Below are 68,789 nucleotides of genomic sequence, written 5' to 3'. Positions count from 1 at the left end.
CGTGTATTTAATACCCCATGTTTATGATGAGTAATATCTCCTTAAAAAATATGATGACCTTTCCTTTTACCGCACGCCCCGGGGCTGACAACACTCCATTAAGTAATTTCCAAAGAAGCATGCAAGATTCTGGCATCAGACGTTTATAATATAATGAATAATATGACAGGGCGCTACGACGCGTACGTCTACCTGAATGTTGTTACTCGGAGCTATACGCACATGACCCAATCCCTGTTTAATTCGCGACGCCTCTCGAGATACGGTGTACTATAATTGCTCTGAACTGCAGGCAGTTTGGCTATTTTTCCAGGATAAGATAACACAGTGCAAGGTCTAATGGAGTTCCCGCAGAGAGCACCGAGGTAGAGAGAGTGGGGGGGGGGAGCGAGAATGAAAGACAAGGACGGGAAATGTGTGTGATGAAGGGAAAACCCTCAATCTTTACCTTACTCACGCTGCGTCTGGCGTGCGCCCACACACAGATTCCACTGGATGTTCCCACGTTCATTCACACGCAAAGACTCTGCCCGACGCATAAAGCCATGCACATACACACACACACACACACAGACACACGCGCCTCTGCACACATGCACGCTCTCGCAGTGCTAAGCTAATAACACAAAGTGAAAACGTGCATAAATTCCTGTCAGTGGTAGCAGCTTGTCCCGTGAAGGTCAGAGCGCTGTTTTTCAGTGTGCCTGCCGTTTGACAGATCCCCACTTCCTCCATCTACATCTGCGCTCAGAACACTTCCTCCCCTTCTCTCCTCCTTTTTTGTTTTCCCTTCACTGATCTTGATATCTTATCTCTTACTTCTCCCTCATTCTCTCAGCCTGTTTCCTTTCATTCATACATTTTCCCTCCCTTTAGGTTCTCTCCCATCCTGTTCTTCCATCTTTCTTTCTTTTTTTTTTTGGGTGTCTTTGAACTGAAACTCCCCTTTGCTTTTTCTCCTTTCTCTTCGGCTCTGTGACTCTCTTCTGTCTCCTCTCTTCTTTCTTTTCGGGTCCCTCTTTGATCCCAGACAAACTTTTAGACACCAGCTCCTCGCTCTCACCGCTGATGGGCCCTGCGATTCTCTCTCCTTTTCTTTGCCTGTCACTTTCCGTCACTCCGCTCCTCTTTCTGTTCAACAGACAGCTCGGTCAGGATTCATCTTTAATGATGAAACACAGACGTGCATACACATGTTTGAGCAGCATAAATTTGATGGTTTTGTTTGACTAATCCTATCATCAGTCCCCGTCTCGTCTCTCGTATACGACGGCTCGGTATTTGCCAGTGTATACGTGCGTGCGTGTGCCTGATCCAAAGGATGCTCTGTGTGCGTCTATCAGACGCAGAGCTAATTGAGGTCATTGGTGGTGCACATGCTGAAGCAGGGAGACAGAAAAAAAAAATCCCACTGCTTTGAACCTTCTCTCTGCTCAGCACACTGCCAAAAAAATCTCCCTCCTCTCTCTCTCTCATCATTCACTAATAACACACACACATGCATGCACGCACACACTTGGGAAGCCACACATGTTTAATTTGTGACCAAAAGAAGCTTTTAATCCCCGGATTTCAGCGAGAGACCGTGCACGTGTGTTTACAGTGCGACGTGCTGCAAGCGCGCGAGTGTGTACGGCTGCATTTGTAAATGACTATACGGCTTTAAAAGGTACTCCTGAGGTACGGTCTAAAATGAAAATAAATCAGAGAATGCTATATCCTCTTTTAACCCGGGGGGTGTTTGTGTCCTTCTGCTGGTGTCAATAACCACACACAAACACAAACACACACACAGAGATCCAATAAGACCTCTGTGCCACCCCCACCCAGTGCTGTAGGGGCAGCTGATAGTGACTGATAACTCGCTGAGGAGGAGGCATAAACCAAACTGTCAGAGTTCATTTAAGAACCAGTGCTTTCATTCAACCTAAAAGAGGTGAAGAAACCTCAAGAGACTGCCCCCGATGCAGCTCTAAAACACACACGAGAAAATTCTCACTTGTAGCGGTAAGAAGGAGAAGAAGAAGAAGAAAAAAGAAGAAGCACTTGTGCTGTCTGTTTCACTAGAGCCGCAAGAAATAGCTTCAGTCAAATGTTAAAGCCGTGGCGAGGGAAGAAAGCACAACACACCTGAGCTGAACCAGCACGGCCCGTCCCATGTCACCCCATTAACTTGTTTACCTCCCTCAGATTTACAGCCTGCCTTCCGAACGCCTGGCCGAGAGACGCGTCCGGAAGCAGTAAATGTTTTGTTTCCCCTTCAACACTTGTTGGAACTGAAACTCAAGCGGGACAAAAACCGGGGCAGAAAGGTCCAGTCTCCCATCTCCATCCCTGTCAAGATAAATCCTCTCATCCCCTCTTTAGCCATCCGGCCATCATGATAAAATCAAAATATATCTCACTGATGGTTTGGATAAATTGCCTTTTAATATAAAAGCCATCAAACACATTTTTCGGTTTGGGAGTGAACATGTAACAGTTGCGTTGTGAACTCTGTCCTCAATAATTGATCAGCTGTGGTGTGGTGTGCAGGTTAACACTCTCGCCTAACAGCACGAACATACCTGGTTGGATTCTAGACTTGGGGCCGTTCTGCGAAGACGGTTTCTCATGAGGTTTCTCTGTACTCCAATATCCTCCCGTACGTCAATCCGTCTAAAAAAATACACGATCGAGGCTAATCATCTTGACTGTCTGACTCTTTGTGTTCATCCTGTGACAGACCGGTGACCCTGCCTTTTATCGACAGCCGGCTCCAGTTCAACTCACCTCTAAAGGAGACTTCAGACAATACAAGTTTTGTCCGGGCAATGGAAGCGATATCTCTGACCGTGATGAAATAAACCTGAAATAAATCTGCAGTGTTATGTCAGACAGTGAGTCAGGTTCAGGAATGACCCCTGCCGAGAGCGGCTCTGCTTGCTTTTAGCTTTGTTTATTTGCTGAAGAAACCAGTGTCGTATGCAGATGAAATCCAGGTAATTTTTGGTGCGACTGTTTCGTCTAATTCAGTGAAGATCGACATTGTGCAGTCAAGTTTGAGTGATCCCCGTCACGTAGCAGGTTCTCGCACTCCCAAAATCTCTCGGTCTGGAGGAGCTTTAAGTTGGACAAAGAAGTAGAGAAGATGAAAAGATGGATTAGTTGACAGCAAAATGACACGTCTCTCCAGTACCATGAGCGATCAGTCTAGACGTCGCATCACATACGTTGTCTGCTCCTCTGTGCCATGAAAAGCCACCACTCAGGCAGAATGACTGTTTTGTTGTTGTATTGTATCCATTCAGAACTGGAGAAAAAAAAAAAAAATCTAAGATCTAATTTATTGTTGAGCCTCCATTACGTTTGCTGTGCAGAATTTTAAACACTCTGATTGGATAGCTCTTTCTAAACTGAATTATTGTTGACTTCCCTCCTCACATATTTATGTACATAAAGCTTTTATCTTTGATTCAAGGCCCTCTTATTGCTTTCAACCCCAACAACATTAAAATGAAACGCTTTCAAACTTTTTTTTATTTGGTTAACCACATAAAACGGCTCAGCATATCTGTGGTATCATATGCAAAAATGTTTATAAAATTACATGTAAATTTTATATATTTCTATTTATCAGACTCAATCATATAGGATGAAATATTTGTCTGTCTTCACCCTGCAAATGACTGAAAGTATATATTTTATCCTAGGAGTTAAGAGCAACATTTCCGAAAAGAATTTAGGATTTTTGAATTTTTCTTTTTTGTTTGCTGGTGAAAGAAAAGAAGAAAGGAAATATACATAACACTTCTTCTTGCAAGTGTTGTCTGTGTTGTCTCAGCGTGCTGCTGTCTATCACTGCAGCACTGCACGTGTCAAATTTCCTTGTTGGATCATTCGACGACATCTGAACCACGTCTGTGAGCCGCCTCCTCTGATGCAACACGACTACAAATACAAACCAGAGTTAAAAGCTCTGCAGTTTTTTCCAGGAAAGAGAGCGTCACTCTGCTTTTCCCTCTTATTTTTTAAAGCACAATTTATTTTTTTTGCCAAATTTTGGAATATTTCACCCTGATGAATTGTCTTGGACAGTTTTATGGCTGTCCACACCTTTAAAGTGCTCAGTATACCCAAAATACCGCTAATACCACGCTCCTCTGCCAAGCTCCTGCCAATAGAGAAAATATGAATTGGAAAATTAAAAAAAATTGGGGGAAAGATACATCAGCCTCGAGTGACAAGCTTCCATTAGTGATGCATCACCTTCATGCACCGCTGCATCATTCCTTATGTAGAAGACATTTTAGCTCATTGATTAGCAGTCAGTTTGCAGAGGCGCAGAATGCACGGGGCGCGCAGGGTCGCAGGGCACAAACTCGCCAAGGGCTCCGAGGAGGAATGATATTGTAAACTGCTGTCGCCGCCAGCGCCAGGCGCCACCCGGCACAATGATAACCATTCATCATACAAGCGGGGCATTAATTACAACCATTCCTAATTAAGCTCCAAACTGACAAGAAATGAATATTGATCACACAAGAAGAAGAAGAGCAAAAAAAACCAAAAACATTTAACACTTTATGACCTACACGTGTGCTCACTTGTGATCTAATCTAATGTAGCATTTACTCAAATGTCAAACGGAACATTTTAAAAACAAATGGGAGGGCCGTGTTGTCGTAGGCCAGATATTGCTCATATCATTAACGTTGCTATGACATGCTACAGTGGATATCAATAAAGCCATAATCAATTTCCAGGCACCAGGCCAGTTGGAAGATGTTTATGAAGCATTTTTACCATCACACTGAGAGGCGGAATAATGGCCTGCTGGGTGTGTTTGCTTCACGTAGTAAACAGAGCCATTTATCGATCCACTTGTGTGAAGTCACTCAGTCAGGCAAGCAGGAAAAATAAAACTGATCCAGGAGTGGAGTCTAATGAGAAACGTGGTTTCGTCCAGGTAAATCTAATTTGCGAGTCAGGCATGGCGATGCCAAAAATTGTTTATCGTCTGAGCAGAATTGAGGGGAATTAAGGCGATTGTCTCTGAGGTGCATCATATAGCTGAACAGCATTCAGAAGTTTGTCTTGTTTCATTTATGAGTCTTTCCCCACTCTGGACCCAATTCACAGCGGGACTTAAAGAGAATCGATAATCCTGCCATGGAAAAATCTTACATCAAAGACAGGGATTCCTCTTAACTGTAAAGAATATAAAATAGATATCTGGCTGATCTGATTCCTTCTGTAACAGCTTTGGAGCAATCCAATTAGTCCAGAAAACATTAGGTGCACTTTGAGACTCAGTTTATTAACCACCGGCTTTTATTTGAAATATTAAACTCCCATACTTGACGTTCCATAATGTTACGATGCGTAGTGGTGCTCTGTTTCTGCAGTTCGGCATTATATAGCTCAGCCAGGAGGGGAAGTTAGTTTAGGTCTCATAACACCTTGGATAATAATCGGCCCAGAATAATGACACGAGTCTCCGATGAATTTGCACAGTAAATAATTTGAAAATACAAGGAGCACGATTTACAAGGGCGCAGTAAACAACTTTTACGCAAGATCTGATTGTCCTGGAAAACCATAAAAAAAGCAACGCTAAATCATCTAAAAGCCATATAATTTCCTAACAGCCATTCCTGCGTCTCTTTCTCTTGCAGTCCATTAGATTATGAAGGCCTCGACATCCCTCTCCTCCTCTCCCCCTGCTTCTCCGCCCTCCCCTCTCTAAAATCTCCAGATAATTTTAGAGACACCCTGTGCTTTAATGCACAGACTCGCTCCAGCCGAAGTCGGTTATTCTCATTCCTGCACGGTGAAAATGAAGCCGGAGCCGGTTAGCTTGTTGCATAGCTTAAAACATCAGCAACACTTTTGAGTGTCTGTATATGAAAAATTCAGCTGAAGCTTAGCTGGCTTAACACATTTTATCTCATTTGCTTAATCCTACAAAAAACACAGGCGTCGAAACTCTCATTTTCATTTCACGAACGTGAACGGGCGACTTTCTAGCTTGGATCGTGAGGAAAATGTAAAGATAAGCTGCGGCATATTTATTGTTACTGTGAATAAAAAGGCCTCTTAATGAGCCTCCATCAGTCCCAGGGGATCGTGGGGTACTGCCCTGGACGTCTGTACCGGCGTCTGCGGCGGTGTCGGGCTGACGCGGCGATGACAGCCACAGCTCAGAGTGAGTGGCGTCGCCTGTCTGTCCACCGTTGACAGTGAATACATCTCTGGAGCCTCTTCCCCTCCGCCTGTTGCTTCCGATCGCTCTCAAACTAACCGCAAGTCCTTTCTGCCTCTCCTGCCTCCAGGCGGCTGTGTCTGACGGTACCGACTCCCCCGGATCTTCTGTCGACGGCAAGCGCCCCGAGGTCTCGGTTCGCAGACGTCTTTGAAGCACAAACGGGGTCCGTCGGTTCTCCCTCTTCGCTCCGTGGAAGAGGTCAGCAGACCGCAGCAGCAGTGGGCCGGGCTAACGAGATGAGCCTGGACAAACGCGGCGTGCGTTACGAACACTGTCCTCTGTGGCAGTGAATCACGGACTCTTCGCCTCTGCTAGGAGAGACGGATCAGCATTTTCTACATCCCAGATGCATCATGGGCTCCTTGTGAAGAGATCATATCAGCAGTATTTGAACGGGCACGACTTGGACAGCTCACCCTCATGGAGGGCAGCCGCACAGTAAAGGAGCCCCTCTGGAATATTCTGGGATTTTTCTCTGTCTTTTGCCAGGATTTAAAATATTCAGCGAGAAGCAATGTTCTCTTTTCATCTTCTAAAAATGTTTAAGACTATAATGGCATGCCAAGATTGTTTTTTTTTTTTCCCACACAGCAGAAGGGCGTTAAGCAGAATGAAGTGCACTTAGTAGATCACAGTAAAGCAGAACAGAGTAGAGTACAGCTTTGTGTCTTCACTCCTTTGAATAAACATGTGTAGTACTTACGGCTCCCATCGCAGGCTGGTTATGCAAATGTTTCTTTTTCACTTTCTTCTTAATTATTGCTGTGGGTTTGAGGCTAAAATGTACCTATTAATATTAATTTGGTGAGAACAACAGGATATCGCTTTAGTAATGATCACATCGTGCAACAGAAATACTGGTGAAAAAAAAAACAAACACACACACAAAATAACACAGAATGAAGTGATAAAGAGGCGGTGGACCTGCTGGGGATCTATTTGATTCACAGTATGTTTGACTCCATCCACAAAAAAGACAATTGTCACCTCCTGCTCTGAAGTGATTCGTACTCTTGGCTCACAGTAACAATATTCCATTGTGAGCTTCAAGGCATTTATGTGCAGTTTGTATGTTCTTTTTGTGCATATGTGCTTATTTTTTCAGTTTCTTCCACAGTGTAAAATACGCTTTAAAGTACAGAGTTGACGCAAAATCGCTCATAAATTGCAGGATAAATCAGTCCTGCAGATGGATGGATGATGATCTGTTAGTTTGAGACAACTCGGTGAACAGTCTGCGCTCACCTTCTATCTCGTCTTACTTTGGTTTTGCAGTTTTTTGGGTCACCAGCAGCAACAGTTTTCTTTAATTAACCTATTTTTTTGTTGTTGCGGGGCTAACTTGCTCAAGGCAGTAGTAAAATTCAAAGGTACAAAACAGTCAAGTGCAAGTTTCACATGCGGGCCCGATTCCATTATAATTTTAAAGTTTGCTGAGGGCTAATTAAAAATAGACCAAGGGAACAAGGCGGTTTGGGCAACTCTGCTTGATAATGTTTTATCCTGTTCAGGGTCGCCTCATACTGGAAGTGGATCCCGGCTTACCCCACACACACACACACTCACACACTCACATTCACACCTGCAGGCAGCCGAGGGTCACCAATTAACCTCATATGAAACTTTTTGAACTACTCGAGAAAACTACAGAGCAAATCCATGCATGTACAGCGAGAACATGCAAAAGTCCATAGGAAGGCCTGGATTTGAACCAATGAGGCGAGAGCACTAAAACACGCGTTTTCAAACAATATGTTTTAACAAACATTTTCACCAGCTACTTAAAAGTTTAATGCCCATGGCTTAATTTTCAGACAAAATATGAAGGGAGATAAAGTGGAGTAATCGTGTGGATTGTGCTATTAAAGAGAGGCAAAAAGGGGAGAGAAGTGGCTAAAGTCACAACAGAAGTCATTAAGGCTTATTACGATCCAGTTAAAAACTCATGAGGTGAAAAATTGTTGAGCACAGGTAAATTAACTCGGGTCAGGAAGGGCAGAGCAAATTACAGCGACAAGTAATATATAGAAATGCACACAGCAGTACATTTTCTCAGAGCGGAAAAAAAGCCAGAATATTATTTTCCTGCATGACCCTATCTCGGCACAGGTGAAAGGGGGGGGCATATAGGAGCGGCCGCCGAATGCGGACGGGAAAGCCGAATACGGCAGCAGAGCAGAGATAAAGCAGATCCCCCGTCCGTCTCAATACTTCCTGCACATCAGCACTGCTGACAAGACGCACGGCGACTGCACATAATGAAGACCGACGCACATGCGTGCGCACAGCCGAACATGCCCATTCCTAATCGTTTGGAAATGCGAGGATGCACGTGTCCGCATGTGGGCACACACACATCAACACACACACACGCACACACACACGGGCCAGCAGAAGCTAAGCAGACAGTGACCCTCGGGTAGCTCGTCTTATCAGTCTAAGCCGGTCCTGGCTTAAGGATAAGCAAAAAGAGACTGGAACTGACACTTTGGACAGATTTAGGAAATATTGTAACAGAGTATCTGTGGCCCTAAATGATTAACTTGGCTAAATATCGAAGAATTGCCTCCTAAACACCTCGCGTTAAATATTTATGACTCGAATCGGCAGATTGGACATCTCTGTACGGTTGGCAATACACAAATATATTGTAAAATGCACCCATAGGGCTATACAGAGTATTTTCATTCACAATGACACTTTTTATTACAACACGCTGAAAAGGAAGCAGTCAAGAGCTTCTTCAGCCCCCGAGGTTTTAAATTTTTCATTCGTGTATTAAATTTGCCAAAGACAGATCAGTCAGTGGATTGAATCAGAGGAGCAAAAAACGTTCCTCGAGTTTCTCAGCCACTTAAATCCCACACGAGCAGAACTCGCCAAAGCATCACAGTCATTTCAGCATCCAGTGGTGAACTCGCAAATCCCCCTTTCTTCTGCCTCTCACGGCTTAGGGCTGCAGAGCAAGCGGGCTCCGGCACAAGCCTTGAAGGTATTCAAACACTCATACATGACTGGACAGATGAAGCAGCACTCTGAGGGGGCGGGCCACTCACAGGTAGAGCTGTGCCCCAGTGTGTGTGTGTGTGTGTGTGCTTGTGTGTGTGTGTTTGAAGGCACCCGTGCGTGAGTCACGTCCGTGACGCCCGGGCCGTGTTTGCATGCGCCTGATCGTGCGGCTGTGCGCCGCACATCCATCCTGGAGGTGCTTTTGTGTGAGATTCCAGCGCCGTTTCCCGGTGCCTGGCTTTGCGCTGATAAGGATGCCATCCTCTCAAGACTTAAATACACAGCAAATTAAAGAGACAATTAGTGCTCTGTTGTTTTACAATCAATAAAGTTGCTGCTGCACAGTTAAAACAAAGACGACTATTGAATTAGAGCGATGATAGGTCACTTGTTCTCATTGTGGCTATTTGTACAAAAGCTTTCGTAACAGGTGTGCCAAGTCAGAACTGAGCTGATTTAAATGTATTGTGTTTGACTTTCTCCATTCAATAAATTATGTGGTTCGAACTGGCAACATGAGAGCTGATTAATCCACCGCGAGCTTGAATAACCAACATTAATCTTCTGTGTTGGACACGTTCCTGTTTGTCTTGATGTTTTCCAGCCGCCGCGCTTTCACACTTTAATAGTCTCGTCTAGTCTGCTCTCTGCTGCTCTGAAAAACATCTCAGCCCACTGGTTATTTCAGAGATCAATCCATTCCCTCTCCCTAAAATTATTGTTCTTCTCAGACGTATGCAGGTCTGCAGTCATGTTCTTCTCCATTCCTTCCAATTTCCTTCTCTGCTCCTCTTCCACCCTTCGCTCTATTTGCCTCCTCGCGATCCCCTGGGCCCAGTTCAAACTGTGAATTACTGAAGTCCTTCAGAAAGCCTGATTCAGACCGTTCAGTGTCAGCTGAGCAGCCCTCTTGTGATCCCCTTGTGATCCTTGCCCGTCCATCTATTACTCCCCTTTAGACAACTCCTCCTCAGCAGCTCTACTGATACTAAATCACTAAATCACTTCTCTCAGCCTGCAGGAGGGAGCAACAGAGGGAAAAAAAAAAATCAAACGAACACGATGCATTATGTCAGCTGCATGCTGGGAATGGCGATGCCGATTCCTGATGTCTGAGGTTTACGCTGTTTTCCAGCGATTTAAGAGTCTGAGTATAGATTTTAAGAGTGGGGAAAAAAAGCACAATTTTGCCAGAGCATGAATGCATTATCCATCATTACCGCAGCATCCAACAAACATTTTCTGTCCTGTAATCGGAGTGTGATTTGCTGCAGAGATGGTTGAGAATAAATCCAAGCTCTCGACGAGAAATAGCCTTTAAAAATGTACCTAAACTACATTACCAGAACAAGTATAAGAAACATCAAAAATATGTATTTTAAAATCAATCTAAAGATGGTACAATAACTTAAGTCTATCCCCTAACCCCAACAAAACTCTCACTCTCCATTTTCTGAAAGCCAAATAGTTTATTTTGGTTGAATAAAAGACTAAGACTATTGCAATGAATAGCGTTTTTTCTTTGAAATAGAAATCTATAGTAAGTTTCTAACAAACAGCAGCTGGAGTCCCTTATTTATGCTCTTGTTTTTATCTAGTCTCTATAGCATCATTACATTTATTACCTGAACTTTTTCACTAAAGCACAGTAAATCTTTGTCTTTTAATAAACTAATATCATTAGTTGAAAACAACCCCCTTCTGCTTTCATCAGAGACTACGCCGTGCAGCCGTGCACAGAAGTGATGAAGGCCGTAAAATGTTATTGCTATTGGCTAACAATTTAGAAAATTTGAAAAAACTCCTATATAATGACCAGATAGGGTGTTTTGCTTGTGCACCGGCGGCGGGCAGCACAAGGACAGGCGGTGGAGACGGAGTAGGGTATCAGAAGTACAGATCTATATTTGACAAGCCCGTCAAAGGGAAAGAACATTGATGCTGATCAGTCTGTGAAATGCCAAGCCACTAGTGTGCTAGTTTGTTAAATTTAATTGTAAGATAACGTTTTCCAAGGCAAGAAAAATCATTAAATACAAACTCTGATGTCTTATCTAAGAACACATCCAACTTCTGTACGTAATAGTTTTTGAGGCAGCAGTGCAGAGTGCTTGTGCTCAGTCTGCATAAAGCATTGCTGAGACGAAATATAAAAAGAAGAGGGATAGCGGCAGTTGAGTCAAGAAGCGAGGGGGGGGAAAAAAAAAATAAAATAAAATGAAGAATCGGAACCAATATTCACTTCCAGCTCTGCTTTGACCCAGTGGGTTTTCACGCATTTCCCGTCTCTGCAGTCGTTTGACAGACAAGTCGCTGAAATCACATAAAGGTGTAGCAAAAATGTGTCATCTGTCTTTCCTGGTGGACCGATGTCAAGCCCGCTCTCACATGAGAAGCTGCCTGTGACAAACAGCCCTGGGGTGTGCCAGCCAGAACGGATGAGGGGCACGGGGAGGGATCCGGGCCATTTTAATATTAGGATGATGGAGACACCGCTCTGGGTTTCCACTGAAGGGCTCACAGCCAAGTCGTATTTTGAAGAGAAATAAATTAAGCTCAATCTTTCCCCACAGGAGGCAGGAAGTTTACAGAATAAGAACAAAAGTCACGCAGGTGCTTCTGTTTGTGCAGAAATGATTGATGAGATGCAAGATCAGTGTTTCCTTCGGCAGATTTACTCGGGCCTGCCTCGAAATCATAGTATCACAGCTCCTTGCTGCATTGTTTGCAATTTGCCTTGAGTCTGGTCTATTTCACAGAAGACCTAGCTGGCAACTCTGTGCATGTTTCTAATCTCTATTTATCCAAGCAGGGTTTGCTCAGCACTTAGCTTCTTTCTGCCCTAACACTCTGCTCCACATTTCCAACTCAAAACATCCACATCTAGGCATTTTTCAAGAACACTTACACTTATAATGTGTCAGCTGCTGAACAGTTCCAAATGAAGCAAAGAGGGAATAAGCACCTGATAAATGCTTTTGAACATTTTTGATAGTATTTATTAAGGGGAAAATACTGTGTTTACTTTTCATCTTCCGATGCCAGGGAATCACAGCTTGTCTCGCAATCTCGAGTGGCGACTTTTCAGACTCCGAAACATTCAATATGTGACATTATGCAATCATCGCAGTCACTCTGGGACGGGCCTGAAAGGAGCCGGTTTGATTGGATGGGACTTGGTGACAAAGCCGAAGTGATCTTAAAGCGTGTGGTGGAAAAAGTCATTAGGATTAAAAGGCCCAATCAGATGCTAATCAACTCATCTTTGGAGACAAAGTGGGGTCTTGTTTGTCTGTTACAGTTGAAGCTAGACAAATTAGACAGGAAGGAACAGGAATGTGATTCATCCGCGTATACGCACGCGCGCTCACGCACACACAAACACACACGCACGCACGCACGAGGCCAGGTGTAGTGGATGCCCTGCCATGGCTGACTGACTAGCTGACTGGCAAGGTCACGCCGATTTTGGATGAGTATGCTGGGCATCACTGAACCCTGCACTGACAGGGGAAGAGGAGGATGCACGTGCATGCTTGCAAGCACCCGCTCAAGCCTGTGGGGATTTCTCTCACACACTCTTTTCACGCACACAAACACACACACACACACACACACACACCGAGTCACTTCTCAACACAAACAAGTAAACACGTACACACAGAAATGCACAAGGGCAAAGAAGCCTCCGTGATTAAATTGGTTTATTTAAGAGGGGGAAGAGTGGTGTTGGCAGTCAGGGAGCAAAGGCAGATAGGGGGTAAATACATTTAAATGCATCTCTGTGGCTGAGGGTGTGGATGCGGGGGCAATGAATGCAAATTTTTAAGGATAGGGACTGGATGATAGAGGAAGAGGAACATATATCGAAGCACTATGACATAACGTTGACAAGACGGTAAGTAATGATTTTGGTTAAATTTTTTGGCATGTACGCACAAAAAAATGATGAATTTGCTTTGTGGTGCATGCACAGTCGAGTGCATCACCGTTCATACACACATGCAGACATATATAGGTATATATTTACACATGGCAACAGTCAGACACGAGCTGGTGGTTAAGGCTGGAGCAGTTCCCAGCTGCCTCTTGACAGGCAGCTAAACCGCATTAGCAGAAACAATGGAGCACTCAATCTTATCCATGTTCCCTGGAGAGTCCCCGAGAGGGGTAGAGGGGTGAGAGGAAGGAGATTTAGCCTAATATATGTGGGGGGGCTTTGGCTTTGGCATGACCCTGTTTCCACACTCCTGTCTGTCAGCGGGTAATTGAGGAATCGCGAGGTATAGGCCTGAGTCAGTGGATAAGTAATGATCTTCTTGGGTCGTTGACCCCCGTCCATTACAGTTAATCTAATCTGAAAAATAAATAATGAAATTGTCCGACGAGGCGATCGTGGAGTGGATCAGCACTTGTGACAATGCGTCAGCACTCATATAAAGAAGTGTCAAAAGCCGGTTGATTCCCGGGGATCAGGCACAGCTGGTGTAAAAGCCTGACTGACCAAGGGATTGTATTATACGTTTGTCTGCCGGCTTGCTCCCTTTCAAGCAGTATTGATTCCTGTTCAGCCACTTGGGGTCAGCCAGACAGCCTAAACACACCGCTGTCATAGTTTATAAAGTTTATATGGAGGTTAATGGCATATTGTCCAGGAGACATTAACCAGCTTTGGGGTTTTGTTTATAGCGACCCTGTGAACTTTAGTCCAACACCTGAGGGAAATATCTTCCAGCGACCAAAAGTTCCACATTGGTCAGCGTCTAACTTTTTATTTGGCGCGTGTATTAATTGGTAGATTTGTCTCAGCCGTTGTTTGAAACAGCTGCATGCTTCCTGGAAACAACAGTCATGAGCAATGTAAGAAAGCAACAGCGCCAAATGACACAAAAAGTGTCAACAACACTGATTATAAATAAATTAAATTATCTTTCTTAAAGCATATGGGAACGCAAAGACTGGTACTGCTTAGTGTTTAGAGTAAAACTGATCATTTAGAGAGGTGTACAGGTATTTAATCATGTGTTTTCACCCTGGTCATGCTCTTCAAGTCCCCAAAGTTCCACCTATCACCCTCTAAAAATGCTCAACAATCTAAGCAAATTTTCACTCCATAATGCACTGCCACAAAGATATGTCAATACGAGCATTGAACTCTCCGGCAAAACCCCTGGTTTTATCTGAGAAAGGCTCTCAGTTGGAAAAATATCTTCATAGATTTCTGTAAAAACACTTCTACCACATCCATTCTGCTGTTTATTGTCTCATTTAGCATTAACGTACCTTATTTATGATTAACTAGCAGCACTGGGATTGCACTGTTCACATGGACACAGTGCCTATGTACAGTATGTTTTTAATGTTTTGAAATTAAATGCATCAATAAAATAACAAGGAAAATAAACGGAATTCAGAGTATAAGTAGTACTACTGTTTGGTTTTTGTTTTTCTGCAATGTTTTTCTCTCCATCTTCTTGCTAAGAGGCTCTCGACACACCCTGACTGATGGTCCACGTTTAATGCGCAGGTCGATATCAACATTTTCAGAAAACTCTCCCAACGAGAAACAGCCTTCCCGAAAATGTCGAACTACCCCTTTAAGTGATGTAACGTAATCCAATGGTTCACATATGGCTCAACTTCAAATCAGTCCAGCACTGCAGAGGCTCTCATCAAAATGATGTACGAGCGGCGACATGGCCCCTTCTCTCTATCTCCCTCCATCTCTCCCTCCTTCTCTCCGTCTCGCTGCCCAACACGTCCCCATCTTCTATATTAGATAATGCACAGCCCACCATGTAAAGAGCAATAGATTATTCTATTCCTGGTGACAACAGAGGAAGGAGGGGGAGGATTATAAGGAGTGGAATGATGAGGAGGCTAATTTCAGCGGTTGAAAATGCTGGAGAGAGAAAGACGGACAGAGAAACGGCGAGGGGGGGGGGGGGGGGGGGGGGGGTGGAGAAGAGAGGAGGCTTCCGTCTTAATGGAAGTGAGTTTATGTGGTGAGGTGCCAGCTTGTCAAGGGGCTTCAAAAGATGTTTCCCTATCAGAGTTACCAAACACGTCTCCTGCAAAACAAAATATCCCCCCTTTTTTTTTTTTTTAATCCACTCTCCTCACGTAAATCTCTTCCCAACACTAATGAACTATTATGACAAATGCGGAGGGTGTATTTACTGTGTTGACAGAGTCTGTACCCGTCAGTCCCAAAGGGCCCGAGTGAGTTATGCATCTTTTTCTTTTTCCGTCTTCTTCCCCGACCTCTGTCTCCTTGCATGTTTCTTCTTGTAACTTCCCTCCTCCTTCGGCCATATGGGGAATGACACATTTATCTCTCATCTTCTCCCACGGAGTAACCGGGCCGCGCCGCGCCGCTATGTTCCGCGCGCTGTATAGTTAGCAGAGCCGGCGGTGATGTATTGAGTGTAATGGCCGACGGCGTTTGCCGAGATTAATTGATACTAATGGCTAACACGGTTAGCGGTGAGTGATGGCCGCTACAACCGCAGACACACCGGAGGATTAGACACAAATCAAGTTTGGAGTCTGTTCGCACTGCAGCAGCGTTGCTCCGTCTGCTCCGTCACGCAGCCGGAGACAAAGGAGTGTGTGGGACCGTGACACAGCTTCAGCCACACGTCTGGTGGTAGATTTAGCGGATAGCTTTGCAACCATAAAGCGAGACACAACTTTAAACAACTGAAGGATCGTGCAACAGTTAGTTAATATCAGTTCTCTGTGTAGAGGCTTGGCAGCACTTTGACCTTTTGTTATAAACTAATTTGCTGAGTAGAAGTTTACGTCCAGAAAGAAAATAGAAGTAGCGTCGAGCATACTAAACAGGTAACGGCGCACCCAGATACTCGCGTTGTGACAGAAACTGATGTGAAGGATTGATATGCATGCTGTGAGAGGAAAAAAAAAAAAGATGCATGGGTAATCCATCTTAATCGTGTCTTTGAAAAAATCTGACAAGCGATGCATGTTAACAACAGGCACGGACCCTGGGACGCAAGGTAATTTTCATCAGTACAACTGAGAAACACTTCAAGTTTGTTACCTGGAGTTTAAGGATTTTACTTTATGTCTCCTTCGAATACAGAGACGTCAGCAGAAACTATCCCCACACGCAAGTTTAATGACAGAACTCCAACATAATGTCTCTTTGAGAACTACAAGCTGTGAAATGACCATCAGCCACATCCACAAAGGCCCAATCAAGACGGAGAGAAAAGCGGAACCTAAAAGGGTTTCAGTTTTACAGAATCAAGAGTCAATGTCAAGAAACAGGAATTGAAGTTCTATTTAGAAAATGAGACAAGCATAAATAAGCGTTGTAATTGATCTACTTGATAGCCCCTTTGCTGAGCAGATGTTATTTGTATTGCAGAATTAAACGATGAACAACACTTTATCCCCCCCGCTGTAACAGATCAAGTGTGGAGCACTTTGATTGAAACCTCATCAGTTCAAGTCACGTCACCATTGCTCCGCGCACAAACTGATCATCCTCTCCTCGGCTTCTGCCTCCTGTTAATCACAGAATGCGACTTGACAACTGTTTGAAAAAGTACCTATCGCTCCCCGAGGCCAGGATGACTCATCCTGTATGGCTGCCACTCCATCACAGGGGGCTGGCCTAAAAAGGTTCTTCTCTTCCTTCGATCAGTCTATCATCGCTCCTCCTCGCCTCCCCACTCATAACTCATACCCGTCCGCTCCGACCCCACCTCCGAGCCGGACCACTAGTCTTGGTTCGCAGAGACAAAGAGCGAATCGCTCGCTCCTCATTTCTTCCCGCCGCCTGAGTGGCAGCTCTGACAGCATGAAGTGGAGGAGAGGAGTCACACTTTCTGTCTGCTGTGGTCGGGTTCCCCACACACACACACACACACACAGAGTGAACATGCGCCGATCCCCATGGTCCCTCCTTCTTTTTCTCCCCAGGAGGGTTAGAATCCCATCATCCCTCTATGTCAGTGTCGCTGTTGCAGTCCTCATCTCATTAGCATAATATTCCCATTCCCTTGCTGCCTCACTCGTCCTGTATCAGACAAACTGCTCTGGGAATCATAGAGGGGTATTCTCTGCCCATTCTCAGGGTGCTTCCTCTTTGCCTCTGTTCATTATGTTCTCCCACCCCGATGCACACACGTGCACACACATCCTTTTTTCCCCCCCCTCCCTCTTTGATTCAGCTTCATGAAGCCATCAATCAATCCATCAATCACTCATCCATCTCTATTAGAAGAGTATTGAGAGAAGTTGCAGGAATGAGAAATCACATCTATGTGAATAAGATAGAGTAAATAGTGAGAGAGATGAAGTGCAACGCCGTCTACATGGATGAATGCCTCAGACTATTTGCCCTTGTGATCGATAATGTGGTTATGTCTCTCATTTCATACACCAGTATCGAACAGAGTCTCTTAGATTTCAGTTTAAATGTAACCATCCCGTATCTGTACACTGATGAGTTAATTCCACAGAAACAGGCGGTTGAGATAACAAAACAATACGAACCAAGCATGCGTTCCAGAGGGCTGTGTAGTGGGAAGACCTTGTACGAGGTGTTGCAGAGTTGCATAATTGTCTTAACTCCAGTAAGTGTCTGTTTACAAAGAGTAGACCTCATTTACTGTCTGAAAATCAAAGAAAAACAGTGCGCCTCCGTTAAAACATCACAAGGCTACCTGGCATGACCCGAGTGAGAGCCCTAACAGATTATCTACTGTAAAAAGGTTTGCACTTTGAAGCAGCTTAGAGAAACACTGAACTGATACTAATCAGTCTTCACCACAGAACCACAGGCTGTGCCTTCAGTTTTTCAGCAGCGTTTTGTTTAGCCGACACTACAGATGAATGATTGTCAGTCACTGCACTTGGATGATTTAAAATGCAACCCTTGTTATAGTTTGGTAGGTTAACTGAGACAATGATTTACATAACAAATACTGGACAATCCAAGAAAGTTTCCAAGAAAATAATGAAAGGTAACTCCAGCTATTAGGATTCTCAGCTATCTCTTATCCACATAAAAAAAACAAAAACTAAAGAGACCTGAAAACACCAGATGTTACACTTTACCTGTTTAAATATTAATAGCAAACCTAATCTGAATCACATGCGATCCAACCAGCCTTGCCTCACTTTTTTTTTTTTTTTTTTGGCCTGGCTTTTATGCACATATCCCAGACAAACACAAAGACAGACGTGGAAAGGGCACAACATATGAGGAGGAAGTGTGCCAAGGCATTGCAGACAGTGACCTTGCACAAGTATCTGAAGCCTCTCAGCTGGTCTCTGTCTTCCTCTCAGACTGATTGCTATTCTGCTGCCATGTCACTGGACTGATGTGAGTGATGGAGGACTTACTTAACTCCATCCAGCAAGGACGTGATGGAGGAAACACCATGTCCTACAACACCTGAATGTCAACTGTGGACGACTGCTGTGCTACATCGCCCCCTGTTGATGATTAGACCCATCAATCAGTGGTTTGGAGATCCACAGACCTCCTGCAGGATGCATATTGGCTGCTCACTGCTCATTTGCCACCAGAAATTATACTGTGGGCAGTAACAGGGAGGAGGGGAGGAGAGGGGGGGGGATGGGCATGCATCCAAGAGCTTGGCCCAGCAAAACTCATTTCAAAAACTTCACATGCAAACCCTCTAACAACAAAACCTGCATTTTGCTGTCTATGAGTGGCAGAGCAGAGGACACAGCACACAGCTGTGCCGCTGCACGCAGGTGGCAGGCAGTTGAAGCACACGCACCGAAAACACTGGTAACAAAACAGCATGAAAACAAATCAGGCAGCCACAACACTAAAACAGGCTGCTACAGTGGCCAAAAAAAAAAAAAAAACCCAAATGCAGGCACATTTCTGCAGAGACTCGTGCACTGCGGGCTCAGAGAAAAATCACTGCAAAACGTTGCATGAATAAAATAAACATGATACACAGCAGGGGAAAAAAAAAGCTTACTTTGAGACGATGGCTGTGGTAGCAGTGGCCTTATTTCTCTGTAGTCCAGTTTGGTTGGGGAAAAGCATGACGAGTGTGCAATCTGTGTCAGCGACAGGAGTAATATCACTTCACAGTTTGTCATGTAGGGAGAGCAGCGCCTCTGGGCCATGAAATGTGCCTCCGCAGCTCAACATAATGTCCAGCAGACTATCTCTAATAGAAAAGTAACTGCTGGTCAGCCCGCGTGAGCACCGACCCCCTGACTGCCCTCTTGGGGGAAATATCAAGCACACTGGCTCTGACAATGAATGACCCGCGCGTGAACCTTCAACTTCCGACTGGAGCGGTCACGTGCTCAAATAAACTTTTTTTTTTTTTTTTTTTATCTTGCGTCTGTGTTAATCGTATGTCATTTATCTCTGTGCTCTCAGCAGAACACTGAAACAAAAACAAGCTGTCGTTTTAAAAAAGTATAACTATGGGGTAAAAAAAGGAAGTATATAGTAATAAAAAGTCTCAAAGCAATGTGATTTTTTTTTTTTTTTCATACTGACTGAAATAGAAGTTCTCAGAAAAGTTGCGTTCACTGACAGGGAAGTGTTCGTCCTCTATGAATGTAGCAATTCTACTCATGAAAAAGAAAGGAAAAAAACTTTCGGAAATAACTTCTGATTGCTTATATATTGCCCCAACAGCTTCAAATGGTCTCGGTTTAAGTTATTTTGTGGTTTCAGTCAGACTGTAGTTCAAAGAAAAAATGTAATGCGATTTTGGTCAATTTGTGCAAAGATCGTGCTGCACATACTGATACAGATCAGCATACAATTGTCACAATTTTGTGCAATTGATCAATTTTGCCCATTTTGCTCATTTCACATAGTGAATTTCATATTATGTAAATATAAACAACTCTATGTAGCCTATATTATATAATTTAATATTTTAATCTCAATCCTAAACCGAATCCTAACCCCAACTGGATCCATTATTGGCCTCCTGGAGGCATCATTGGTTCCACGTTTTAAAATTTGACTGTTCAATTATACATGCATGGCGCATCAGAAAATGTAAATAATAGCATTAATTAAAAAACATACTTTTAAGAAGCGTTCATAAGTGAAAGTCGAGGTACATTTAGTTATTTTCTTGGTAACTTTGTTCGAGCTCTTCAATCAGAGGAATCTAAAGTGACCAGTAGATGGCAGCAGGTTTCTAAAGAATTATTTTCTGCTTCCAACAAAGTGAGACTCAGTCATTCAACAGAGTAAGATCTAATGCCAGAGAGCAGAAACAAAAGGTGTTGTGTTTTCAGGGTTTTTTTTCCTCATACAGGCTCCTGATTGGCTGAAAGTTTTGTAGTAGATTTGCCTCCACCGAGCGTCCCGTTATAAGAAGTGATGTTGTGAATCCTTCACTCTTCTGAAGTGCGCGACCGAGCTCAATTGATGGAATAACTCAATTGGAAATGGGAAAAACATTTTTAACTCTGGAATAACTTGTAGACTGTCTGTTCCTCCATTATTTTTCAGGGAGTTGTTTTTTCCCTCCCTCTTTGTCTGTTGCTGTAAAGTTTTATTTTCAGACTTTTAGTATAGTTTCAGCGTTTTTAGTATAGTTTCAGCGTTTCTGAAGTCGGGGTGAATTGAGTTTTACGCACGGGCTTTAGGATGGCCAACTCATGTCTCCAACTGAGCGGGTTTCTTCTCAGCGTCCTCGGATGGCTGGGAATCATCGTGGCCACATCGACTAATGACTGGGTGGCCATGTGCAAATATGGTCTCAACACCTGCAAGAAGATGGATGAACTAAGTGTGAAGGGACCCTGGGCGGACTGTGTCATCTCCACTGGACTGTACCACTGCATCACACTCACACAGATCCTGGATCTGCCAGGTACACACCGTCTCCCTACATATCAGATCATTTTATTTATGATAAGTTCATATGCAGCAGCTATATTCTCATTGAGGATTGGTGTCATTGTTTGCTGATAACATGTTGGACCTGTTGGCTTTTTCATTTCACAGCCTACATCCAGACGACTCGTGCCCTGATGATCACAGCATCCATCCTGGGTCTTCCAGCAGTGTTAATGCTCCTCATGTCCATGCCCTGCATCAGCCTTGGCAACGAGCCTCAGAGCTCCAAGAACAAGCGCACCATTGTCGGGGGAGTGCTTGTGCTCATTGTCGGTAGGAGACTCATCTTTATCTTCCTCGCACACTGTGGCTTTAATGTTCCGGTGAATAATAACCAAATGTGAACTCAAGGTCAAACATACGAAGGCAGACATCAACGATCCTTCCTGACCTCTTTTGCCCTCGCTTTAAATGCCTGCGAGCTGGAGAAAACAGGGGATGTTAGCTATAACTGCCTTCCTCCCTAGGGTGGAGACACACACGCACACACACACACACACACACACACACACACAAACCCCCCCACAGATCCAATCACATTCCTGTCCTCCACCTACTCTTTTCCACACCCTGTCTTTGTCCTGAAACACATGGGAGCCCCCTCCCTGAACTGCCCACTTCATGGTGCTTATTCTAAAAATATTTGGCCGCCGCCGCTGCATTTTAGAGCGCCTGTGTCTCTAAAACAAACACCTGCGTCCATATGATTGAAGTCTTCCACGGGGCTGGCCACTCTCAAATATTAAACAAACGCAGCATCTGGAGTTCGGATAGTTTCTCTTTTTTTTCACAACACACTTATCAGTTACACATTTCATCAAAGTCTTTCTAAGTTTATGTCTCAGTGAGTCTGAATGTGAAAGCTGGATGAAGTTAGGTGCACACAAGTGAATAGAAAGAGTCTGACAAGCATATCAGCAGATGAAATGTGGCTTTACGTTGACAGAATAAACCAATATCCCCACTCTGTTCTCCCTCCAGGATGTGAAAACTCAGCTGTTCTTGGTCTTTTTCTTTCAAAATGTGTGTTCACATTGTAAATAAGTTTAAAACCCAAAGTCACTTAAGATTTGCTGGATGTTCTTTGACAGTATGACGCTCAGCATGTATTATTTATTAAGAGTTTTGCATTTCAGATCTAACTTGCCTGTTATTTTAGGTGCATGTTAGAAATGTAGCAGAATGCACTTGATTGTCTGTATTCTGATATTTTCTCTGGCTCTTTTCCCCCAGCCATGTGTGGGATGGTGTCCACCGTCTGGTTCCCCATCGGGGCCCATCATGAGCACGGCCTCATGTCATTTGGCTTCTCCCTCTACAGCGGATGGGCCGGCACTCTGCTCACGCTGCTGGGCGGCTTCATCCTGGCCTGCTCATCAGACGCCTCCTCCTCCCATCCCTACCAGGACAACAATCACTTTTACTACTCGAAGCACGGAGGAGGCAACGCGCCTGCCGCTTCCACCACCAATCATGCCAAGAGCGCCCACGTCTGAGCGCGGAGAGATCCCGAATCTCTCATGGACGTATAGGGGACCGTGTGTGTATATATAGACATATGTGCAAGAGACAACAAACACATGTATTCACAATCAGAGCGATAGCATTGAAACCTGTCCTGGAAGAGAAAGAGAAACACGCTGAGGCTCGTCGGCCCGTGCTGCTCTGTGTTGGAAAATACACACATTGAAAGAGCACACAAACATACATCCAAATCCAAACATACAAAGACTTTTTAGAGCTTTTCTTTTTCTTTTTTCCTTTTTTTAAATAAGCAGTGGATTGTGTTTCTTGTGTCAGAGCTCATCCTTCATCCTCATGTTGGGCGTTTTGTGGACTCTCCACTGTTGCACAGCAAGAGATGGAATCCAATCAGCTCGAGGTTTTATGTCTTGAGATATTATTTTCTACGTTTATTTTTCTATCATGTGTGACAACTTACCAATATCTTTGTTGACAAATGTGTTTTTATTTTAATATCTACCCCATCATGATTTATTGTTTTGATTAAAGCAGGGTGTGATTAATATTATGCTTGAAAATGAGAACGTTCTCCTTAACATTGCTTATGTACACTGATTTGTTTTTGTCGGCATTTTACAGCTCTCTTATGCATCTATACTTTCTCCTTGAGTGATAGACTTGATTATAATAACCAGATCAGTTTTTTTTAGCAATCCCTGCAGTTCGGTGGTCGTATAATTGGATAATACATTTTCGAAAAGGAACTTCACAAGTGATAAAGCTTCTACTGGAGTATCAGAATTTGCACTGAAATAACTTATTCCCAAACAAAGCATTCGGCTTTGTGGCAGTTCTTCACCCAGAATCATAAATCTCATGTTGTCCGACTAACCTGCAGGATGAAGTGAAGATAATTCATGTGTCACAATGAGCATCGTGTAGCAATATGATTATCCATTTTGTCATATTCCACTTGTATACACAAATATATCTTCACTGTGTAGCTCTTTGAGGGGATACAACCCAGGTCAATGTTTTTCAGTGGAAAAAATTGACGTTTCCACGAATCCTTCTGAAACTGTTTCGGCTGTGGCTATTTATTGTTTCAAGAATGTGCTAATGTGCAACAATAAAGTTATTTGTACCAAAACTGTCTTTGTTCGCTGTGTGGCTTCTTCTTGTAAAACTGATTTAGTAAAATTCATTAATCACATGTTTTGTTTTGTTTTTTCTTAATGATTAATTTAAATGTAAGTATGACCTGTGTGTAATATAAAGGATAACCACTTCCTGGGAACAGGCTGTGGTCTCTTTCGTTTTGCAGATTACAGACGGGGATGAGGAGGTATTTAGTGCGTGTGCATGAACAACAATTTACCATGAAGATAATGAGGAAACAGTGTAATCTAACGCTGTGACCTTGAGTCCAGAACCGCAGGGAAGAGCTCGTCTCCAGGATTTCTCCACAACACAAACACACACAGCATGCCACTGTGGAAGATAACTGTGTCCAGTGTGTGTGTGTGTGTGTGTGTGTGTGCTCCTCTGCCCATATCAAGGTCACTGAGTCACACCACAGATATTGCATGACACTTTTGAAACAATATGTGCTATCGCACTGTCCTCGGCTTATCTTCACATACACACGATGGATTCACACACGCCACCATCTGTCCTTAAGTCTGCTTAACAGCCTCCACTCCGTTTGTCGCTCTGCATAACACTGTCCCTCGTATGTGGATTTCCTGGCAGGTGTGTGTTTGTGTGTGAGTGTCCTGAAATGCGATGCTGCTCCAGGCAGCGAGCCATCCAGCCCGCAGGAGGTGGCTGGGAGGGCAGTAGGTAAACAAGCTGTCCTGTAATGCCAAGGGAGACTTGTAGGGTAATGAGATGCTTTACTTTACTATTAGGTTGTTGTCTGTAAACAACAAAGCTGACATAGATGTTTAAACAGATGATCCTGCAGCAGGATGTTCAAGAGATTAAAGGTTGATTTTTGGATCCTTTGGAGTTCAAATACACAACATAGCATGATGACTATCTTTATGCATGCACTGATTCCTTCAATGTTTCACCAACACACAAAAAAAAAGCACGACTCTGGTATTTGCAATAAATAACTTTCATTGTTGCATGGAAGCAATACCAATAAATCAGCAAAAACAGTGCACCCAGGAGCAAAAGAACCACACATATGGATCAATCTTTGAAAAACAGAACAAATAAAACAACTACATTATACAGCTCTTGTGCCAAAATATACAGAAGAGAAAAGGAATATTTAGCTGTTGCAAGAGAAGCCAATCTCAACAAGTCCGACACACACCGACTGGACACTTGGCCACAGCGAACACAGAGCACAGGAAGAACATGGCACGCCTTCTCCGAGACAAAATAAACAAATAGTAGCTGACTTTAAAAGCAATAGTGGCAATATTTGACTACGCTTGGAGCTTACCCTTTGAAGAATTGTATTAAAATAGTTTCTGAATGTTTTTTTTTTTTTGTGGTATTCCTCAATCTTCTACGGTCCTACTGACGTCTAGAGCAACAATTTTAAAATCCTTCAAAGGAAAGGATTAAGGTTTATAAATGAGCATCGTCATTCTAGAGAGACTACGGTTGTTAAAAATATATTTTTTAAGCAGTTCCTTCCAGGCCTCCTTGTGATTAAACAGGAACACAAAAGGAAGGCTGACAACTCCACCCGGCTCTGCTTTGCACACCTACCTGAGGAAGGCCTGTGGATGGAAAACGGCTGTAGAAAAATACTTCTCTTTTAGGTCACTCTTCTTTTAGTATTGTACTTTTCAAAGCATCGTGTCACTGCTGGACAAATGTCAAGACCAATACTTCTTTTTTTTTCAATGAAATACTAGCACATAGGATTTTTTTTTTAAAGATGATTGCACTCTTAGGTCAACATGACAGAAGAAGAAGAAAAAAGAAAAGAAAAATCTGTCCTCCTGCGATAAAGTAGCTTATAGAAGAACCTTCCAAGAAAAGCTGTTAGCTCTGTTGTATCTTAAGTGCTCACTTTGAAGAAACTTGTCTTCCATATGTGAAAAGTAAACAAACATTGTGGACTTTGGCTTGCAGAGGCTGTAGTTGAGAAGTTGGGGATACGGGAAGTAGGCATACTGTGAGAGCTGGAGGGAGGACGTGAGCGGAGGCGTCCTCCACGTCAGTGTGTTTGCTACATGTTCTACTTCCTTTCCAAATGGAGGCCCGGCTCTCACACCTGGGTGAGGAGATCAGCCGGGAGTTTGGCGAACCCAGTAGAGAAGAACGAATAGAAACAGCCATGTGGGATGAGTTTAATCTCTCCAGCGTTTCCCGGGCGCGAGAGCCGGGCCGGCGCTTGGTTTGTCAGTGTTCTATTGTGTCTCGTCGCCATCGGTCACCACATGCAAGTACAACATCTATAGTCTGTGCCTCGTGCGCGAGAGCATGCTACACATTCACCGGACAGTCACATTGAGGAGCGGGTGAAGACCACGGACGCGCACACACGCACTGCACATGCATTCGCACAGCCTTAATGCACACACACACACACAGCTGATAACACACTACGCTGGCTGTACAGTCCAGTGTCAGATACACGGCAATGCCTGGGATTGACTCTTTGTTTCGACTGAGCTATGAATGCAAAGCGTTTGGGGACTTTTGGCTGATCTGGAGGTGAGTTTGAGTGGATTAGCTATTTTAATCAAAGAGAATAAAGTGAAATACGTCTGGACGTGAGCCAGATACGTACAGTATGTGCAAATGCTTTAGGAAGTGCTGTTTTTCTTAACCTTTTAGGTTTAGGTTATTTACATGAACCCAGTTCTCTGAACAGCATGGCAGAGCAGGAACTGAACCTGTAGGATTTACAGGGACAGGGAACCCTCCGCACTGTGTGGACGCCTCATGCTGACATTCAGAAACCTCTTCTCGCTCCAGTTGGTGGAGTTTCAGCAAATAGTTTGCTTGTCCTGGAATGAACATGTAGAAATAGATTTAAAAAAGAAAAAACCCTCCCAGTCATAAAATGTAAACTCTGTACAGGTACACCGTTCGCTGCAGAATCACCTAAAAAAAATCCTTGTGACACTGAGCTGTTTTTCAACTGGATGCAACATCTTAATGGAAAACAGTAAAGAGACTACTCCGACAGGAAGGTTTTTGGTTGTTTTTCTTTCTACGCTCGGATGGTTGCGGGGGGGGAGTAGAGGTAAGGTGGGAGTTCGGCGTGGCATCTTTAGATTTAGTGCATTAGACAAATAAGGCTTCCCTGGAAGGGACGGATGCAGCAACGGGGGGCACAAGGAAACGGAGGACAACTGGGGCAGAGAGCAGCAGCGACTGTCAAATCCGACCCACCTCGAATGTAATAACATAACAGTGTGTTATCTGGTGACCTCAATAGAACACAAAGTTCCTTACATTGGCATGAATGCATTGCACGGTATCTCATGGAATACGTGCTGCACAAACACTAGTTTTCCCCCTGGTGTAGATTCACTTCTAACCTTGGCAGCATTTTACTAACTTGTCATGTGAATGAAGTCATACGGGCTGATTGATTTTTGTACCAACAATGCAAGTACAGCTCAAAAATTCAGACTCAGCATTAGCAACATGCATAAAAAAACGGAAACGCTTCGGGGAAGCAGAACCACGGGGAGAGGAGGCAATGCTCTGGTCACAAATCAGAAGCGTGAGCAGCGACAGCAGACACCCTCAGGGTGGGAAAAAAAAAGAGCTAATGGATCGACAGGCCATGAACAGATTGCTGTTACAAATCCTGACTGAAACCCGACCCCGGCTCTATCGCCGACTGAGAGTTGTAGCTGTGTGATGGCACGGCTCGGTGGAAATCAAGGAGAGAGCGAAGCGGCAAATGGAGCAAGGAAGAGCTGAGCTGGAAGAGCAGAGGAGTGGTGGAAGTCGAGAATAAGAAATGCTGAGAGGAAGCTGGAAGATGTGAGTCGGGGAGGAAACGGGGATCAGGGTCACAAATCTAGAGTTCAAAGAAAGGCGCTTGTAACCGGAAGGTTGCTGGTTGGAATCATGGACTGGCAGGGGATTTGGGTGGGAAAAATTGCCAATACTGTGGTGTGGATGCTTAATCAACACCACTTGAGCGAGGGCCATAAACCTCAAATGCTTCCTGGTTGCGGAGCGGCGGCTGCTGCTGCATCTTCTTTGGAAACATTCGAGTGGAGTGAATGAAGACGAGGGATGAGATTCGACTTAAACCAGATTGAAAATGATACATTTTTTTTACAAAGATTTGTTTTTCTAAATTTGCACAGTCCCCAATTGAGTTCTTACTTGAGGAGAAAGGATTAAATTTCTGTAGACAGTTTTCTGAATTCAATGAACTAAAAAAGTAATTCCCAAGCAGCAAGATCCTCATCAAGCGAGACACAAGTACAGCAAAAAATAAAAAGAAAGAAAGAAAAGGAAGAGATAATGACACATCCCTGACAATAAAACTTGCAGGTTGTCAGTTTGGATTCAATCTGTTCTGTTGTTCTCCTCCCTCTTCTTTTCTGTTCCAGTGACGAGCATGTGTTCAGCTGCACCGCCAGTTATTTTGCTTGCAGGTGAATTGATTCTGAGTGACATGCAGAGTGGGACGAAAAAACTAACTGTAAAACAATAAATACGCATGTAGAGTGAAAAAAAACCACGTTTTAAACTCAAGTACGCACGCGAGAGTCGATGGAGAGGTGGAGATTCGGTGCACGCGCCGTACACCCTCTCACAGACACAGGCAAAATAAAAGTATAAAACACACGTAATCATAACCTAACGTACGCACACAATCGATGAAGGCACTATTGCAAGCAAAGTCCAAGTACTATTTGTGACAGAAAACATCAACACCCTTTTCCAAATCCACTTTGCTGTCCCTTGGGCTAGATGTTAGGGCTCAGGAGAAACATCTACGCATTATTTTTAATTTTCAGTTGCGTGTGGGCGTTTTCTTGGTGAAAATAACACAGGTCACGCGGACTTGCCTCACACCTTCCTGTCAGTGTGTGTTGAGAAAACGAAGGGAGGTGCTGATTCATCTGTCCCTTCTCATCACCGTCTCCTCTCCTGTATCCCGTAACTCTGATACAGAAACGGTTAAAAAAAAAAAGTGACCCACATGCCATTTTATCTCTTGCTACATTTGCAGTTTTTGTATCTGGCCTTTCCGTGTGTGGGATGCAGACTCCGGTAAGTGAATAACAAGTGACTGTGGAGACATTCATGACCTTGACGCCCACGTCGGTGTGGGAGTGGGAGGAGGAGCCACGTCTGGTAAAGTAAAGTGAAAGAAAAACTGTTCCACCGCTACAAAACAATCTAGCCCAAGGGTTAGAATCACAAACAAATACACACACCCACATGCATGCATGCATGCACACACACAGACACACACGCGCACACTCAACCGTCCATGCGCTCACACTCTGCCCCCCCACCCCCCCCCCCCCCCCCCACCCCCCCCCACCCCCCCACCCTTCTCCCAGGCAGCAGACAAGGCAGTACATTCAGGGCAACACAAGAGTCTGTCCCTTCAGAAATCCATGGGATCCTCCTCCGCGAGGGCACGATTGGCAACGGTTCTCCCTCCACCTTTCGACGGCGTCCCGTCGCTTTCGGGCTTCGCCTCCGGCGGAGGGGTCAGCCCCGACCCCGCCTCCGGCGCGCCCCAGGCGTCGGTGGCCGGCGGGTAGAAGTCGTCTTCGAAGCCGCAGAAGCCTTCGTCCACGCCTTGGTCGTAGCGCTGATAGGTGGAGGCGTGCACTTCGTTTTCTCTGGCGGTGATCTCCAGCGTGCTATTCCACATGCCGTAACCGAAGTAGATGAGGACACCTGAGGAGAGAGTCGCCCAAACGTTGAATATACACACACACAAGCAGGTTATAAAACAGGCACAGTTAATTTGACCAAGTTTAGAAAGTAAGAGTAAAACTCTCCATAAACTTAGAGACGATTCATCCCACTGAGTGAGTCAGAAGAGAATAGCAGTTCCACTCACAGACTAAATACACACTCACTTGTGTGTGTGTAAACAGAGTAATCTCTGCTGAACATCAGTCTAAAGCATTCAAAACTATAAAGACATCAAGGATTTAATTAGCAGGACAAAGACAGTTTTTTATTAGACTAAACCGAAGCAGTGCATGTCAGAAAAATGAGGCTTCCCTGTTTCGCGGCCGCATAAAAGAATTTACTCAGTCGACTGGCAAAATTACAAATTAGTCATTTTTAAGAGCATTCTAAAGAAAAGCCCTTTTGTTTCAGATTAAAAACAGTAAAAAAAAAAAACACAGTCAGCAGCCATCTGTCAGTGAAATAATGCCATCCCGTCGTGTAGCGCGTTTCGGATTGGAGAGGATGGTGAAGTTCGCTCACTCACCCACGAAGCACCAGATCGAGAATCGTATCCAAGTGATGGCGGACAGTTTGAGCATGAGGTAGATATTGACCAGCATGGCCGAAGCAGGTACGAACGGCACGCAGGGCGCCATGTAGGGCAGCCGTTTTGGGTTCTCCGGCTGCTGGAGGATGATGACGATCAGCAGAGCGATGAAGAGGATGAGGAGGATCAACAGCAGCAGAGCCCACCAGCGGCCCTCTCCGATACTGCTCGCTCCTTCAGCAAGGAAAACAAACCATCAGAGGGGATGATTGTGTGTCTACATTAAACAGGAAGTTTGAAAGAGATTTTTTTAACTTCTTCTCACCAAAAATGATGAAGGAGCAGAAAATAAAGTTAAAGATGAAGAGCAGCAGCACACACACGGTGACGGTTTTCCCTGTGGCCTGTGTCGGCCGGTCCATCTTTCCCGGGAGGCCGAGTCGGATCCTCAGGGTGTAATAGCGCGGGCCGATCAGCTTCTTGAGGCGGCGGGACATCCCGCCTTCCGACTCCTCTGCCTCGATGCCCGTGGTCATATCCACCGTGCCGTAGTTCGGGTGGCTGGCGGTGTACGCCGTTTTATCCGGCTTGCCGATCAGCATCTCGTTGTCGCCCAGCGACGGGAGGTTTTTGGCCCCGCAGGTGTTGGTGGGCGCCCCTCCGTACTCGTCGGCCTCGCTGGTCGGCGAGCAGGCGTCCTTCTCACACTCGGCCAGAACCCCCTCTTTCTTTTTGTTGTTCTGCTCCTCGGAGAGAAAGTTCACAAAGCCGTGGATGTCGCCCTCCGGCTGGTAGCGCAGCAGAAGAACACAAAGACTGACCTGTAGAGAAGCACCAGACACACGATGTTTATTTTAAAAACCAAAACACTTGACCGTTTGTGGTGCGGAAAACACACCTTCACTCTGTTCATGCCAATATATAAACTGTTACTGGACAACAGATGGCCTCTTCGGTTAAGATGCTGGGAATAAATGTCTGTATCACAGTGACATAATGCTGTGAGTCAGACGCGTGAGCATGCCTCCACGCTGGTTTTCGCCATCACTCACGCCCACTCACCAGAGTATAAGCCAGCAGGGTTCCTATGGACATCATCTCAATGAGGTCTCTCAGACTGACCAGGAGGGACAGCAGGGCGGCCAGGAAGCCCGACACCACACAGGCTACAGCGGGGGTCTCAGTGTAGGAAGACACGTTGGCCAGAAACCTACACACACACACACACACACACACACACACAAAAAGATCCACACACTCAGACACAGATTGTCTAGATTTACATGACATGAAAACAACACAGAGCTGTGTGCACTGACTTAAAGAGAAGGCCGTCCCCTGCCATGGCGTAGATGACCCTGGGCATGGGGAACAGGGAACCCAGGAGGGATACAGTGAGTCCGGCGATGGATCCGACCGCCACAATGTACTTTGCGAACATACAGCCGTGCACGGCGAACATCTCCATCAGTGGGGCGTCGGCGTCAATCTCATTGTATGGCACCATCAGAGTCAGAATCACAGAAACCTGGAAGGGAAACACAAATATATCTATCTTTGAAAAACCGAAATTTAATAGGAAAAATTCCATAAAAAAATCTTTATGTGGCCGAAAGCTACAGAACGAGTTTATTCCTTGGACTACTGATTAGCTCTCATTGTGAAGTTTTAATTCGAGCGCTGCAGTATTTGAATATTTAGTGTCATTTGGGACGACCTGAAAAAACTCCACGAAGGTCAAGCGTCAGAGTGGTATTAAAAGGATTATCCCACAAAGGTTGAACCTCCTTGAAGTAGAACGGTCTGAAACATTTAGACTTTTAATATTGATACATTTTGAGATACACTCTTATAACTCGACCATGCAGAGTGTTTAGAATGCTCCACATAACATCACGTGCAGAAGAAATGGTCTATATGTGTGTGTGTGTGTGTGTGTGTGTGTGTGTGTGTGTGTGTGTGTGTGTGTGTGTGTGTGTGTGTGTGTGTGTGTGTGATCCCTTTTTCCTGAATCATGCAGGCCCATCTGTCACAGACACTGTGCTGCAGAGAGATAGATTTGCAGGGAGAGCTTACAGAGAGTGAGAAATGAAAAAAAAAAAAAGACTATCTCTGTCCAGAGAGGGAGATAGAGAGATCAATGTCCTCTCTAGTAACCGGGTGCACTTTAACCCTTCATCAAGTCCGGGCCGGTTGACAGCGTGTTTGAAGCAGCCGGTGGGGACCACACCGATCTGAGGGGAGTCCTAAAGCCAGTCCCTGGGGAAAGTATTTGTTTGAGAGAGCAAAGCTGATTCACAACCGGAGCCCAGCTTGCCCACTTCAGCTCACTGTCAGCTAATTTTCCGTCTGCGCTTTCATGTGACCACCCACAGCGACTGATGAATTCCGAAATATATCATTCAGGGTAACACTCTGCCTTACTGCCCTGTTAAAGAGCGTGTGAGAAAAAAGCTATGCGGTAAATGTCAGGGTTACAGGAAGAGTGATCCAGAACAAAAAGTGAACTTTAAAGAAGGCAAGGACAAGAATGAAAAAAAAAGAAAGAAAGAGCCACATCTGGAACCATAAAGAAAGGGGTTAATCAGAACAAGGGAGGAGTCCGTGGCCATAAACACACTGAAGAGCAGAAGAACAAGACCCAGGTGTGTGACACGAGGAGACGAAGATGAAGGACCAAAGGAGGACAACAGAAACACAACAGTGTAATGAATAAACAGAAAACTCGAGGGAATCGACAAGAAAATTACACAATAATTCACAAACACTGAGGACAGAGTGCAAAGAGACACTGGAGAGTTGAGGATAATGTGTTATCAAGTTATTTCAGCATCACTACTTTTGGTTGGAATACATTAGTGACTGACTGCCATAAAACAATTAAAAACATGATTACAGTTGTTTCTGTTTCATCCAGATTTACAGAGGTTACTTTTCTGCAAATCTGTTTAAATAAGGAGCGCTTCATTAACGTTAAACTCACTCAGTCCTCCTGACGGCATCAGAACTATGACAGACCGAACCTGGAATCACTGGTGTGACGGATCATGATCTTAATTATTAAAGTTAGATTTCCTTATAAGAATCTGTCGGCATGTTGATAGTTTATCTCATCTGCTTTGATTTTGCTACCTATTATGAGTTCATTAATATATTTATTGTTAGGTTAAGATCTGCATGAGTGTCAGTGTATCAACCATGAAGTGAGCTGCTTCTGCTACATTCAGCCACCATCCTGATTTAGAGAGCGATGTGCAGTTACATTTCCAACGAACTGACTTTTCCAGTTGTTAGAAATGTTTCAGCCACTGCTACACAGCTCACAGAAAGAAAGTGAGAACGAAGACTGATGGAAAAAACACTGTTGCATGTTCAGAAAAAATCCAACATCACACCGAGGTGTGTGAAGCATTGTGTTCATTTTGAACGGCAGCGGCTTCAGCATCTTTAACAGAGCAGGAAAGTTATTTGAAGACGCCTGAAGAGCGAGACTGATCAAAGAAAGATGGAGATTAAGTCAGAGGGAGATAAAATAGACTGTAGAGCAGAGGATCGGGGTGATATGGAGGACTAAGTCTGACTGGGAGACAGGAAGATCGAAGGAATGAATGATTTGAAGAAAAAAAATAAAAGTCTTTAAATTTTGAAGTTGATGCAAGCTTTGCCCCAAGCAATGCTGAAAATGTTCTCATTTCTGATAGGCTGCTGCTACCGGGCACCCATGGCAACAACCATCCAGCACCCATTAGGCTAAAGGCTGCATATGTGAAGATCAGAGATGAGAAACACGCCCACACAGCTGGAGTGCAGGAAGAGCGTCTTCATTCTTTCTGTTATTAGATTACTTCACATTTATGGTAGATTTATAGTTCTGTGTTCATAAGTAAACTGATACAACGGGACGCTTAAAGACGCAGCCGTGGAGATAAAGAACAGTAATAAATCAAGCAGATATAGATCTTCACGTTTTCACCACAAAACAGGGCGGAGATCGAAACATGGAGTGAAATATGGCTTTGTTCATAAATCAAAGAAGAGATCGCACATTTGTTCCAAAAATTACAAAAAAAAAAAATGTAGTAACTGTACTGAGATTACAGCCAACCTTCTTCCCACATTTTTTTTTTTTGTAAAAGAAAGATTTAATGTTCTACCACTCGAGCCACCGATCCAAAATAACAATCTCGCTTCAGTGGCACACCGTGCATGCCAAAAATATCTAATCATCTGTGAGAGATGCCTGTTTAGTTTTTGTAAGGAGGATGACATTTTGCATTTTTGTACTGTTTTAAAAGTGTTTTCCAACACACCTAAGACCTGATTAGTGGAGTGTTTGCTCGTGTCGTTTCTGAGCGAACTCACAGAGACGTAGGCAGTGAGGCAGGTGATGAGTGAGGCAGTGATGGCGTACGGGATGGAGGTGTTGGGACTCTTGGCCTCTTCTCCCGTCGTGGCAATGATATCAAATCCAATGAAGGCGTAGAAACAAGTGGCTGCACCCTGCATCACCTGCAGAGGGGGAGAGGTGAGAGAGATTATGGCCGACGCACCTGACAGTATCGCAGCCATGTTTTCTATGTGTGTGTGTGTGTGTGTGTGTGTGTGTGTGTGTGCATACCCCCGACCAGCCGAAGGGCAGAAACCTCCCCTCGTCCCAGTTCTCTCCGTTGACGAAGAAGAGCCCGGCGATCATCATGAACACCCACACGATGAGGTTGATGACGTTCAGCACGTTGTTGAAGCCCACCGAGTTCTTCACCCCCAGAGCCACGATCACCGTCACCAGCAGGGCGATCAGCAGCGCCAAGAGGTCAGGGTACGACTGCTCTCCTTTGCCTGAAGCGGTGACACACGGGTCGAGGTTGAGCGCTTGAGGGAAGATTATCATTAAACCTACAGATTTAATGAGATGATTCACTGCTCTGAGGGGAAAAAAAAAATGCCACAAAAGAACAGAAAAAGCTCATCAACCGCTCAGGATGCCTTCAAGTTTTGCCAAATTGTATAAAGCTTCAAACAAATTCTCACATTTAAGAAATTGAATCGGGAATTTTCAGTACTGTGTTATTTATTAATGTGTATTCATGGGAAGGGTGCAGCGGCAGTAAAAATCCGGGGATGAGGGCGACGCCTCTGAATAACATGTGAGGAGAGTTGATTTCATCATGGATTCCAATGTGGAATGTGAAAAACATTAAGATTTCTGGCATTTCACTAGAACATACTACCATTACTTGACACAAGACCACAGCTGTGTGTCATGGGGCACAGTGTGGAAATCCTCCCTGAGGAAAATGTCTGATGTTACCATTTCTACAAAAATATTTAAAAAAAAAATCACCTAAATCTGAAAACTATTAGAAGTATAATGAAATACAGAGAAACTTCACAAACAAAATCTGATCACAGAGTGTTGTGAATTCCTCTAATAGATTAATACATTAAGTAGGAAATAAATAATTCAAGAGTTTCATGGATCACTTAAACATTAATTGAATGTTGCTTTTACAATCCTTCTGCAATCAGTACGAAGACAGATAATCAGAAAGCATAACTGTAAATAATCAGGAGACAGAGTAATGATTTCTATTCCAGAGGTATTGATAGCAGGTCATACAGTGGTGTAGTGGTTAGCAGGATCATGATTAGATTTTGAGCTTTTCGGAGTGAAGCTCAAACAGATTAAAACTCACATTCTAACAATAACCCAGGCTGTGCATGTCTGGAAACCATCCAGGTTTATTTTAAGCTAAATTCCACACTTTCCAGCGGGTGTGGACGGCCTTTTATCACATGCAGGAAAAGGGAACTTTCCGTGAGAACGAGGAACAGCTGCTCAGTCATGTGACCAGGTTGTCAGAGGGCAACAGGAAGAGCCTGCGAGGCAGTGTCACCCAGATACACACATCACATGCACTCACGTCATCTAGTGTTACACTCCATCAGCCTGATCCATTTTCACTGCAGACTTGGAGAACCATGTTAAAGGAATCACACAAATGTAAGATATTTTTTATTTTTTTATTACTGTATGAAAGATATGGTAATAACAAAAATAAAAAAGAGAAGTCCTGCTTTTTTATAGCCATAAAAAAAGGGTGGAAAAGTCTTACTTTTTTGCCCAGTTGAAACATCCCCCCTTCCTGCCCCACTCACCCAGGCCGTTGAGCGTCCCGATGTGTGAAATCATGAAGTTGCTGATGCTGTGATTGGCCAGCGAGTCGGCCATGCTGCTGAGGGCCGACGCCCCCGCCGCCGTGCCGATCAGATACTCCAGGATGAGGTTCCAGCCGATGAAGAAAGCCACGCACTCGCCCACCGTCACGTAGCTGTACGTGTAGGCCGAGCCCGTGGTCTTAGGCACACGCACGCCGAACTCTGCGTAACACACGCCTTCGGGACAGATGGAGAGGGCAGTGCGGCAAAGAGACACGTGAGTCAGAATTAAAAGTATTGATAGGAGCATTAAGGCAGTTCTCAGATATCCCGAGTGCCTCTCGTATTATATCTTTGTCCTTGTAATGTCTTTGCCCTTGTTATAATTGCATCGTTATTAAAAGACTCTTGGTTTATTGGTGATATGAATGGCCGTAACCTTTAAGCTGTAGTTATTGTCACTCTGGGTACAAAAGAGAAAAGGTATCAGCTCACCTGATAGGATGGAGGCTACGGCAGCGATAATGAAGGACACAATGACCCCTGGACCGGCCATCTCCTTCGCCACCAGCCCCGAGACCACATACATCCCCGTGCCGACGCAGCTGCCCACGCCCAGCGACACCAGGTCCACCGTGGACAGCACCCGGGCCAGTCGGGTGCCGTGGGAGCTGGTGCCCATCATGGCCGAGTCCAACATGGACTCCACAGGTTTGGTCCTCAGGACGCGGGACGTAAAGGTATTCCACGCCGAGCCCCATTGTATCCTGCGAGGGTCCAGCTTCCCTGCGAGGCCACTCATCCTGAGGGCGGAAGGTCAGGCAGAAGAGCAAGATACAGGCGCTCTGGTGGGGTTTTTTTTTTCCTTTTAGGGTGAGCGATCGGTCGGTTGTGCGGAGCCCGGCGGAGGAGGAATTACTCCTTATCAAAACAACAGAAGAGGATCAGCCTTTGTCTTGCCGCTTGTGCCCATTCAGTGGTACGCCATGTTAGTTTTTCTCCATATGGCAAGAGTGAACATTATCTGGAAGACAAAGGTGGGAAGATTTATTTTTGCAGCATTTCACAGCACGCCGCTCCCTATTATTCATGAAACAAAAGCTTATTTTTGAGAACACATGCCAAGACACTGGCGCCTAAAGGTGGAGATGTTTTACACAATTGCCCACAAATGAAGCATAACCCGAACGCGGAAGCCGTTAATTAGCAGCCCTCTCCCAGTGGTCCTGTTGCTATAGTAGCCAAGCTCATTAGCGACAGCGGCGGACGCTAAATCATCCTCTTTTGTTTAGAAGAGAGGAAAGGTAATATGTGTAGCTGGAATATACTTCCGCCAAAACTCAACAAAACTGATCCTAAATGGCTTCTTTGAGCAAATGATACCAACATGAAACGGCATAAATGCTCTCATACTAATGGAAAAATTCCACTCAAGGGAATTAAACAGAAGGTAGCTGTACTGAAAACATGCACACACGTGTGTACACACTCTGGCACAAAACTTGTCTCAACTCGATCCACTCCGATTTCTCATTTTCTGACAGAACCTTAAACATTTGAACGTATTTCAGTATGTTTACTTTACTTTAGTTGACTTTAAGTGTGTGTATTTGTTGACAGATGCAGTTAGATCTAAGGTTACGTCATCCGCAAATCACAGGCTGTGATTACTCCATGTGTCTGCAACTTCCATTAAACTCTAACTTTCTGTTAAACAACAGAGAAAATGCAGATTTGTGGGAATATGTCACAAAAGTTACAGCAGATGTGGAAAAAAATGGAAACTGACTAAAACTGTGCTGAATCAGAGTGAAAGCACTGTTTTTAGGAGAATACACAAAAATATCTTCTGAAAATCCCCATCAAGAACTAGTTACCTTTTGATGCCATTTATTCACAATTTGAGGCATTTGATTCATCTTATCTGGATGAAATATCCATGCAAAGCACACACCTTAACAGACAATAAAGCGTATTAAAGAATAGTTATTTCTTCAGTAAACAGAACTGAACTACAGTGGAAAAAAGTCATGTGGTGTTAATGGTACCTTAGTTGGAACTTGGACACTTGGGAAAAAAAGAATTTCAAAATACATCATTGAAATACTACACAGAACTTGTTACTTTCACCCCTGAAAATTAAGTAATACAAATGCTGAGCTTCCTGGGTTATTTTGTGAATTAATTAATGAGAATGAACCTAGTTTTTCTTTTTAATTATTATTATATTATTATATTTAATTATTATTATTATTATTTTGTATTGGGCAGCAATATAGACATCACACATTCAGACATGCCAAAACACAGTGTGTGTTACAACTTGGCGCAGCGATATTTCTATGTCTCATTTAAAATAATAACAGAAAATTACCCTTAAAATGAACTATTTGGCTCATTTTTCTCCAGCTGTGTAAATCTTTCACAGTTCCAGCAACACAAAGGCAATTTTTTTTAATGTCTAGAAAACATTCTTTCACATCACACTGCAGCACACGAATAAAAAAAAATCCTTTGAGTTTACAACAGAAACGTTAGTGGAGTCAACACTGCTAAACAAAAACATGTGGATGAAGATGAATCTCACCTGTCTGGAAAACAAAAGCTGCGTCTGTGCGCAGAACGCTAAATGTGAACAATAATTAAGAAGAGTTCAAGCTGAGGAGGATTTGTGGCGCTTTTCTCCCGCCTTCAAACGGCGCCTCTGGTGAGTAACAGCCTCACGAGGGACGCGGTTAAAAAACAGCACCGCGTTACAGACATCAATTGTTGCAAAGTGCAATAGTCTGACTCGCGCTCTCTTAAGAGCGGCGAACTCACACTGATCATCCACTCTGAACAATGAGCGTAAGTCACTGGATAAAACACACATCGCCCTCAGCACTCAAACGACGGCTGCAATTACCCTGTTTAAGCAGGGAAGGTGAGGCCAGCCTCTGCAGCGTTACAGTGAGCTTGAAAGATGATTTGTTTTGAATAATCCGTCTCACAACTGAGATAAAACACGCTATATCTACAATATCTGACATAAAGAAGTAGCTCCTTGCATACTGTGCATGCTAAAGACACACATATATAGATGCAATGACTGATAACTCAGCAGGAAGTTCTTACTCCAGGTTCTAGAAGACAATCATTCCAGAAACTAAAATCCGATCACCAAAATGCACACTTTGTATTTTACAAGCAGATGACTTTAAACAACACAGATATTCTCTCTAACATTCTTGTTCAAACTGCTGCTTAATAGCAGAACACGTCCCACATAATGTCTGCTGCTGTCATTTCCCACAACAAGCCTAAATTATAATTAAAAGACACAGCTGCTGTCTCATCTGCTGCTGACTGTAAATTACCATGTGATTATTAAAAAAGACAGGAATAGTCAGCAGTGTTTCACATGATAATCTGATGCAATATGCAACAAAAACTGATCTGGATTCAAAGGTTGAACCAGAAATTGTCACGTTTCAACTCGTTTTACCTGTGTGGGACACACACACACACACACACACACACACACACACACACATCTCGATTTGTCCAAACCATTGAAGATAAAACAATATAAAGTTCCCCTTTTAATTTCAATGTGTTATATTTCAATCAAAATGTTCAAATTGAACTGATTCTTTTAATTTCTTGTTTCTTTTGATACCGCAAGTTGAAATCCTGCCACTGTGCTTCCCTCAGATTATTGTTGGCAAAATGGTAAATGGATATACCGCTTCTCCTCAAAGTGCTTTAAACCACTGCTCACGCTCACCCATCAATTGGGAGCAGTTTGTGGTTTACCATCTTGTGTAATGACATTTTGACATATGGAGACGCAAAACCTAACCTACAACCTTCCCGCTGAGAGACTAACACTCAACCGAATCACCGTGTGTGTACGCGTTTGCGTGTGCGTGTGTGTGTAGGGAGAGAGAGAGCTGGTCGGGGGAGAGAGTGGAGAAGATGAGCAGAATGAAAAATGGCAAATCTGGTTTTCATTAGAGGACGGAGCTTTGATCTTTCGGAAAGATATCATCAATAAACGTGCGGGTATAACAGAGAGCGTGTGTGAAAGGCCAGGCAGACCTTCACAGATTTAATCTGAGTCACTGAAACCTGCACACGAATCTAATCTCATTCAGCAAAACTCTAAACCTGAAGTAATTCGCCGTAGTCGGCATTGCTGTGGTTACGGCGTGTGTGATAAAGACACACAAACAGGAAACCGCCTCTCTCATTTCTCCGTATCTCCAATCACATCTGTTACCTTCATTGTTTTCTGGCTACTTTCTTTGACAGTGACCACCTGCTGCTGCTGTTTGAACAGTCAAAGATCAACAAAACTGCGCAGCACAATGCCGAGCGGCAGGTGCTCCTCCTGCTCCGTAATGGAGAAAGCCATTTAACCTGTGAAAAAGCAGGGTTATGAGACGAGTCCCACGAAGAATCTGTTACAATTCCGCACTCCCTACTTTGATATTAAACCTAATAGTCAAAAGCTTTTACGGTGGGGGAATAATTTGGCATTTCAGGAAATGTGCTCGTTTCATTTTTGGTCCACAGTTAAATGAGTGAATCGATGCTGCTCTGGAGCCACCAGGCAATTGGCGCAGCTTAGCGTCAAGTCCTAGAATCTCTGAAATCGGCCCTTTGCTCAGTTGTTCTCTGCTCCCTGGGTAATGGAATCACGATAGCCCATTCAGTAACGATTAATGCGTCATCAGTGCGTCAGACAACATCTGTAACACCGACTGGGGGCTCACAGGAGATTTTCAGATTTCCTCACAATGCGGTGCCCATTCATTATGTTGGAGCTAAATATGATGAAATCTCATGCAGGCCTGCTGAATGCGTACTTCCACCACGAGAACTGCATGCAAGAAGCACAAACATTGCAGGTGCATTAGTTCACTACATACAGGCAGCTTCTCCAGCTCCCTGCCCAGAGGACAAGATGCAGTCCTGCTCTTCTTTTCCTCTGTACTGAGCACCGAGTAAAGCACCAGTGGCAACGTAAGCTACTGAATTATTAAACTGGACGTGGGCGGAGGCGGTACACTTTCTATTGGACTGGAATTACAAATCATACCAATACAAATGCATCACAAAGCAGAGCGCTATTGGAAATATATGTGATCAATTGCATTAAAAAGGAAAAATAAAAGGAGCGAGGAAAAGCACAGCTGTGAGAGGCGCTGACAAATTGCTGTCATCTCCCAGCGTGTGAGCGATCCGCCGCCGCCGTATTTACCGAAACGCAGCTTTGTGCCGCAATCTAATTTAGAACAAGACCTTTCTTCAATATTATACCCCCAAACAAACATCCATTACCCGCTCCCAGAAACAGATCAATAGTTGAATCTCTGTCATTATAATCATCAACACCACCTCTGGTATCTTAGCTGTAGTGTTTCCTCTCCAGATAAGAGAGCTGTCAGAACATCCATCCTCGTGTCTAATCAGCCGTGACTAAGCTCGTCTCCGTGTCCGCCCCCCTGCCTCCGTCTCAATCGCTGGATGAACTACACCTGATTGAGTTCTCATCGCCTTTACAGTAAGAGCTGCATTGGCTTAATAAAGCTAAGAGCTCTTCTGGTTCACTCAGAGCAGACCTGGCAACCGGCCGGTGCTGTGTGGCCCCCCATTAAAAAAAAAAAAAAAAAAAACCCAGACCTGGCATTGGGCCCTGGCCTTGTTCTCACAGGAAGAAGAAAACATCTGAGTCAGGGAAATTTGGCTTTTTTTTTTTTTTTTTGGCAAAATTATTTTTCTCGATTTTTCCTCCGCTCTGCAACAATATTACTAATACAGCAAAACGATGCTTTGAGAGGAAAAAGTCATCCATCCCCGGATCAGCAGCTCCATAGCGAGCTGGCTGGATAGACACACAGACGGACAGAAAAATCAATAGATGCAGCCCGTGTTAAAGAGAAAATATTACAGTGCATTATTTATGTGTGTATGTGTACGGCTCCAACAATGCCTCTCCTAGTTAAGATTTATGAGACTAACCTCAAAGGAGTGTTACACAGCAGTGCTTAGAGCCCCTGCAGTCCACACTCCAATCTTATGAACTCAATAATGTGTTATTATCAATCACTGTGATAGATAGTACAGCCAGGCCCTTTAAATTACATCGAACTTCATTCAGGCACGCCTTATTGTTGAGCGTGGCATGGTGCTACAGAATACTGTTATTTTTTTATGTTCTTTTGGATCAAAAACATCACAGGAGAACCTGTTGCTCAAGATTTCATACATATAAGGTGCACATTGCTGGAGGGGTGGATCTGTTTGTGTTGCCTGTTTTATTGTGATCGAAGCTCCTTCACCTGCAAACTCGACAAAACATTTGAAATGCATGTGTTTTAACATCCACATAAGGTGGAGCTGTCACCTCTCTCGATGAAAGTTATTCACTTGAAAATCAAAATCCGGTTAATTGTTGCACTTCCTGTACTTCTGCATCCGTGGCTAGACGGTGTTACTTTCAAAATACGTCTCTTTATAACAATGGTCTTGTATCATGAATTTAATTCATCCATCTTCTTCATTGCTTTATTTAAGAAGGGTGACGTGGCAATGGATTTGATTCAAGGTCAAAGGTCGGACGGACACTGAGAAGGCTTTCGGTTCGTCACGCTCACTCATATACAGACCGATGGTGAATTTAGAAACACCACCGAACCTCAAACTGTGCTTTTTACACACAGGAGAGAGAGCACGTAAACACAGGAAGGCCTCCAGCCAGAGAGGTGAGAGCACTAACAACTACAGCAGCACGCTGTAATTAGCAATTTCACCTCGTCTGGATGACATTCTCTTTACCAAAACATGTAATTATTATCAATCTGAATTTATAAGTATGGCTTTTAGTTGCTAATTGCTTTTTTTTTTTGTCATGATTTTCTTTAAAATATAGAAATCTGTCAGATACCTTTTATCAAAAATTGAGCCTCGACTCAAGACATGACTCAACAAAACTGTGTATTGTAAATATTTAAAGCACATTTATTGCCTAAGGAAAGTGTCAAACGAATCCCACTGACATTAGCAGTAATTGGACGGCTTCGCAAAGGATAAGTGGAAATCCTGAATCCATTTTTTCCTGCTCGGCTGACTTTGGTGACAGTCCGGCTGATTCGGTGCCTTGCTTCAGTGACCACAGCTTCCCAATCTGACAAGTCTAATGAATCTGACACAAAAAGGAAAATACAGCCTGCCAGGTTGATTTCATTGTCTGACTCATCAGTCACACGATCCCCGTCTGTCCAACCCATACTTAGACGGATATTTCAACAAGTACGCAGATATTTCTGTCAGTTCTCCAGATCACAATGCCAAACAGGATACTTTTTGTCTATTATTTAATTCCAGAGTGCCTCCTTGTGTTGCCTAATCAGTCTGTAATCTATGGATCAGCATGACTGCAGTGCAAAGGGAAAGAAAACAGCAATTACAGTAATTGAGAAACAACCGATCCGTGTCCCTCCAGAGGGGGACACATTCGAAACCAGCATCTGAACTGTGAATACTTTAATAAAACTGATTTAAAAACCAGTAAAGGTTAAAAAAGATAAATCCCAGGCAGCATCTTGAGAGCCGTATCATGATATGTCCGTTTAATGAACATTGATTTTTCAATTTATAAAAAAATTGAATTATAATGAGAATCTATGTACTGCCAATTCATGGTTCATTCTACACAAATGACAATAAACACGGTAAATTAACCATCAACTTACAAAACAGCAAGACTAATAGAAGCAAAGATGCAACTTAACATTTAAGGGTTCACATGTTTTTAAAGGCAAAATGATAAAAAAAAAAATGATTTTACATAAATTTCATTGACAGTTATGTACAAGACTCACATAACCGTCACTGATATATATTCATATGTACAGTAAATTGATATATAACACATACAAACACTTTAAAGTGTAGTTTCTTATCTCGTGGGATTTTTCTGGTTACATTTGAATTATCTAGTTGTTACTTTTCCAACTTTAAAAAAAAAAATCTAAATGAATTTTTTTTTAAATCAGCTTGTTCATCTTTCAATCAACTTGTAACTACAATTTTCTTTTCTAGGTTTTAATGTTGTGATTCATTAAGAAAAAAAACTGATGTGAATAAACTGCTGATGACGATGATGAAAACCCCAAAGGCCCTGAAACTTGGGATGCTCACTACTCACTGTAAATATTCTGAATGCCAAAAAAACTGATACTGGGCAAAATGTACGAGGATTTAGTGTCTTGAAACTGGTCGCAGTCTCATCCGAATGCCTCTGTGGCTCTGCCACTTGGCTGTCTGACCAGTGACTTACTCATTCACAAACCGGCGGGCCAATATCCGGACTGCTCTTAATCTGCATGTTCATTTATAAGGAATCATAAATAAGTACATCGCTCTTGTCATTACACTCAAGGTCTATCCAAAGTTTCTGCTGGCGCCCGGCCCGGGGTCCAGAGCAATATCTCTGCATGACTGACCTGCCAGGCGGCCCGGCTCAGTCTGGGCCGCTGCCTCCTCGTCTATCATCCTCTAAAGCAGCACAGTGAGGGCCGGAAGATTAAAGCCGACCGGCTGCGGCTCCACGCCACAAGATAAATAAAAACAACTGTGTCATTGCCTTTGGCTCTGAGCTTAACCAGCCATATCTATGGCATCTCCGTCCATGTGGCCTTAAGCTTTGGAAAAACGACAGGGCCGCCCCGCTCTGTCAGGGATTAGCGCCACACGTACACTAACTTCATTTTCAAGTAGGAGCAGGAAATGTCTGGTCTGAGACGTGGCTTTTTCATCTCGGCCTGCGTAAGCTGGCTCATTGATTCCGGTGGCGGACGTCAGAAGAAACGCTGTGAAATATTGGTAACACTCAGACATAATGGAAAAGGAAGTACAGCCAGGCGAGCTCCCAACCAATATTATCACCATGTAACCAATTTGCTAATCTGTACCTGCGCTGCAGGCCCTCCTGTCTTTCTGCAGTCTCTGAAGAGGCTTAATATATCACATCTCTTCATCGTCTAACCTCCGCACTCCTCCTCTGATTCCAAACTACAGATCCATTCACTCCCACTCCTCCTCTGACGGAGCGGGGAATTGTTTGTCATCTTTTGCCACTTACCAGCGAACGAGTGGAGTGTCTTCGTCTTGCGTTTGCACATTACCTTCAAACGACCTCCTGCGAGTGGACCGAGTTTTACATGATTACAGTGCAACCCTCTCCTCCCACTCAGTCTCTGGGGCTTTGTTTTTATTTTCATCTGCCCTTTCCCAAACAAGGTGCCTGGCGTTCTTTATTAATTTATTGTAATTTATTAATTCATCTGAAGTTTTTTCATTTTTTATTTTATGACAATTCAAAAGTTAAAAACAAATCCAACTGTAGGCGTCTAATCTAAATATTGTATGGAGTGTCTTTAGCATGTTTATTAGATTGTATCTCAGTCCTCAGTTGCAGACAAATCCCTCCTGGCTTTAAGTTTAGAAAGTTCGAACACTGAGATTTGAACTTCTAATCAGTTTGAATTATCTTCTGTTTATTTTACTGAATGTTTAAAACTGAGGCTGTGTCATTGGCTGTAATAACTACACCAGTGTATCACACCGAGGGAAAAAAAAGTCTGGTAAGCGTGTCGTAATATTGATTTATGCCATACTCAGTACAGTGTTTCATTTCGGTTTCCAGTTCGTCTTTGATTCTGTGTTCTGGTGCATCCTTCTGTCTACCTGTGCCTGTGTATGTCTCTCTCTGGACCCCACCTCATTCTGAAAACAAGACTGAAATAGATCTGCTATGAGGGATCATCTGATTGGAGCTGCTGACACATGTAGTCGTTTCTGATTCCTCAAAGTGACAGACTCGGGCCGTCCAGGGAACAGATAAACATTGCTTTGCTATATATTAGATTTTAAAAATGATGAGAAATTGTATTGTTTTTTTTTTCCAAATAGGGCAAACTCAAAGGACAAACAAAGCAATGATTGTGATTTTAAATACAGTGAAAACTTGTAGTTTCATACAGCAGTGGAAATGACAGGGTACCATAAACCCACATTTCCTTGGAAGAAAGAAAGTTATATTTGTGGACACCTTTTAAATTATTCCTCAAAAAAGTATTGAAGTCTCTCTCAATATACTGCAGACATTACCTTAAAGGTATAGCAAATTCCACAGTCTTTTGTGGAAATGTCGGGTTTTTCTTTGTAAACGCGTCTTGAAATATCTGGGCTGATTTCTACAAGACATAAATAAAACTGAATTGAATTGCATAACTGCTGTGTGACAGTTCAGAAAGTAAAATTAAAAAGGTTACATGGAAAAACAAGGTAGTTTAAAACTTATTTAATGCAAATAACAGATATACCTGTGGGAAAGCAAACGTAGTCACAAATTCATAACAGAGATCAGGTTACATTGTAATGATAGTGATCAAGGCCATCTTCCTCCCACTCACTCCTCTCCCTCCAGAGTCTCTCTTTCACTCCCCTTTGTCCTCTTATTTTTCCTTCTCTTTAGTTCCTGTTAAAAATACTAACCTGTGCGTGTGTGTGCGTGTGTGCTGACAGAGACAAAGGAGGGGATGCAGTGTGTGTGTGTGTGTGTGTGTTCTGATTATGTTAGCCTTCATGCGCAGGCAGGTTCACTGACGTCAGCGTCTGATGGAGAGCGGCTGCTGAGGGCTAGCAAACCATTCATAAACACCAGAGCTTCTGTTGGCGTGTCCACCAGTTCTCGCTGCGTGACTCACTGCAATGTTTCACATCAGGAGTTAACTAATGACACCACTGGATGCAAGGCCTTCATTCATCATAAACATATGTTCGCTGTGCTCGATTGTGAGGTTTACATCAGGAGGAAAACCTTGTGCAAAACCTCTGGGATGCAAATGTAAACGGCTAAACTGCGTCAAGAAACACCTCTTCCAGTGACGCTGACCAACAGGATACGAGTGGAACTTGAACTAAGATGGTCCAAGATCAAGAATGCAGGCAGATGATCCACTGAGGTTACATGAGCGGTGGAAAGCTGACTGGCATCTGCACTACAAATCCACCAGTTGAGTCATTTCACTTGTCTTGTCATCTCTCTGTGACTCTGCCAGTAAAGCTGAAGGCTACAAGAAGGCATGAAATATTAAAACAAAAGCTTAAAGTATACGGCTTATTGTTTATTTATTTATTATTCTTTATGTATTTGAGATTGGTCCTTTAATGTAGCTATTATTTTATTTCTGTATTTGATGTATTTTTACATACTGTATTTGAAATTTGGGTCAAAGTTCGTTTTCTCATTATTTCTCTTCACTTTTGCCCTTCCTCTGTTTATATTTTGTCATGGTTTTTTTTGTTTGTTTGTTTCTTTCCATCAAGCATTTAAGAAAATGCTCAATGAATTCAGCTTCATTTTGCTTTTCAAAAGTTTCAATTACACAGAATATTAAATGGACTACACCAATATAGCACTTTCACGCTGCATGAGCAGAACCAAAAGCACTTTACACTGGGAGCAGTTAGGGGTTCAGTGTCTTGCTCAAGGATAGGGGAATCAAACCAACAACATTCTGGTTGTGAGACACTCGACTAACGAAGCCACAGTCACCTTAAACGCCTCGCATATTTACTGATTCCTTGTTGTTTCTTGTTCTGTCTCATTTTTACTGTGTCCGTCTTTTAAAAACCACTTGGCTTTTACTAACCTGCATTGACTCGAATACAATAACCAGAAAAAACACATAAAATCCTTTCTAACTAAAACTAAACTAAATTCTGTGCCAAGTTATAGTATCCAAGGGCATCAGTAAGAAGTCACAGAAGGCGCCACTTCACCTAAAGCCTATCCAACACCCCGACATGTGACTGTGTCCTCTATGTCTTGAGGGCCGAGTGAGAGAGAGAGAGAGAGAGAGAGAGAGAGAGAGAGAGAGAGAGAGAGAGAGAGAGAGAGAGAGAGATGAATATTGTTGGAGACAAACTGCAGTTGCTAAGTTTGTCAGTTACGTAATCGTTCTGCTTTTTATTGCTGTTTTCTGCATTATCATCAGCACACCAGTCCACCACATAACCTCCGTCTGACCCAGACGGATGTCAGACAGAGTTCATCGGCGTCCCTCACATGACCCCGTTTTCTAATATACCTAATTCCAGATGAAACCATGTAGAATGAGGACAGATATTCATGAATTTCAGAAAGTCCGAAATTTTTCATTCATTTCCCACTATTGTGTTTTGAGGAGCTACATTTAGGTTCCATCTCTTGTAAGGGCTGCCACTGTGTATTTCTCCTTCTAAAACGTGTGCTGATGTAATCTCCAGAGTTGTCCTAATGAATCATATAACAGGGCTTGCTTTTCTTTTTTTGCTGTTACACAACTTAGAAGAGTGCAGTGCTGGAGCCCGTCACAGCTGACGATGGGTGAAGGCAGGATGCACCCTGAACTGGTCTATCACTGAGCAAACACAAACAAGCACACTCACTTTCACACCTATGGGACATTTTAGTCAAAAATGAATATCAAATCCTTGATTCTTAGACAACCAATAAGCCCAGACTCAAAAATATGCACTTCAAACACAAGCTCTGTGTTTATTTCTGATTAACTTTCTTCATGGTCATCAATAGGCACTTGTTGAGCGCCAACGGGTTGTCCAGCTGGAGTGTATTACTGAGCAGAGTGTTGAAGGCTGTTTTCAGCACCACGGACAGCACATCATCGCAAGTGAGGATGGGAAAGAGAAACCAGAGACAACAAGACCTGACTTATGGTGGAGAGAGAGAGAGAGAGAGAGGGAGAGAGAGAGAGAGAGAGAGAGAGCGAGAGAGAGAGAGAGAGAGAGAGAGAGAGAGTCTGACCATGCCATTAGGGATTAGCCCAGTTCCACAGCTTGAGGCTTTCAATGTCTGAGTACTCTTGTCCACACAAGCGATAGATAGATAGATAGATAGATAGATATTCTGACATTAGGCTGTTTGATTATTAGAAAGATGATATCACTCTGGAAGACAGTACCTCTTGAGACTACAGCATAAAGCCAAAGGGACGCTCTTCCATCAAAGCTTCCTTTTCTCTCCATTGCTCCGAGCAAAAGCACAATATTTCCCCGGATGGCATCCCACTTTCTACCCCTCTCTCAGCCTGACACACCTGGACAACGCACACCAGCACCATAACTCCAAGGTCTCACCTGCACCGAGCACTAAACAAGCCGTCCCACCCCGGGCCGGGTCCCCGCCGCCCCTCCGAGCGGTACCCGCCGCAGCTCTGCCCCGGTGGGAGAAGCCAAACCCGCCCTAAAAAAAAACTCTGCTCCCGTCTCACTCAAGGACTGTTAAGGTGAGGCGTATAAATAAAAGGAAGGGAGGGTGATCGATTCCCGACATTTCCCCTCCACGCCGGGGTGTCGCCGAGCGGTACCTTTACGAGTACGCACGGTTTCCGCCGCGTTATGCGCCATCGCGCACGAGAGAGAGAGAGAGAGAGAGAGAGAACTGCACAAAGGAAGACAACAATGAAGGGAGGAGAGCGAGGAGCAGAAGTGGGGCTGTGATAAGCGACATAATAATGATAAGCGGGGTTTGATCAAGTTTAACATAAGGAGAAGGAGAAGAGAGGAGAGAAGTGGCGCGAGGGGAAAAAAAAAAAAAAAAAAAACACTCACTGTGGCACGGCCGGATCACAGGATGCCCATGTCGGATGCTGCAGTCGGTCGCCAGCATCAGCAGCAGCATCTCCGGGCTGCGCCGCGCATCAGTGGGAGACAGAGGGAGGAGGGGGGAGGGGGGAGGGAGGAGGGAGGAGGGAGGTGAGGCTGATGATGTAAAAGCTTTAAATCATTCACGAGCCCGCTGCACGACATGTGACCGACCGCGCGCTCCGTGTATTATTCAAGCGGTTTGTTTCCCAGCCGGCCAGGAGACATCGAGCTGAGCGGACATCAGGGCTATATTGGCAACCATTTAACCAAAAAGACCACAAGGTCCGTATAGTTTAGTTTTTTTTTGTTTTTTTTTTTTAGATGGCCCTCATGATGTTGCAGTTTTCCAATAAACCGAAAGGGGGTATGTGTTAGGGGATGGATTTTTTCCCCCCTTTTTATTTGTACATGGTGCGTTTTGGCTGATTCCTGCAGCAGTGACCCATTAAAAGTGGGAATTATAACATTAATCCATCCATAATAGACAACCAGACACACTCACAACAAGGAACACCAGTTAACCTGACGTGCATGTTTTTGGACTGTGGAAGGAAACTGGAGTACCATGCACACACAGGAAGAACATGCAAACTCCACACAGAAATGCCCAGCTGGTACTTTAACCCACGTCTTTCTCACTGTGAAGCGAGAATGCAAACCGCTGCCCAACGGTGAACATTAAATCACAAAATTGCTGTTCTTATCAGCAATCACTGCATTCTTTCTCATGGTTGATTTCCGAAGCATCAGTTAGATACCACATGTTTTAGGAGCGAGTCAAGCCAAAAACCATAAAGTGTCATTATTTCAGAGTTAGTCTGCTCCTCGCTGATGCTGAATTTAAATGTGCAGTGCTGGGTTTGTAGCTAATAACATCATTTTCTGTCTCATACATGAGAGTTGACATCCCTGATTTAATCATGTATATTTTTTGACGTGTCTTATTATGGTATGCGGTGAAGTAGATAATGTCAATGAGAGGGTTGTAAATGTTATTGCCATAGCAACTTGCTTATTTCATTTATCTTAATGTATGAAGTAGTGCAATGCAAAAATGGAGCTTATTAAAAGATGAAGCCTGAAGAGACACGAACCCTTAATATGAGCTTTACATACAATAGAAAAACATCCAGAACATTGCGTTTGTTTTGTCCTATTTTGTTTACAGTGTGTAATTGACCAGTTTACATGCAATATTTTCCTCTTGAGCATGTAATTTGCCTGTATATTGCTTCATTAGGGACAAAATCAATACGTGAAATTGCCACACACAGATGGAGCAACACTTACCCCTCCCTGCTGCAAAGGACCCATCAGATTCAGTTGGGCTCTTCATTCCCTGATTATGTGGCATTTTCCACAAATCCAGTGGTTTTAAGACATCTGTCGGAACTGCACTGATGCCAATATGACACAGTTTTAAGGGTAGTGACAGTGAGAGAGCGAGAGTAATCCAAAGACCTGTTGCTAAATTATTAAAGCTGCACTGGTCTCTGATCAAATATTCAGTGGACTGCCATGTTATTTGCCATAGACAACCTATTTTGTCAGCTTCTTTGTTTGTGTCAGTGTGTGTGGTGCCAGTGAGAGACAGACATAGACATTAGTAGTACATAAGTTCCGATATGAATAACCTTTTAGCCTGAAGTATCTCCATCGGAGTCTTTCGTTTACTCCAAAAAGATTTCTAGGAAGAGCTTGATGTACTGTTATCTCTACTGATCTTAACAAATGAAGTGAATAAGAACCCAGAGACCTCTACATGAACACTGTGCAGCTTAACTTCTCTTACTAGAGAAAGAAAGCTTATCAAAATTTAAAAAATGAAATAAAATATGAGAACAGAATTTAAAATGGTGTTTCTCTGCAGTGTTGTTAGCATTCATTAGCATCTATTAGTAAACAAGGCACTAAACAGCATTTGATCTGCTCGCTAATCCAGCATCACGCAGGGTCACAGTCGGCTGTTTCTGATCCCAGCTGAATATTGCAGGACTCGGGGTGGACTCACCATGTTTTGAACTGTGAGAGGAAGCTGGAGAATATTCGCTACGGTGCAGAGAGAACGTGTATACTGTTCATAGTAAGGCCCCCCTAGCCTGAGCCTAAACCATGTTCGCACTGCAAGGCGAGCGCGACCCACTACACCACCCGGTAATATCAATGCTAATCACAACACATCATTAAAATAGAACAATGAGATGGTGCAGACAGCTTTTTTTCCTGATATTTTTAAAATGTGTAACCTTAAATCTTTGACAGTGTGCCATTTTACTACAGTAAATACAAATGAGTGTGTTATTTGCTGCAATTGCTCCTCTGATGCACACGATACAATCATGGCTACAGCTCCTTTTTTCCCCTCACAGCTTTTCCCTCCACTGTTAAATGTCAGCTGCCCTGCAGTCCAGAGGCTGTGCTATGTTAGTATAGGAGTGCCTGTGATGTATTTGTGTGTGTGTGTGTGTGTGTGTGTGTGTGTGTGTGTGTGTATGTGTATGTGAGCGAGAGAGAGAGAGAGAGAGAGAGAGAGAGAGAGTGACAGACAAAGAGAGAGAGAGAGAGAAAAATGACTCACTATAACTGCGCCCTAAGCAGTCAGACAGCTGGGGGACCAAAGTGCCACTACCCATAATTCAGCACTGTCTGATGAGTTCACCGGGCTACAGGGAAGGACTGACCCCCTCATGTCTGTCAGATCAAAACCTGCATAAACGGACGCTCATACATACACATCTTGCTTCCTGAAATGTCAGATAAGACTGGGGTCAATGCTTGTTCCTCTCATGCCAAAGTGAGAAATAACCACTAACACATTGCTCGTGCTGATGGATTTGAGACGGCGTGCGCCTCTGAAAATGAATGCGTGCTTTAAAGAGTTTTCCCATTTGGCTCTAATAGATTTATTTAAAGCCATACTCGCCTTCTGAAACAACCTACCAGCTCATAGCTCATCATAATAAATGCTCCATACTCTCACGCTATCAAAACTCTCGATCCAGCTCAGTAGTCTCTCCTCCATCCATGTCAACCTCCTCGGCTTCGTTCTAACAATCATGTATTATTCAACAAAGTTTCCTTAAGTAGTCTTTCTCTCCCCTCTGGGTAGACGGAAGCTGAGACGGAGGAGGCAAAGTGCAAAGCCAAGAAAAGAAAGAACCAAAGTATTGAAATTAAGGAATTTTGACAGAGGAAAAACCTTAAGACAAATGAAAATGTGAATACAGAGAGATTGAGCTGAAAATGAGGGAAAGATTGAGCTTAGAAATGTATTTATTTAGCAGCTTGGCTGTTAACTATGTCTATAGAAAAAGAACCATAAAACAGAATAATGTTATCACCTTTATATCTGTGTTCACTCAGGATCTCTTCTTTCCCACATCCAGTCCAGGAAACAGAGCAGGAGCTTCCTATTTAAGCTTTATTTTGGTAAACAACAGCATGTTTAAATATAACTTTTACAGACATGAAAATACTTGTGCTTTGTCTGACATTTATGAAATTACACAACCAATTACTAATAATTAAATTTGTAGTTTAGATTTTTTTTTTCAACACAACCATTAAAATGTCAAAGCTAAAGAAATTGCCCCTGAAAGATATTTAATATATTCAAACTGAATTAATATCCACTTTCCTGTTCATTTACGGATTCGTCCTGGGTCAGAATACTGGACTGTTTTATCCTGTCACTGCTGAATTTCTCATGAATTTTCCCATCTAGTGATTACAGTGGCATCCATGACCATCTACTCACAAACTGCAGAAACTCTTACTTATGCTACATTTTTTGATCATTCTAAAGCTGTAAAATAAATTTAATCCATCCAGTTAAAGTACTACTTGATAACTGATTTGTAATATTATCCGCAGACATGTTGGCACTGTCACAGCTCCACGTTTCAAGAAAAATCCTTAACCCCACCCTCCTGCTCCTCTCTCATACTGTTAAACCAAAATCAAATCCCGTCGGCAGTCAAACTTAACATTAAAAATTCAGACATCATGGTCATATCGTCGAATACGCTCAAACTTCCTTCCTCGCTGACGACGGTACTTCCTCCTCATCCACAGCCTTGCTATTATTGGCAACAATCTCTCACTGGAAGTCAAGCGAATCACCAGTTTTCCACCTGGAAAACACGGCTGTACTCCATCCATCAGTTTCCTGCTGAGGCCGTGATTCAAGCCCTCATTACCTCCAGACTCCACCGCTGCAGCAGCATCCTCTCCGGCTCATCATCCCAAGTCCTCAAACTGCAAGACATCCGAAACTCAGCTGCTCGTTCGCTCACCGGTCCTCATGCCCTCATCGCCCCTGTCCTCCGGCCGAGAGCCACAGTTCCACACCTCTGGCTTGATTTTCACATGAAGCTAAGAAGGTTGCCGAATGCCCCTGTCACTGAAATCGATATTCCCACATTACAGTGAAGTGAAAATATCGCTGGGATTTTAAAACACCAAGAATAAATGCACAGAGGAGAGGGTTTATGAAGAGCTGAGTCACGGGAGCCCAGATCAATAAGCCGGAGGTTCAGACAGAGAAAATCCCGGGATGTGGTCAAGAAGCACAAAAACACCGAGAGAAATGACAAAGCTGTTAAAACACTTTAGAAGACTATAAATCGTACAGTTCCAGCAGTGGAATAAGTTCATAACACGACACACTTGGCAGTGTTGTCGTTGGCATAGCAGCGTCTCTGCTGAAGCCTGGGCTTTTCAAGTGCATGAAAAACAGACTCAGTAGTTTTCAGACTTTGTGATTTGTGTTGTGTGTTATGAATAAGTGAACACATGCTTGATATTTCGTATTCCACATACCTAAGGGCAAACACGTGTAGCGCATGTTATTTCTTGCCCCTGTCAGACTCAGTCCTCATCATGTGTGCACGCAATATCAAGTTTCTGTGCATTTTATACCGCAAACTCAAAGTTTATCAGGCAACCATCGTCAGGGAATCCAGGGTTGATCTGAGTCATGCTCTCATGCTTCATGATGGTTTAATGTAGAATTCCCTGCACAGCAGCAGCTGTGTGGTGCAGCGAGTCCACCACCGAGTGATTTCTGACGCTGTCAGAAAATGATTGCAGGCTGTCAGCGGCCGTGCGAAAATCCACGACCCCGTCTGGCTGCACAGATCTGTGTTCTCTGTTGCCACTTTGATGCAGCGGCTAACAAGAGAGGGAACCGGTGCAGACCAGACTGCAGACCAGACATTTATATACACCAGGCAGAGACTATCAGCTCACAGCGAACATCTTTCATGCATCATAGGAGACGCAGCACAGAGGGAGATGAGGGCAGGGCAGGACAATCATCTCAGAATCACAGCCAAACACGAATCAGAAATAAACAAATCTGATCACAGATCATCCGACAATAACAACTGGCGTAAGGTATTAGTGAACAAGCAGGAACATGAGGAAGATACTACCAAAATACATCCAATTATTCTTTTAGGAAGAAGCATCTATTAGCATAAGTCGACCTTCAGATAATGTTTGGCCACTGAAGACCATAAAGGTTGCTTTGAAATATCTTATTGATTCGATTGTGGTTCTCACGGAGCTCGATTGTCTGACTGCCTTCTCAGCTGACACCTGAGCGAGCTAAAATAAACCTGGTTAAGCCTGTGGAAATGTAATTTTCCACTGACTCAGTCTGCAAAAAGGCGAAACCCGGAGAGGCTCAGGCTGCTAATTGGCAGCGCTGAGTTAATGCCATGGTTTCTGGAGTCTCTTTGAGGCATGGCGGCTCCCGTTCCCTGATCCTCAGCAGCGCTTTTGAGGTTGTACATTCCCACAGGTGTTCGCTCCAGGCATGGGGTCATTAACGACGGCCTCCGCCGGTGCGCCAGCTCAGCGGCTGCACACACACACACACACACGCGCACACAGCAGCACAGCAGGCACACACAAACAAACTGTACTGCTGAAAACATTCCAGCCCAACTGTATGTTCACGTTCAGGCTTCATGAAGGTGAAAGCGTATTGATGAGTGTTTATACGTTGTGTTTTTGGTTATTTGTGTGTCCGTATGGGGAGTGTTTGCTTCAGAGGTGATTAACACCCCACTGTGCTCCCAACTCAAGCTGGCTCCAGTAGTTTAATTCAGTTTGACACTTTCCTGACTGCTCACCTCTGTAAATGCCACAAACACAGAGGATTCAAGATCCGTGCCAAGAAAATCTGTAGATTTGTTCCTGAAATACTTTACTCGAGTTAGAAAATGATTGCAGAGATCTTTTGGCAATAAAGTGATTTGCGGTATTGAATTGTGGAATTACTCTCTTCCACACATTCAGTGCCACATTGATTTTATATGATTCGGCGTTTTGAAATTTTAGGTTGGTCGATAGATAAAAGGATGTGTGATCTGCTTCACGGAGTGCAGCGGAACCGGCTTTGGGGATTTTTGTGTGTTTTCTCCATGCATACAGTACAAAGGTATCATTTTGAGGCTGACTGGTGACTGTTAACCTGGCTGTAGATATGAACATGAGTGTGTGTGTGTGTACATTGAGACTTACAACACATCCCTTTGCATGTGTCACTTCACAGTTCATTCACAAAACACTCAGTTAGAAACTGATTTTTCTGAGATTCTTCAGAGGAAGGTGCTCACAGCACGGAAAAAAAAAATCGTCCAGTAATATTCTGGAACATCTATAAATATTCACCAAACTTTGAATAGTGCGGATGTACTTTATAGAGATGGCTTCAAATAAAAATCTTTATGTGTGCTCTACACACCTCTGCAGTATCAGATGATCACTTCATTAAATTACAGCTTCCTTGTCTCACATTCCTCTCAGACTTCATTCTCCGATCCGCTCATCGTTCTCCATCTTGCAGTTTCACATCTGTGCCCAGACCTACATATTCCTGATGTACTTTGTACGTCTCTCCCCCCCCAGATGAAATCATCTCAGATTTGTTCTTGCAGACGACTCTTGCTGCTGGATGAAACTTTAATATTTCCATATGAAATCCGTGGCCTCATTTCCTGACGCTGATGAGTTCTTGACATTTTATTTTGGTCTGAGTTTGATCAAGCGGAGGAGTCATTTCAGTACCACCTCAGCCAGTGCGTGCATACATGATTTGTGCTCACTGTGTGTGCGTGCGTGCGTGCGTGCGTGCGTGCGCGCGCGTGTGTGTGTGTGTGTGTGAGGTCAGGTTCATTGTAAATGCTGTCAACATTCAGACATGCAGGCGATCAGTAATACACTGAATTCTGCAGAGCAGATTGGGTAACCATGGAAACTGAGTGTGTGTGTGTGTTTTTTTAATTGAATACATGTACAAGCGTGCATAAGTGAAAGTATAATTATTTTTCAAGGAAGATGAGCTTTTTAATTGAGAAAACATTAAGTGGAACATTTAACTGGAAAACATTCCAGTTACAGGATGTTTTTTTGAATTATGTTCAGCATCTGAATAAAATCTATTGTTACAAGTCATTTTTGAACATTGGATGAGTGATTTACACCTTCATAATCAGGAAGTGATCAACTGTATTGATTGTGCAACAACTTAATCTTTCAGTTTTGTTAATGTTTTACTGTTCAGATGACAAAAATCCCCCAAACTTTTTGTTTATTCACTCAAGCGAGGCATTTCTATTTTTTTCTAAAACTGTTTGAGTGACCGTCACTCAAGTACTTTTATAAAGATCATTTTAATGAATAAAACCAGCAAAAAAAACATTGACAAACGTCTATTGATCACATCAATGTACACGTTTATTTTGGTCTTGGCTCACTTCAGCCGGAGGCAGCTAATATACAGTTAGAAGTCCAACACACGTAATATAACTGAGTTACATTCCAGCTTATTAGTTTCCCATGGAAGCAAAACCAAATATAACTGCCAGCATGTGTATTATACGCGCGTGTGTGTGTGTGTGTGTGTGTGTGTGTGTGTGTGTGTGTCTGTTTATATCCCTGTACTGTCATGTGTTTAATCTCTTGGCTCAACAGTGTAATTCATTTAAAACCAGCACACCGCCACTTCCTGCATGCAGCTACGTGAGACCAAAGCAGTGGAGAAAAAAACAACAAGCACGATGAGAAACGCGTCACTTTTTAATATCAGACCGCAGTGTTTCATTATTTTCGTTGAATTTGCAAAGTCAAGCTGTCGAGGATGCGCGGCTCTCGGTGTCTGAGAGCTTGTGTGTTCGCTGCAGTTGGAAGCTACAGCCAGAAACAATAATTTACGAGCGCAACCTCGGGGAAATTGACTGGCCTGCTCTCCTCCTGCACTCTTTATTTCTTTGCCTTGATATTTTCTTCAGCTCTGACGTCTCTCTGCTCTTCATCTCAAGCATACTTGCACATAACCATAGAGCTGGAGGATGTTTGCTTTATGAAAATGTCCAGACTCTGCCAACACAGCTTGCTTTTTTATTTTAAAATTATTATATTTAGAATGATCCTTGTCCGGTTTTGCAACCTGCAAATCTTCTGTTCCTTTTTCCGACGTTATTATTAAGCTCCTCATTCATCCCTCTTGTGCATTTGATTTTGTCTTCAGATAAAGATAAAGATAGATGCCATCCATTAATGAAATCCGCCCAGGGCAAGTCGTGACTCATCCGCTGTTTACCCTGGTCGATGGAACCATGTCCTCTACATCTGCCACGTGAACACACACGCATGCAAATACGCACACACGTACGTACGCAGAAGGAACACTTTTTTGTAGGAAATCAGAGATGGTTTTGGAAACATCATCAGATAATTCAGTTACAGAAATATTCAAATTGATGCTTCAAGCATTTCTTCTTACACAACCTGCTCTTCCTTTGGTACTTTAAGGTCTGTATAAGCTGTTGAAGAGCAACATGGATGTCCAGTGTAAATATGTCTTCCACTATCGCCACCTTCTCCCAAACAAGTTCAGAGTCACCTGTCCAGCATTAACGTCTCTGTGTCTTATGGCAGTGTGATCAGTATGTTAGTAGTAAATCATTTTGTTCAGCAACGGTCAATATCAAATGAAAACGTCTAACTAGACCATGAAAGTCGCGGCCAGCGTTCATCCTCAAACAGCCCAGCAATATCCTCTTATCTGCTGGGTCATTTTACTGCAGGACAGCTGCTCTCATATCCTCTGTGTGCCGCGGCTGTATCAGCTGCACTGCACCTCCAGGCATGCCGGTTCGGTTTGTGTGTCGACATCGCTTTATAACCTGGAGGGAACACGACAGGTGAAATTTACATAAATAAAGGTGTGCGTTATCGTATAGTTTTGTTCTTTAAAGCTTGTGTTGGAAACAGAAGACACAGGAAAGACTGCATCATGTAAACACTGTTGTCAGCACTGGTGAGGATGCGAGTTAAAACAAAACAACCTTATCACTGTTTTAACATTTTCCTTCCCTGTGGGAGGAAATAAAATGTCAACAGCCTGTGATTTTGTGACAGCAAAGACACACTTTCACCTTGAGAAGAACTTTTATCATCCTTATTTCCTTGTTTCCTCGGCAAAGGAACAAAGTAAACTTTTCCAGTGAAAAGTTTATTGCAATTTATCTAAACTTCCCTCACAACCAGACGTAATATAATACGATGAGAAGAAAACTGATTTGCTCACATTTGTGTCATGAATATTTTCAATAAGGAATAAGCGTTTAAACACCATGCGACTCAATTAAAAACCTATTTATTCAATTATAGAAATAATTCTGGGTAATTATGCTCATTAGCCCAATGGTAATGATTAGAGACTTTACTTACTCAAGTTTTACACGGCTATATATTTACTTCACGCCACAGGCCATTCTTGGTGAAATACAATTACATTGAATATTGAATTGTTCAAAGAAACTGCCTGCTTGAGTGTCTTACCTTTCTCTCTCTCTTTTTTTACTATGCTTGTATTTTCTCTTCTTTCTCGTCTTCGTTTTCCAGCTGTCTCTCTCCAATTGCTACTATACTTGTCATTCTTTCTATGTATTTTCCCATCACTTCTCAGTCATTTTGACATAATCTTAGTTGGTACCTCCATAATTAGCTGGTAGAGCAAAGTCAATCCAGCCTGGACTGTTCTTGATCAGATTTTTGTTTTTTAAAAATCCATTTTTGTGCGTTTCAGTATTTGCATGCACATACATGTAACACTAAAACTATTTGGATTTAATTCAACATTTCCAATTCATTTGATTAAAAAGTCAACTGCTTTTCAAACTATTCAGATGCTACTTTTTCTAATTTAGATACCCTTTATGCTGCTGTATTCACTGTGTGTTATTCAATTCAATTCAGCTTTATTTATGTAGTGCCAATAACAACACAGACATTTCTAGACACTTTTACAGCGAAAACCCAGAAGATCCCTGCTAGCAATCCTAATCATTACAGCGGTTAGCATGTAGCTAAATACATTAAATACCAAGAAAACAGCTCTGATGTATGAAAAATTTACTTAAAAGTTTATGTCCCACGATCAATATAATTTTTCCATCTTTCAAGAAATATCTTTGTGTCTCCTTCAAACACAAATTATAAACTCTATCCGCCTCGGTGCTGCTGTGATTGCTGTGTGTTTGTTGTCATCAGGGAAGTGAATGAGAGGTTTAAGACTAAAGCAAACACACATCTGTATCACCAAACCCACACACAGACGCACACTCTGTTGTCTCACCAAGACCGTCAGCGCATTAGCTTTAAAACATTTAGCAAAGCTTAAGGACTCCTCTTTCATGCTGAAGCACAAACACATGCAGTACGACACAAAAGAGAAAGGCTCAATCAACATCTGCCTCTCAGGCCTGCATCCCGGCTCCCCAGCCAGGTGCAGAGCTGGAGAACAAACAGAGCTGTCAGGATCTCATTACAAAGACTCAACCCAGACAGCAAACACCGATTTTTTTTTTCTTTCTTTCTATTTCTAGTTCAACCACTCTCACTCCTGCCTCCAATTTTATTTATGTTCGCCCTTAAATCTTTTTGTTTCATGTCGTCTTTCATCCACTTCAGCGCTCGCTGTCGGTGCGCTTCTGCCGGTGTGAAGACTCGAAGCGAAGCTCGGCGAGGACGGATGAGAAATACACACCGAGGCCCGAGGAGACGTGACAGAGCTTTAACCACCAGAAACAGACAACAGGCCAATCACGTCCCGCTGCAGCCGACAGCACATGAATAAATGATGATGTGAAGTTATTTAGCTGGAGTTGAGGAGGAGAAGGGAAGCGCAATAACTCAGAGAGGAGAGGACGAAGGAGAAGTGAAAGGAGAGAATTTACTGCTAAGAAAATGGGGCGATTCTCCGGCTCACTGTAGTGAGTAATAACCTCTCCGCCCAGGTTGCTCATTTCAAACATTTTTCGGTAAGAGTCCGGAAGTCTCAGCAGCTGCTGCTCGTTACTGCGGTGCCATCTCACGTCGTCAGGTATGACCTCCATGTCCATTCCTGGATGGGGGGCTTCATTAGGAGTGGAACTCCTTCAGGTTCAGTCGGACAGGAGGTAGAAATTTAGGGGCTGTTTTTGCGGCACTGTGAGTCAAGGGTCACGAGTGAAACAGCTGAAAAATGGATCCCAATTCTCTAAAAAACACACCAGACAAGTTCTGCCCATTCCTTAATTTGCTCCTATTGACATGTCGAGAATGTATTTACATTTCTTTCTTTGTTATTTCTCCCTCTGAATTGAGTCTGGATCCAGTCCTGCTGTCGCTCCCCTCAGTGTGGAAACCAGTATGTCCTCCCTAATCTAATAAGCCAGTGAACTCAACCGTTTCATTGGATTATACAGCAGGAAATGATTAACATATTGGGACGCAGGGTCACAAGTGAGAAGAGCACGCAGGAAATATCCCTTTCCACTCCCACTACCGGTGTAAACATTTTGCGGGTGTAATGTACAGCTAGAAAAGCAGCGAGCGAGCGAGTGAGTCACAAAGGCTGTGGAGGAAGAGAAACACCACCGGGTGAACCGAGATCAGATCAGTCTTGAAGTGGACTCTATCTAAACCAGAACCAGATGACAAGGATCAGCTTACAATGATTGAGACATGCTTTGCAGTTGCAGTGTGTGTGGGTCTGTGTGTGTGTGTGTGTGCGTTTCGCTAAGAATTTGCTGTTTTTGGATACCAAGCACAGTGTCTGTTGACTTTTCGGCAATGAAAGGAAAGAAGGGTTGTTTTTATGATTGGCGCTTATCTTTGAAAAGACTCACCAGGACAGAGATCATGATGTTGTTTATCGCAGATATAGTTCAAAACTTTGAGAAAAATGTCAGGGTCTGCCATGCATGCTCGGCCGTGCCTCCTCCTTTTCAAAGCCTTGAGGCAGGGAGTAACGCCAAAATATTGGAGAAGCGAAATCCCCGAGCTTCCAACCTGCGGTGAATAGCTTCTCGCGAAACGCTTCCACGAAGTTCAATTCAAACCAATTATTGCTGCTAAGTCAACAACTCAGGGGAAAGTCTGTCGGCAGAGTACATCCCCCGAGATGTTATCTGACCTCTCGGAGGAAAGGTCACCGCACATTAAGGAATGTATGAAGAGAGGAGGAATAAGCTGGAAACATTGAGCGGTAGATATGTCCACGTGTGAGTGCATGTGTGTGTGTGGGCGCACGTTTGTAAAACAATCTCACAGCTTCAGCATCGCAAGAATAACGGCTCTATTTCTGATCTTTGGCGAGCGGCTGCTTGATATACATCGTAAAGCCACTGAGGTTCATGCTAGCACAGCACACGCTCTGCCAACAACCACACACACACACACGCAGAAAATAAACATCTATATGTGATTTATTTACGTGCACTCACTTAAACCAGAAACACACTTAGAGCCGCATGTAAATGTATCAGGAGATCTTCAAAATACACTCGCACGGCAATGATTCAGTCAGACACAAAGTGGACAAGCGCAGGATAATGTCTGCCAAGTTCAGATGCTATCACCTCTGCTGAGTGCTAAATTCCTCACACACACACGGTCTGCACACAAAGACGCTTTATTAAGCTGCAGCAGGGAGCTGGATCTCAGGACTGCTTATCAGGATCGCCCTCCAATTTACTGTATTAGCTTAGTAACGTTTTCTTTTTCTTTTGTGAGACCTCATGAGGGAATGAAGCATATTTCTGCTTCTAACACTGAGTTCATTTCATTGAAGAGTCTTTTAGGAAAACTTTCAAAGCATCATTGTAGAAGCTTATACGTGCTTCCTATGTATTGCTTAATCTGATTTATGCTCATAAAATGGCCTTCTATAATTGCCAGACTTTAAAAACACTAAACCATGATGCAACGCCACTGAGGGCAATAACCCTGATCAGAAAGCGGCTAAGAGGATGTGCAATAATTCATCTTTGCAAGAAAACAATCTGAATCTGTTCAAAGCTAGTTTTTACTGAAGCACCAGACACGAGAATTTGAGCTTTGGTGCAAAAAAGTTCTAAAATATAAAGAAAAAAAGGTCTACAGTTTGGAATTTGGATTGTTTCAATATTTTACATAGTTCAAGCTCTTCATTTGTTTTTAATTACTCTCATAGGAGACACAATTAGAAAATGAGAGGGATAGTAGCTTGGTTTGTTGTGAAGGTCCTGCTGGTTGGGAGTTGAAGTGGGAGTGTGAAATATTTATTCATCCAAATCACTCACTTAAAGAGCTCTATTTGATAATAAAGGACTGATATGCTTTCGTTCCATATTTACTTAAAAATCAAACTTCATAATCATATTTTAAATCCTGTACCATTTATTGTCTTCTAAATAATCTGCAGGGTTTTTATCCGTCTTTATGCTTTGCAGTGTTGTGTGGCTCATGCCTGTTTAAAATACTGTCAAACCTTATGTTTTCGTTCATAAGCATCATGAAAAAGCAATCGTTCAAACAGCGTGGCATAATTCATATTTTACTGCTAAACACTAAATCCAGCAAAGTTTTTTTTCCTTTTAATTTGAAGTAATTAATGTGTCAGCCTGTAAAACAGCCTCTAAATCAACTCGATGTTTTCTTATCAGGGCGTCGGTATATCAGCACTAACATTACCCCGAGACATTTCACATTAAAGGCATACAGCTGTTGTGGGCCTGGAGAGCACACGGCGGCTGGAGAAACTATAATAAATGTAAATAGGATAGTAAGAGTGCAGCAGGGATACTGAGGGATGGCTTCAAGAGTCTGAGCGCACTGCAGAACAGATGGTGAGAATTTGATTTTCAGCAAGGTTTTATTTCACACAGTCACCTAGAAGTTGGTTTCTGGGGCAAAATTAACTCAAATATTCAGTTAATTAACTAAAATCATACACAAATCATGGATTTAGCTGTGGATTGAGCAGAACTCTTCATAGACTGTGCCCGCCTGGGTCCTGTTATCCTCTCCTGCTACATAGAAGACAGATGGATGGATGCACTAAGTGACTTTGTCCAACTCAGGGTCACAGACAGCTTGAATTGATCGCAGCTGACGGCGTATGGAGGCGGAGAGACACGGCGAGCGCATGAACGGTCGGCACAGGAAGCTCCCAGGAGTGGATCTGAACCGAGGATGAGGCCAGAACGCTTCAGCCACTACGCTGTCGTATGGCCCAGCTACATGCATCAGACATGAAAAGAGAAAGAATGCTTAAAATGAAAGTCTTCGCCATGTCCAGGGATTAATGAGTCTGTAAGATAAAGACCTGGGACAAAGCCAGCGAGAGCACTTCAGAACCTTTAACTGCATTAATGAATATTATACGTTTAATCTGTGGACAGACTGAGTGGGAGTCATGGGAGGGCCGCGCAGACTTGTGTTGCCGTGTGGTATGGTAAAAATGAGCGTGCACGGGGAGGGGGTCAGTCTTTGATCACGCCGAGGAGGCAGTCAGAACTCTGGGCGAGGAGAAGATGGACCAAGCGAAGGGATGGAGAGAGGGATAACAAAGACAGAGACGCAGGGGCCAAAGTAAGCAAGACCACTGCTACACTGTGTGATCTAACTGGCAACCACAGTGTGTGTGTGTGTGTGTGTGTGTGTGTGTGTGTGTGTGTGTGTGTGTGTGTGTGTGTGTGTAAGAGAGAGAGAGAGCCATCTCCACCCCCTTCTCTTTCTCCCTTTCATGAATGTCCTGTACACAGTAGTGAAAAACATGTTTTGAATTTGAGTGTCATGATCATGGAGAGCAAGTTGAGATAAGCATGCGCACAAACACACACACACACACACACACACACACACACGGTTGCGCACACGCACGCCCTGTTCCACAAACACACAAAGCAAGGAAAGACAGCCCTGCTCTCCAAACAGAATTAGCCATGCTAAATGCTTACCTTGCTCAAAAAGGTTCCACTCCACGCCAAAATCCTCTGACTTACAGTCAGAGATTTGGCTACAAATATGATAATTCTCTCAGAAGAGTGTGTTTCTTCAGCACAGAGACCCTCTTTTTCTCAAAGTCAGTGGCCTGGCATGCTTTACATTTTCCTACCATGATATGTCTGATGTCTATTAACTCAATTATGTGTCTCACGCAGCAGAAGTCGAGCCCCTTTGACATCCTCCCTTCTTTCTCAGACCCCCTCTCTCATCTCAGCACTTCCTTTCATCCTCACATCCATTCTGTCTTGTTCTCAATAAATCTCCCACACCGCCTGCAACGCGCTCTCCTCTCACGCCAAATCTTGCAATGAAATTCAGTGAGTGCTTTGTTGGCTCAACATTGAGATTTAATAAAGTTAATTGTAGCTAAAAGAGAGCAAAGATTGCACAAGTACAGCTATTCTTTATTCAGCTTCTTCCCTGCTGCAGTGCCCGTTTTTCTTTCTTATTCATGTAAGTGAGAATCCTCCGTGGTTCCCCAAAAGAGTCATTCAAATCTTGTGATGTTTCCTAACATTTGTGTTTAAACCAATTTTTGGTCCTATTCATTCATCCATCGAGACAAATCAAGTCCTATTTCCATTAATCATGTAAAATCTCCATTTTCACACCTACTCTCTCAGAGGGATATGGAATTTCTCATTTATACGTTCATTACATCCCATTTAGATTATTCATTACTCTTGTCTGTTCAAATATAATTAAATCAGACACCAGTTAATCTACAAAACTGCAGCAAGGCTTTGACCATAAGAACCCGCTTAATCCTGATTTTAGCTCTGGTTTAAAATAGCTACCTGCATGACTGCAAAGTTTATGAGATTTCATCAGTTTTAAGGTCTTTTGATGCAGATATGAACGTACAACTTATGATGCCAAATGTAGTCTCGGGACCTTTAAGCTGACCTCAGATATTCAGAGGATATAATCCGCAGGTGGAGAGAAGAGAAACCAACACCGAGCCAAGCTGCTCTAGATGGTCCGAGTCTTCTGGCTTTTTTATGATCTCGTCTACAAGTGAGTCGGAGACCAGAAACAACATTTTGAAGTCTATCCTTGGACATACAGGAAGCAGGGAGTTAAACATGCGCAGTAAACGGTCCAAATCATTTTCAGGTATCGATCTTCCTACCTAATACCTGTTCATGAAAGGTACCCCACACTGGATAGTGTTGAGAAATATTACAGGCTCTGTTACGGCTCGGGAATTTTACCATCAGTGAAAACAGTTGCGGGGGATGGTGTCACTTTAGCCAGACCGTTGCCGCCACCCTTTTCCTGAAAGGTTTTCCCCCTTGTAAATCCACAAGTAAAAACAGTTTGGAAAATTTGACCAGTGAAGCATAAATCTAAGAGCCCGTCGTACTCGGTACGTTTTCCAAGTAGAAAAACTGCTTTGTCAGAAAAAAGGAAAGCCTTTGATCTGAAATTTATCTTTGACATATTTTGAGATCATCTGAAGACGGCAGCTGCATGAATGTTGAATTAATGGCCTTTTCTAGAAACCTAATCTTTCTAAGATTACATCTTGTATTTGGTCTCGAGTAATCTTACATTTAAGCCAAATTCTTGGTTTGAAACTTTAATGAGAGATGGTTTTAAACTAATTAATACCAAATTAATTACCACACGCACATGCACTTTTGATGGCTTGAACCTTTATGTAAATGAAAATATTTGATGTACAGTATGTACAGAAGCTCATTAAAACGACTCATTAATTTGAGAAGAAACTAAAGTAAAACAAATCAGATGCTCCAGCATAATAACACGCATCACATTTATTTGTAATTCCCCTGTGGCTCCCACACCAGTAGTTTTCCACCACTGTGGGGGGGGGGGGAAAGGGAAAGAGGCGTCGACCTCATCAGAATGGCGACCTTTGAATGTGCGTCTTCGATTGTTACGCCGCCCTCCCTCGTGTTTGCCATTGATCACGGGAGAGCCCGCTTTCTGGCTCGCAGTTCACACACTCTAAGTGATGTTTATTATTGGATGCAGACAAATTGGCAACTGAACAATGGAGGAGGCAGAGAGCAGGTTTCCAATCAACGTGCCACTTTCACCTCATCCATTGTGAGCAGGGGCAGACGGGGTCAGAGGAGGCAGTTGGTCTTGGTCATCGTTAGACGTCTCTTGTTGGATCTTTCCATTCAGAGAACAAAGCCCCGGCGGTGGTTTGTAGAGACAACGTACTGGAGCCATTCCTCCCCGTTACCTTCTCTTATCTGCTACTGAAGACATCGGGAAAACGGAAAAGACATTGTAATGATTCTCACTGCAGATCAATAGGCCAGTTCTTTCACGACTGACGTCACTCGGCGCTGTCAGTTCAATCCACCGGGCGCGTGCAGCAGTCCGTCCATCGTTAGCAAATCAGCAATGAAATATAGTCATTGAACTTAAGGTTGAATTCTCAACACACACTCACACACACACACTCACACACACGCACAGACGGCGGGGCAGTTCTCTTTTAGGTGCAGATTTATGAGGCGGTGTTTTGGTCCGGTCCGTCCTCTCGCTGCCACGGCAACGGGCTTTGGAAACAATGATTCAGAGCAGCTTCAGGGATGATCCAGGCTATCACACTGAGAGCAGCCAAATCCCATAAACACAAAATAAAATGGGAGCACACATTTTCTATTTGAAACTTTGACGCGATTTCAGTCGACAAAACAAACACAGGAACCCCAGTAGGACTAACACACCAGAAGAGTGCTGAAGTGTAGAGCAAACAATCTAATCCAATACAATGAGACGAGGGTTTGAACAGGTTTAGGAATTTAAAACATTTTAAAGTTAATGCTAATAATTACTGAGAACAATTAAGGGAATGTGATCAGGCAGGTTATGGTTTTGGTATCAATATTTGAAATCCCTCTCATTCATTTTAATGCATGCTCATGGTCTCCTAGTTTTAATTGTGTGTCAGAGTTCACATCACATCCTTCCTCCAGTCGCCGACCCTGATCCAGTCAGCTGAACGGACAACAAAGAGAAGGAAAGTTCACAGAAGGGGACAGCATTTTAGAAATACACAGAGGAGAGACACCAGACAACATGAAATCACAGAAAAACGGAATTAAACACTGGGATGGCGACAGGCTCTTTGCTCCATGTTTGTGAATTTCCCACAGGTGTTCACTGTAATGAAGAAGCAGATGTCGAAGAAAACAATCTAGCCAAAGGGATGTTTCCAAGCTAATATTGACAGTAGAAAAAAAAAAAAAAGGTAAGCTACTCTGGATTGCAATAAATATACAAAGAAAATAACATTTTACAAATTAGTGGTCAAGTTATAGAGAGAAGACAGTGGCCCTTCTCTTTCATAACACCTCCTGTGCAACATTCTGTCCCAAACATTCTCTGGATCCACCTCTGAGTAGGCGGCAGCATAACTTCTGCTGCAGTCATTAAGTTGCTGCAGTTCATAGGAAGGCTCTTTCTGGATGATCGGCTACACCCTGAGCCAAGATAACCACACAGCATTAGTGTAGACGTTTTCACTTTTTCACAGTAAGACTGCATGTTTGGTTTTTGCAGAATCAACTAAAAGCACTACTCACATTTTTGGCATT

The 68,789-nt window shown here is 43.4% G+C and overlaps 2 protein-coding genes across 2 annotated transcripts; one reads left to right on the top strand and one right to left on the bottom strand.

The window, feature by feature from the left end:
* The first annotated feature begins 20,897 nt into the window (after window positions 1-20,897).
* On the top strand, window positions 20,898-23,742 carry cldn11a (claudin 11a). Its single transcript, XM_030116426.1, has 3 exons — window positions 20,898-21,123; window positions 21,258-21,422; window positions 22,383-23,742. Exons 1-3 carry the CDS (start codon window positions 20,898-20,900, stop codon window positions 22,643-22,645), a joined length of 654 nt encoding a protein of 217 aa, XP_029972286.1. The 3' UTR covers window positions 22,646-23,742.
* A 5,373-nt stretch (window positions 23,743-29,115) lies between these two features.
* Window positions 29,116-49,943, bottom strand: slc7a14a (solute carrier family 7 member 14a). Its single transcript, XM_030116425.1, has 10 exons — window positions 49,846-49,943; window positions 36,676-37,204; window positions 36,181-36,417; window positions 34,643-34,860; window positions 34,387-34,533; window positions 31,344-31,552; window positions 31,087-31,234; window positions 30,350-30,845; window positions 30,022-30,258; window positions 29,116-29,474 (listed from the first exon to the last, which is right to left on the bottom strand). Exons 2-10 carry the CDS (start codon window positions 36,980-36,982, stop codon window positions 29,176-29,178), a joined length of 2,298 nt encoding a protein of 765 aa, XP_029972285.1. The 5' UTR covers window positions 36,983-37,204; window positions 49,846-49,943; the 3' UTR covers window positions 29,116-29,175.
* Between the last annotated feature and the right edge of the window lie 18,846 nt (window positions 49,944-68,789).

The sequence above is a fragment of the Salarias fasciatus genome, chromosome 19, assembly GCF_902148845.1.
Source record: "Salarias fasciatus chromosome 19, fSalaFa1.1, whole genome shotgun sequence".
Lineage (NCBI taxonomy): Eukaryota > Metazoa > Chordata > Actinopteri > Blenniiformes > Blenniidae > Salarias > Salarias fasciatus.
Note: the sequence above shows the minus strand (reverse complement) of the source record. Positions and strands in the feature narration are given on the sequence as shown.

Coding starts and splice junctions, on each gene's coding strand:
- cldn11a (XM_030116426.1), top strand. CDS start 20,898: ATGGCCAACTCATGTCTCCAACTGAGCGGGTTTCTTCTCAGCGTCCTC. Junction 21,124..21,257: donor ACAGATCCTGGATCTGCCAG/GTACACACCGTC, acceptor TTCATTTCACAG/CCTACATCCAGACGACTCGT. Junction 21,423..22,382: donor AGTGCTTGTGCTCATTGTCG/GTAGGAGACTCA, acceptor CTTTTCCCCCAG/CCATGTGTGGGATGGTGTCC.
- slc7a14a (XM_030116425.1), bottom strand. CDS start 36,982: ATGAGTGGCCTCGCAGGGAAGCTGGACCCTCGCAGGATACAATGGGGC. Junction 34,861..36,180: donor CGGGACGCTCAACGGCCTGG/GTGAGTGGGGCA, acceptor TCACCGCTTCAG/GCAAAGGAGAGCAGTCGTAC. Junction 31,235..31,343: donor GGGGACGGCCTTCTCTTTAA/GTCAGTGCACAC, acceptor GTGTGTGTGTAG/GTTTCTGGCCAACGTGTCTT.